The sequence below is a fragment of the Thalassophryne amazonica genome, unplaced genomic scaffold (genome assembly GCF_902500255.1).
Source record: "Thalassophryne amazonica unplaced genomic scaffold, fThaAma1.1, whole genome shotgun sequence".
NCBI lineage: Eukaryota > Metazoa > Chordata > Actinopteri > Batrachoidiformes > Batrachoididae > Thalassophryne > Thalassophryne amazonica.
In genome coordinates this window covers 7,148-79,236 of record NW_022986236.1, presented here as the reverse complement: position 1 = coordinate 79,236, position 72,089 = coordinate 7,148, and the positions used below count along the sequence as shown (strand labels likewise).

The window sequence follows — 72,089 nt, the reverse complement described above, 5'->3', positions numbered from 1 at the left end:
GAACTATCATGATTTTTCAGGTTGGTCTTTCCTTCAAACTTTGACCACATTGAGAACAGCCAAATTTTTTTTTTGTCTTTTGTGAATTCTAACTTGTTTGTTCAGAGTGCCCATCTGTTTCTGTCTTTTACTCTGGTTAGAACAGCAAAATGGTTTCCCCCTTGCTTGCCTCTCCTTTAGTTGCTCTGACTTTTCATGTGACCAGATGCTTTTCCATAACTACAACAATTAAATTGTTTCTCATCAGCTTCTCCTGTCAGTGTTCTGTGTGCAGATGAGCTGCTGGCTACAGGATCAGCCTCTGTGCTCTCATCACTTCGGCTTTGATGAAGTTGTGATGACACTGGTTTCTCAACATCCCAAAAATAGCGACCTGGCCTAGCGGGAATTGAGGTGTTTCGCACTTTCAATGTATTCAAGATTTCTATGATCTGTCCAGAGTACGAAGGGAATAGATGTAGCTTCCAGCCAGTGTCTCCACTCCTCCAGCACCTCCTTGACCGCCAGGAGCTCCCAGTTCCCCACATAGTCCATGAGCCAGTCATGAATTCTGACCTAATCGGTACCACTTAAGGGGACAAAATGACTTAGAATCTAACCACAGTATAACATGGCCTACACAAAAATGTATGATAGCCATCCCAGGGTGGTAGCTGTAGCCAGGTAGGGGTCAAAGAATTACACAGAGGTCAAACTTTAAAAATGCTCCAATCATGTTGAAAACTATATCACATTATTTGTCTGATCATAACAAAACAAGACGGGCAAACACCAGTGAAGAAAGTCTGACACTTTGCTCTACAACTGAAAATTGGTGAGTTAAAATAATAATGTTACAGCTTCCACACAGGTGGGAAAAAAAACAGCTGATTCTGTCCTTTTTAAAGGGTTTCTTGAGTTTATCTGAAGTTTGTCAAAACACAGAGAGCAGCAAATTTGTCATAACTGAGTGACTTTGTAGATTGGAGACAACAGCAGACAAAATCATCACCAGGAATTTAATTTCTGGCCGATGTGACATTTTGTCTTGTGGTTCAGTAACACATGGAGCCGTCCCAGGGTGGCAGCTGGAGCCAGGTAGAGGTCAACCAAGGATTACACAGGGGTCAACATTTAAAAATACTCCAATCAGATTGAAGCATAAACCACATTATTTGACTGATCAGAACAATTTGCACTTTAACAAATTTGGAGCAACTTTAACTTTTGAAACGTGTGTACTGAAGTTGACCTGTGTCACCTTTTCTGCCATTTTTAACCCATAACATTCTGTCATAAATAGTCTAAACTATATGTTTATAGAATCTTTATGATCAGAGAATTTATTCTCCTTAAACAGGACAGAAAACCTCCTCGACTCATGGACTGTTTCATCAACAAACACCAAATTTGGTGCTTTCAGACAAACTGATGGTTTCTTCACGAAAATCCTGTGCACCTTCATTTGTGGTGAAATGCTGCCCTCGTGTGTCCAATAAAGGTATTTACAATTATCAAGGCAAAGGTAGAAACATACTTTATTAATCTCGAAGGAAATTATGTGGTGGTCTGTTGCTCCCGTTCACACAAATAAAACATTAAAAGTGCATATAAAAGTAATAATAAATAATACAGCACAATAAAATTCAAGTTTAAAAAAAAGTAGGAGTTTAAGGTACTACATACATGGGACATTTCCAGCTCATCTAGTGTCCCGGCTGAACTGGCTGCATTACACAGCCTGAAAGGATTGCTCACTGTGCTTCTCTGGTGAGAGAAAACTGAGTTCAGTGGGTGGTTCTGATTGGAGAGGATCGCCCTGATCTTGGAGAGCGTCCTGTGCCCCACCACCTTGGCCACAGAGTCCAGACCACCTCCAACCAGAGCCCGCCGCCTTAATGAGCCATTTCAGCCGAAGAATGTCTTTTTCCTAGAAATGCCTCAACACACACCATAAAAAAAGGACACTGGAAACAATGGACTGATAAAACATGTACAGAAGGTTCAAACTGACACTAAAAGAAGCCAGTCTTCTAAGAAAATACATCCTGCTCTGCCCCTTCTTGTACAAAGCATCCATGTTTGCTGTCCAGCTCAGCCTATTGTCCAGCTGCAGCCCCAGGTACTTGTAGGTGGAAACCACCTCCACCTTCGATCCATCAATGATGGGCTGCAGAAAGGTTGGCCTCCGTCGGAGTTCGAACACCACCTCCTTTGTCTTTGTGGTGTACAGCAAGAGCTTATTCTGCTGACACCACCTCCCAAAAATCTTCCAAGCCCCTGTACTCCCCCTGCTCACCCTCCCTAATACATGCCACAATTGCAGTGTCATCAGCGAACTTCTGCATGTGGCATGTACCTGAGTTGTACTGAAAATCAGCAGTATAGAGGGTGAAGAGAAGGGGCGAAAGCACTGTGCTCTGAGGAGCTCCAGTACTGCAGATCAATGTGGAGGACCTACAGCTCCCAGCACGAACAAACTGGCCTGTTGGTTAAATAGCCAGAAATCCAGTGTACAAGGTGAACAGCCACAAATATGTTAAGTTTATCCCGCAGGGTGGTGGGATGGATTGTATTAAAAGCACTGGAAAAGTCAAAAAACATCATCCTCACAATCAGCGGTGTTGAATCAGAAATGCCGCTGATACAAGAAAAAATGTTGTTCACCTTTAAGACACTCCTCGTTCCACCTCCACCATCAACTTCTGTCACTGCTAATGGTTTGACCTCTGACCTTACAGGTATAGCAGCAGACATCATGAACCAGTTCTTGTTAAAGAACATGACACACCACAAATAAAATTCTTTACCAATGGCTGTAAATTTTGCAAGAGTCATTTTAGTGTTTACACGATTGTGTAAATAGACTTTTGAATGAAACCTGAAGTACCAACTGAAATGTTGACAGCAGTGTGTCAACTGTATCAGGGGACAGAAATTTGCTGGAAATACTTTTGATGGAAGTTGAGGTTCTTTTCCAAAAATGTAATGACAATCTAACTTTTCTTGAATGTTGTCTTGTTTTTCATCAGAAAAAATTAAATTCAGGAACATGCTCAATTTTGAGAGAATTAAATAGTTTTTCGTGGCCAAAAATAGATATTTTTCCCCAAATTCAAATTTCTATATTCTGCATTCAAGAACAGTTTTGATGAATCACACAAAAACATCAGAATTAGTTTATCAGAAAATGGAGGAAAATAAGCATTTTGGGTGAATTTTATTATTTTTCAAACTACACTCAACAAAAATATAAACACAACACTTTTGGTTTTGCTCCCATTTTGTATGAGATGAACTCAAAGATCTAAAACTTTTTCCACATACACAATATCACCATTTCCCTCAAATATTGTTCACAAACCAGTCTAAATCTGTGATAGTGAGCACTTCTCCTTTGCTGAGATAATCCATCCCACCTCACAGGTGTGCCATATCAAGATGCTGATTAGACAATGATTAGTGCACAGGTGTGCCTTAGACTGTCCACAATAAAAGGCCACTCTGAAAGGTGCAGTTTTATCACAGCACAATGCCACAGATGTCGCAAGATTTGAGGGAGCGTGCAATTGGCATGCTGACAGCAGGAATGTCAACCAGAGCTGTTGCTCGTGTATTGAATGTTCATTTCTCTACCATAAGCCGTCTCCAAAGGCGTTTCAGAGAATTTGGCAGTACATCCAACCAGCCTCACAACCGCAGACCACGTGTAACCACACCAGCCCAGGACCTCCACATCCAGCATGTTCACCGCCAAGATCGTCTGAGACCAGCCACTCGGACAGCTGCTGAAACAATTGGTTTGCATAACCAAAGAATTTCTGCACAAACTGTCAGAAACCGTCTCAGGGAAGCTCATCTGCATGCTCGTCGTCCTCATCGGGGTCTCGACCTGACTCCAGTTCATCATCGTAACCGACTTGAGTGGGCAAATGCTCACATTTGCTGGCGTTTGGCACGTTGGAGAGGTGTTCTCTTCACGGATGAATCCCGGTTCACACTGCCCAGGGCAGATGGCAGACAGCGTGTGTGGCGTCGTGTGGGTGAGCAGTTTTCTGATGTCAATGTTGTGGATCGAGTGGCCCATGGTGGCGGTGGGGTTATGGTATGGGCAGGCGTCTGTTATGGATGAAGAACACAGGTGCATTTTATTGATGGCATTTTGAATGCACAGAGATACCGTGACGAGATCCTGAGGCCGATTGTTGAGCCAACATCCAAGAACATCACCTCATGTTGCAGCAGGATAATGCACGGCCCCATGTTGCAAGGATCTGTACACAATTCTTGGAAGCTGAAAATGTCCCAGTTCTTGCATGGCCAGCATACTCACCGGACATGTCACCCACAGAGCATGTTTGGGATGCTCTAGACCGGCGTATACGACAGCGTGTACCAGTTCCTGCCAATATCCAGCAACTTCGCACAGCCATTGAAGAGGAGTGGACCAACATTCCACAGGCCACAATTGACAACCTGATCAACTCTATGCGAAGGAGATGTGTTGCACTGCATGAGGCAAATGCTGGTCACACCAGATACTGACTGGTATCCCCCCCCCCCCCAATAAAACAAAACTGCACCTTTCAGAGTGGCCTTTTATTGTGGACAGTCTAAAGCACACCTGTGCACTAATCATGGTGTCTAATCAGCATCTTGATATGGCACACCTGTGAGGTGGGATGGATTATCTCAGCAAAGGAGAAGTGCTCACTATCAAATCAAATCAATTTCATTTATATAGCGCCAAATCACAACAAACAGTTGCCCCAAGGCGCTTTATATTGCAAGGCAAAGCCATACAATAATTACGGAAAAACCCCAACTGTCAAAACGACCCCCTGTGAGCAAGCACTTGGCGACAGTGGGAAGGAAAAACTCCCTTTTAACAGGAAGAAACCTCCAGCAGAACCAGGCTCAGGGAGGGGCAGTCTTCTGCTGGGACTGGTTGGGGCTGAGGGAGAGAACCAGGAAAAAGACATGCTGTGGAGGGGAGCAGAGATCAATCACTAATGATTAAATGCAGAGTGGTGCATACAGAGCAAAAAGAGAAAGAAACACTCAGTGCATCATGGGAACCCCCCAGCAGTCTAAGTCTATAGCAGCATAACTAAGGGATGGTTCAGGGTCACAGATTTAGACTGGTTTGTGAACAATATTTGAGGGAAATGGTGATATTGTGTATGTGGAAAAAGTTTTAGATCTTTGAGTTTATCTCATACAAAATGGGAGCAAAACCAAAAGTGTTGCGTTTATATTTTGTTGAGTGTAGCTTATGGTTACAAATAAATTCAAAGTTCTGTGAGGAAGAATTGTACACAGAACTTAGATTAGGCAAAAGAAAAAAAATTCTGTGAATAAGTGAAAGAAAAAAAAAACATTTTGTATGAATTAAATTGTCAGCGCCCCTGCCCCATAAAGTCCAACTCATATCCAATTTCAACATGAAGACATTACAACATTCAGAGAACCAATAAAGTTTCCCAGCACGCAGCAGGACTCCTGACACAGATGCCATCTCATACCTCGACTACTGCAACACCTTGCTGACAGGTTAAACACCATGAACATCCAAACACATCACACCTTCACATTTTAGTCCCAATCTTCTGACACAGACACTTTTTTCTTGGATTTCTTTTTAATAGCGTGCAACGGGCCCCTGACCCAGGGTCTATAGTTGCACCCTAAACATTGCTGGCATTGTATTTGAGGGCTCTCAGAGATGGTGACCCTTCCCTTAATTTCTGGTAATGGCACCTTCTGGGCACTTGGGTGACCAGGGATTGCCTTGCGGTATTTTCTCAGGTATTTCTTGATAAGGCCTGTTGCCCGACAACTGCCATTATATCTACAGGTATTAAATAAATAAAAAAAGATCCCTCTTTTTTTTTTTTAAGTGGCCAAATCATAAGATGTTCACCATCAACCTTTTCATAGAAACTTTTGTGATCGCATCCAAGGATTTAAGGCAAAACAAAGTGGAAACAGTTAAGAAAACAGCAAGTTGTTCTCCTGCTGAACAAGATTATATTTCACTCGCTAACCATTGCTGCTTTTTTCTAATGCAGCATCATATTATAGAAAGACTTTAACTATTATTTAAATACTTCAGGATAAACACATTTTAAGGGCACAGCTTTTACTTCATTCAACATGAATTAAAATCTACTGGACTAAAGAAAAGAAACCTTTCACGAGCTTGTATTTGCTGCAGTTTTCACAAATCTACACACAGTAGCTTTAATCTGAACAGCAGAGCTGCACCAGACACTAACACCGTGACACAGAGTGTAAATGCAAACTCTTCTTTTCATTAACAGTTTTCCATTCAGGAAGTCCCCGCCCCCAAACCCCTTAAAGCTGGCGTGCCCAACCGGTTGATGCATGAAAAAATGTCACTGGACTCAGAGGATGTAGTGCTGCTATAACAGACTGATGCAGCAGGTGGCAGTAATGCACCAATAAGGATGCCGGCTGCCGTTAAACGCCAGAGAAGAGCTCTTTTTCTATGGTGGAGGATAAGAAACACAAAATTATCATTTTCATCCTGGATTATTTTTTCATTTATTCGCATGGCAAATCCATCTGTCTTTTCTGCAATGTAAATGTGGCTTTACTGAAGAAAGGGAATTTGGAGCGACATTTCAGATGATTCAAGTGTCCAGCCCCTCTCCAGGAGTTGGGTACCAGAGCCCAAGCTGTACGTGGAGGTGAGCCCGACTATCTCTAGTTGGTATCTCTCAACCTCCTGCACAAGCTCAGGCTCCTTCCCCCCAGCGAGGTGACATTCCACGTCCCAACAGCCAGGGGCTGTGAGCATGGACCGGGCCGCCGGGCCACCCACCCTCGACCGCCACCCAATCCTCTCCGCACCCGACCCCCATGGCCCCCTCTGCAGGTGGTGAACCCACAGTAGGGCGGGCCCACGTCGCTCTTTCGGGCTGAGGCTTGACCACCAGGCGCTCGCGCGTGAGCCCCAACCCCAGGCCTGGCTCCAGGGTGGCTGGGCGCTCCCTTAGAGATAGGGTGAGGAGCTCGGTCACTCGGGAGGAGCTTGGAGTCAAGCCGCTGCTCCTCCACTTCGAAAGGAGTCAGTTGAGGTGGCTCGGGCATCTTTTCCGGATGCCCCCTGGGCGCCTTGCTGGAGAGGTGTGCCGGGCACGTCCCATTGGGAGGAGGCCCCGGGAAAAACCCAGGACACGCTGGAGGGACTACATCTCTCGGCTGGCTTGGGAACGCCTTGGAGTTCCCCGGAGGAGCTGGGGAAGGTGTGTGTGGATCGGGAGGTCTGGGCGGCTTTGCTTGAGCTGCTGCCCCCGCGACCCGACTCCGGATAAAGCGGAAGAAAATGGATAGATGGATTTCAGACGATTCACAAGAAATACAATGCTAACTTCTAATGCTAACCTGGCTAAATCCCCTCTGTTCACTCAAAAAGCCCAGGAATTGAAAAGTCAGTGAGCAGCACAAATAAAATATGAAGAGTGATTAATGTGGTGAACAAGACTGCAGTGTTCTGTTTGGGCCAGGAGTCTCAGGACACATTTATTCTGTTCGCAGTTGAAGGAGACACACATCTGCTGCACACAGATATTAGGTGGCTCAGCAGAAGTAAATTTATGGAATGAACAAACCATGCTGAAAATGCACAGCTTTTGGATTTGAAAGAAAGTTTAAAAGCATATTACACGTGCTATCAAGCAGTATGCAACAGTGTGACCTGCAGAACTTTCCACACATGGACACAGAACTTAAGCACCAGGACACAGACTGGGCGGAGCCAAAGAGTGCACATTATGATGATCATATGCAGAGCATCATGTCAGACTTTGCCAGAAGTCCCACTAATGCTACGTTTACACATAACGACGACAAGTCACGAATGCCACAGTACACATTCTTGGCTGCTGATCACAAATGTGATTATTCGGGGCAGAGGCGTCAGGTGTCCTCAGGAACTGCTGCAACCTGTTACCACACGTTACGATTAATGGCACGTGTTGCTGGAGAATTATCAGGAACCATTACACACGGTCAAGAATAGTGTTCCGCGTTGTTGCGCGCTATTGCGCGTAACTGCACATCGTTAAGTTCTGTCACGTTGTGAGCGAGGTGAATTGTCTCCACACACACACACCCATATTCATCCAACCGAATTCAGATCGCTCCAGTATTTCAGAAGAACTTTGTGACTGCATGCGTAGTTGGGCTCTGTGTTATGGAGTGGCGCAGAGAGGAGGAGGACAGAGCCAGATGTGTGGCTTCATGCGGCTCTCGTCTTGAGCATTTTCCCCAAACATTAGGCGCATGAAGCAGGTGGAACACCTGCAAGAGCGCGCTGAAGAGCACTGAAATTAGTCTTTTAGCCAACTTGGTGTCAGCAATCAAACTGAATGTGGTGCAGCAGGATTTAATTGTGCACGCGCTTCTTCCTCCACCGGACTGGAGGAGGTGTAGAGATGTCTGGCTGCACGTGAGTCTCTTCTCACTCCTCTGGTTGCTCAGACTCGTTCTCCTGCTCATCGGTTACAACAGCAAGTGGAACACCTGCAGGAGCGTCCTGAGGAGCTTCAGCAGGAACTGTGGAACGACACTTGGAGCCGAGTTTAATTGTGCGCACGTGACAGAAAACTGATTCGTCGTGCGTGTAGTGAAATGTGACGCCGTTACAAGTTGGGTCAAAACTTGACAGTTTTTTTGTCACTTCGTAATAACGCGTGACAGTTTGGGCTCCAAGAACCATCACAGGAACCACTACGAACGTTGTCACGTTTTATTAAGGATCACTACTCATCAAGACCGATCAATACGTTCAGTTGCGACCTCGATGACGTGAGACGAAATGAGGGTGGTGTGTGACATTCGTGGAAGATTTTCTGACAGGCAAAAACATGCTCCACGAATATCAAGAATATCACGCACCAACATGCACTATTAAGAAACCTATTCAGATGCGTTAAGTCACGTTAAGAATGTCAGGAATGTGTCACGAATGACAGAAAAATGACATTCGTAACACGTCTTGGTTATGTATAAACGCACCTTAAGGTAGGGAACAACTTTTCCAACTTGAAGCCAGTCCCAGACCTACCTGTGGTTATTCTTTTCCACCATGCACATTTACTTCAATGATGCATTATTATTGTTAGAACCTGCCAGAAAATTGAGTTATTGTATTGGTACACAATACAGTAGTGTTCAGAATAATAGTAGTGCTATGTGAATAAAAAGTTTAATCCAGGTTTTGAGTATGTGTCTTATTGTTACATGGGAAACAAGTCAGAAATCCAACAAGACCAAGCATTCATGATATGCACACTCTTAAGGCTATGAAATCGGGCTATTACTAAAAAAAGTAGAAAAGGGGGTGTTCACAATAATAGTAGTGTGGGATTCAGTCAGTGAGTTCGTCAATTTTGTGGAACAAACAGGTGTGAATCAGGTGTCCCCTATGTAAGGATGAAGCCAGCACCTGTTGAACATGCTTTTCTCTTTGAAAGCCTGAGGAAAATGGGACGTTCAAGACACTGTTGAACAGTGTAGTTTGATTAAAAAGTTGATTGGAGAGGGGAAAACCTATACGCAGGTGCAAAACATTATAGGCTGTTCATCTACAATGATCTCCAATGCTTTAAAATGGACAACACAACCACAGACGTGTGGAAGAAAACAGAAAACATCCATCAAAATGGATAGAAGAATAACAAGAATGGAAAAGGCTCACCCATTGATCAGCTCCAGGATGACCAAAGACAGTCTGGAGTTACCTGTAAGTGCTGTGACAGAAGACACCTGTGTGAAGCTAATTTATTTGCAAGAATCCCCCACAAAGTCCCTCTGTTAAATAAAAGACATGTGCAGAAGAGGTTCCAATTTGCCAAAGAACACATCAACTGGCCTAAAGAGAAATGGAGGAATATTTTGTGTACTGATGAGTAAAATTGTTCTTTTTGGGTCCAAGGGCCGCAGACAGTTTGTGAGACGACCCCCAAACTCTGAATTCAAGCCACAGTTCACAGTGAAGACAGTGAAGTATAGTGGTGCAAGCATCATGATATGGGCATGTTTCTCCTACTATGGTCTTGGGCCTATATATCACATACCAGGTTTCATGGATCAGTTTGGATATGTCAAAATACTTGAAAAGGTCATGTTGCCTTATGCTGAAGAGGACATGCCCTTGAAATGTGCATTTCAACAAGACAATGACCTCAAGCACACTAGTAAACGAGCAAAATCCTGGTTCCAAACCAACAAAATTAATGCCTCGCAGATGTGAAGAAATCATGAAAAACTGTGGTTATAAGTAAATACTAGTGATTCACAGGATTGCTAAAAAAAAAGCAGTTTGAACATAATGGTTTTGAGTTTGTAGCATCAACAGCAGATGCTACTATTATTTTGAACACCCCCTTTTCTATTTTTTTTTTTTTTTTTTACTAATAGCCCAATTTTATAGCCTTAAGAGTGTGCATATCATGAATGCTTGGTCTTGTTGGATTTGTGAGAATCTACTGGTACCTTGTTTCCCATGTAACAATAAGAAATATACTCAAAACCTGGATTAATCTTTTTAGTCACATAGCACTACTATTATTCTGAACACTACTTTATGTTGTGGCTACTCTATGGCATCGATATGGCTTAGTAGATCCCGATACACTCAACTTTAAAAGTAGATCTTAGTACAAAAAAGGTTGGGCACCCCTGCCTTACAGGTCCACGTTTGCAGTAATTTGAAATAAATTTTTTGCATATAATAATCATCATCAGATTCTAATACTTTGAAACAAATAAGATATTATTATTAATTATTATTATGTAGGAGTGGTGGCCAAGTGATTAGTGCACTTTGTTTCAGTGCGCAAGATTCCTGGTTCAAACCCCACCCCTGTCCTTTATGAATCATGGCAAAGGCTATTCACCCAATCATTGGGCAGATAAGTATGTCTTACCTTATGTGCCAAACCGTGATCGTGTATTTGACACATTTTGTGCATCTAAACTACATTTTTTACACCACTTTTTAAAGGGTCTATTGCGGCGTGAAAAGCAGCGTATGTCTGAAACATTTAACGGCACTGTCTTTAATTACTGCGAAAACAAAAAAAACAGCAGTGGATGAAATCTTCATGAGCATTTTCAACAGAAGCCTGTTAACGACAAAACTTTTTATGAACAAAATGCTGCTTGTTGCCTGGAAGATGGTGTTTGTTTGACAAGTTCCCTGGGTGTGATGAGCCAAACAGAACTGTTTTAGATCATAGACCCTACGCGGGCTGGGAACCCTCCCACAGCCGGCGAGACATTATCTGCCCTTTTTCCCCCCGCGTTGTAACCGGAAGTGAACTTACAAGTGTGCTCATTGGTCGGTTGTGATTGGGGTATATGCTCCCGTATTAACTTTATTGAACCAACGGTTGGGCGTATAGCTCCTCCGATGAATTATCATGTGTCTGTTCAGGCTCCCCTTTAGTCCAAATCTTTGACTACACTCAGAACAGACAAATGTTTTTTGCCCTGTATGAATTATCATGTGAGCATTCAGATTGCCCTTTCGTGCAAATCTTTTACCACACTCAGAACAGACAAATGTTTTTTGCCCTGTATGAATTACCATGTGTGCATTCAAGTCGCCCTTTCGTCCAAATCTTTGACCACACTGAGAACAGACAAATGCTTTTTGTCCTGTATGAATTATCATGTGTTCATTCAGGTTGCCCTTTCGTCCAAATCTTTTACCACACTCAGAACAGACAAATGCTTTTTGTCCTGTATGAATCATCATGTGTTCATTCAGGCTGGTCATTCGTCCAAATCTTTGACCACACTCAGAACAGACAAATGCTTTTTGTCCTGTATGAATTATCATGTGTGTTTTCAGGTTGCTCTTCCGTCCAAATCTTCTTCCACACTCAGAACAGACAAATGCTTTTTGTCCTGTCTGAATTCTAATGTGTTTGTTCAGAGTGCCCTTCTGTTTCTGTCTTTTACTCTGATCAGAACAGCTAAATTGTTTTCTTTTTGCTTGACTCTCCTTTTCTTGCTCTGAATTGTTAACATGACCAGATGCTTTTACATATTGAGAGCCTTTAAACTGTTTGTCATCAGTGTTGCTTGAACTAACACTATAGATATTTTTTTGACAGTTAAAACTTGACTGATGTTTTCTGGTCTGTTTCCAGTCATCACTGTCATCTGTCTCAGTTCCTGAACTGTCTGAACTCCTGCCACTGGTATCTGGTTGTAAATGATTGTTTGGACCTGAGTTGCTGGCTGGTTGTGGTCCTTCATCATCCTCTCCATCAGTTTCTGCTGTCATTGTTCTGTGTACGGATGAGCTCCTGGCTACAGGCTCAGCCTCTGTGCTCTCATCACTTTGGCTTTGATGAAGCTGTGATGACTCTAGTTTTTCATCATTTTCGCTCTTCACAGGGATGGCAGTGAAACCAAACCTGGTGAGATCTGCCTCCTCCAGCTGCTGAAGCTGCTCTCCCTGCTGACTTATCCACAGCTTCTCTTCTTTAATGTCCACCTGGTCAACACTCAGATTCCATTCTTGGTGTTCAGGGAGAGTTTTTTCTTTAATCACCAACAACGGCTGCATGTCTGCAAAGAAACAAATTAGTAATAACTGTTAGAACAGCAGTCATTAAAATAAAGTATTAGAGTGGTGAGTTTGACCTGATGACAGTAAGTTGTTGCACTGATGGAACCGATAAAGTGGAAATGTACATCAGGATTTGTTTTACATTTCACAAATTTTACATCTCTTCCACAATTGTAAAGGGACCTTGACACTTGCATGAGTATGATTCCCGCACTGGCACGCAATCTGGTGCGTCAGTGAATAAACTTGTAAACTGTGCACAGCGGAAACCCAGTGTGCAAAGAAATCTTTGAAATGTTCAAAACTTCTGGCATGCATTTATTTTGTGAACATTACCTCACTGATTCGAATTCACTGTCACTGCCAATGTGCATCTGAACAATTATGAGATGTTACAACTATAATAAATGTAATTTTACAGATATATTATCAAACTCATAAGAAGGAATGAAAATGCAACTGTATTGCCAATCCATTACAATATGTATATTATAAATAATTACCTTTCACACCATTCCAAATGCATTCTCCACCGCAAAGCGCACGAGACAAACTGCAGGTACAAATAATTTTTCTGTGATTTTGAGAGTGATGAGAGATGGGTTAGGGTTCCAATAGTTCTGATAGCAAATGAGTCATGAGCTATGAAATGATTTTTTATATAACGTGGTGTCAAACAGGACAAAGCACGGCATCCAGCGGGACAAAGTGAGATGCACTGGCATGGCTAATTGCGCAGCAGTGCAGGGATCAAATTTGTGCAAGTGTCAAGATGGCTTAATGGTTTTTTATCTGGATTGCCACAAAATAGTATAGGATAGAACAGAATACTGCTGCTCAATTTTTGATGAAAACCAGGTTTGATCAGAGACATTCTGGCTTCCCTTTACTGGCTCCATGCACCTCGAAGAGCAGATTTCAAGGTTTTGTTGCCAACATAAAGCTCTAAATGGTCAAGAACTCAACTATCTTGCTGAACTTATGTGCATCCTCATTCCCTGTGCTCCTTGGATGCAGATTTGCTCTGTGTCCCAAGGGTAAAAAAAAAAAAAAAAGTCAGCAGAGTTGAGAGCCTTTTCTTGCTGTAATGCCCTGGTTCTTTGATGAAACTGTCCCGAAGAAAGGGCTCAGAAGTATATGCTTTAAATACAGAAAAGACACTTTATTGAAACCATGTGAAGTCAAACAGATCTGGGTTCTTAATGAACGTCGCTCACGCAAGAATTTGTTAAAGAAGAACAGCGAACACAAATATAGTGACTTTTTATAGAATGCAGGAGTCTTCTTCCCATTACAAAGGGTGGGCCTATTCTCACAACTGGTTCCTATTGGTGTCACACGGGCATGAGAATGGGCAAAGAAAAAAGGACCTTTGAAAATGGCCAGCAGTCCGGAGGCTGCCGTAGGCCCACAGCGGTCTACAGGGGCAATGTACCTGGTGTAGGCCCAGGGGACAAAGCCTCTGGACACTCTTAGGTTTTGAGCATGTTAGAGACATTTCGGGGCCACTGCAGAAACTGAATCTCATGAATTTCCATTATATAGTTTTTGTATGTTGGGGTAACAGGAATCTGTCTATGTAGACCTTCTTTCAGTGATACCTGCCTAATGCTATAGCATATGTACAGTGGGGCCATGAACTATTTAATAAGTCCCTGATTGTGCAAGTTCTCCTACTTAGAAAGAGGAGAGAGGTCTGTAATTTTCAACATAGGTACACTTCAACTGTGAGACAAAATGGGGGGGGGGGGGGGGGGGGGGGGGGGGGGGGTGGGGGGGGGGGGGGGGGGGAATCTAGGAAATCACATTGTTTTTTTTTAAAAAGAATTTGTAAATTATAGTGGAAAATAAGCATTTGGTCAATAACAAAAATTAATCTCAGTACTATGTAACATAATCTTTGTTGGTAATGACAGAGGTCAAACATTTCCTGTAAGTCTTCACCAGGTTTGCACACACTGTAGCTCGTATTTTGGTCCATTCCTCCATGCAGATCTCCTCTAGAGCAGTGATGTTTTGGGGCTGTCGCTGGGCAACACGAACTTTCAACTCCTTTTTAATTTTTTTTAACTGATCATTTTGGCCTTTTAGTTTTTTTTTAGTTTTTTTTTTAAACAGTGGAAGAAATCTTTTTATGCTGGTAAAATTTAACCTTTTATTAATGTTGTGACTTCATCCTTTGCGACATTTCTTTTGGCATTGTTGGCAGGATACCAGCTCTATTGTTTAAAAAAAATGGGAAAAGTTCAGCAGAGTGGTGTTAACTCTTCTAATGTTGCACACTGTCATGCCATGGTTCACGGGGGCTGCTTGGGTACCTAGATTCACTGGTGAAGAAACAAAATTTAAAGAATGAAGGGATGAGGTGGAATCCATGCTGAGGGCACAGGGACTGACTCAGCAACAACAGGCTGATTTTATTCTTGGTGTCTTAGAGGGAGAGGCCAAATATGAAATCCAACTTACAGAGACAAAAAAAAAAAAAAACTGGATTGAAGGTGCTGGATGTGCTAGAAAGACTGTCAAACCTACTTCTAAAGCTCAGCTGCAGGCTAGTTTTCACTTGTAGACAGCAAGCTAGTGAAAACATGAATGCCTTCATACTCAGATTGAGAGCGTCTTTCTGCAGATGGCAAGAACAAGAAGAAGGAAGAACAGAAGAAAGTGATGATCTGCTGCTTGTCCAACTGGTGGTCAGTCTCCAACCAGGACCAGTAAAGTAAGAACTAAATAGACAGATGAGGCGGGACCCACACATGACCTTTAATGATGTGTGTAAAGAAGTTCAGGCCCTCGAACAGGAGCTTCAAGAGGGAGAAGAGGCCACTCTGTCTCAAAGAGTTGCAGTTCCAGCCCCAAGGAATGTAGCACAGATACAAGTAGAGTTACAGCAGGAATTGTTGGGGGGGAAATGAGAGATAACGGAGCAGATGAAGGCCCTCTCTATCAACCTAATGGGGAGAAGTGAAAGCACAGTTATCTAAAGAAACTCCTATACTCCTTACCACTTTCCCTTCCAGCAGTCGCCCAGCTACATCACGGGCCCCTGAAAGGAGACGAAGAGCACACCCAGCAACACCTACCTATCAGTGGGATGCACAAGGCAGGCTGGTCTGCCTGCGTTGTTGCACAGCTGGACATGTTCAATACCATTGCCCCCAGGGTCCATTTAAATCTAAGAATTTTTATTCTCCCCTGCAGCTGAAGGCCAAGCAGTGGAAGTGGTCTGCTTTGAGAAGGAGCCCAGGTCACAACAGAGGTCTGCCCTTGTGGGTGAGTGTCATGAAATTCAGTAAGGTAGAGTAGTGTTCAGAATAACAGTAGTGCTGTGACTAAAAAGATTAATCCAGGTTTTGAGTATACGAGGTCTGTTAGAAAAGTATCAGACCTTTTTATTTTTGCAAAAACCTAATGGATTTGAATCACGTGTGCTTGCATGAGCATACCTTGAACCTCCGTGCGCATGCGTGAATTTTTTCATGCCTGTCGATTGCGTCATTTGCTGGCAAGCAGCCATTGTGTGAGGATGTGTGTAGTGCTCTCGGCAGATTTTCATTGCAAGGAAAATGACGGAACGACTGGAGCAGCGCCACATCAAATTTTGCCAGAAAGTGGGCGACAGCCAGGTGGAAACCATTCAGATGATTCAGATGGCTTTCGGTGACTTTTCAGTCGTGTGACTATCCGAGAAATTGTGGAAGAGGTGGGCATGTCACCGCATGTCCTGTGAGACTTCAACACGAAGGTGCTTTTGCTCCGCCATTAGAAGCTTCGGCATAAATTTCACCGCCACTCTTTTCATGGCCATATCTTCTGTCACAATGGAATGTGCCGAAAAAGTGCTGATGTCCACCTCTTCCACAATTTCTCGGATAGTCACATGACGGTCCCGCATCACCACAGCGTTAACTTTAGAAATGATCTAGTCATTTCAGCATGTTGATGGCCGACCGGAGCATGGCTCGCTCTCCACCGTTGTGCGGACGTCTTTAAACCGGTTGTACCGCTCCTTAATCTGTGTGATGCCCATAGCATCGTCACCGAAAGCCGTCTGAATCTTCCGAATGGTTTCCACCTGGCTGTCGCCGTTTCTGGCAAAATTTGATGCAGTCGCGCTGCTCCAGTCGTTTCGTCATTTTCCTTGCAATGAAAATCTGCCGAGAGCACTACACACGTCCTCACACAAAGGCTGCTTGCTAGCAAATGACGCAATCAACAGGCGTGAAAAAAGTCACGCATGCCCACGAAGGTTCAAGGTTTGCTCATGCGAGCACATGTGATTCAATCCATCAGGTTTTTGCAAAAAAAAAAAATAAAGTCATACTTTTCTATCAGACCTCGTATTCTTATTGTCACATGGGAAACAAGGTACCAACAGAGTCTCACAAATCCAACAAGACGAAGCATTCATGATATGCACACTCTTAAGGCTATGAAATTGGGCTATTAGTAAAAAAAAAAAGTAGAAAAGGGGGTGTTCACAATAATAGTAGCATCTGCTGTTGACGCTACAAACTCAAAACTATTATGCTCAAACTGCTTTTTAGCAATCCTGTGAATCACTAAACTAGTATTTAGTTGTATAACCACTGTTTTTCATGATTTCTTCACATCTGTGAGGCATTAATTTTGTTGGTTTGGAACCAACATTTTGCTTGGTTACTAGTGTGCTTGGGGTGATTGTCTTGTTGAAACACCCATTTCAAGGGCATGTCCTCTTCAGCATAAGGCAACATGACCTCTTCAAATATTTTGACATATCCAAACTGATCCATGATACCTGGTATGCGATATATAGGCCCAACACCATAGTAGGAGAAACATGCCCATATCATGACGCTTGCACCACCATGCTTCACTGTCTTCACTGTGAACTGTGGCTTATATTCAGAGTTTTGGGGTCGTCTCACAAGCTATCTGCGGCCCTTGGACCCAAAAAGAACAATTTTACTCTCATCAGTCCACAAAATATTCCTCCATTTCTCTTTAGGCCAGTTGATGTGTTCTTTGGCAAATTGTAACCTCTTCTGCACGTGTCTTTTATTAACAGAGGGACTTTCCGGGGGATTCTTGCGAATAAATTAGCTTCACACAGGTGTCTTCTAACTGTCACAGCACTTACAGGTAACTCCAGACTGTCTTTGATCATCCTGGAGCTGATCAATGGGTGAGCCTTTTCCATTCTGGTTATTCTTCTATCCATTTTGATGGGTGTTTTTCCATTTTCTTCCACACATCTGTTTTTCTCTCTCTCCATTTTAAAGCACTGGAGATCACTGTAGATGAACAGCCTATAATTTTTGCACCTGCGTGTAAGTTTCCCCTCTCCAATCAACTTTTTAATTAAACTACGCTGTTCCTCTGAACAATGTCTTGAACGTCCCATTTTCCTCAGGCTTTCAAAGAGAAAAGCATGTTCAACAGGTACTGGCTTCATCCTTACATAGGGGACACCTGATTCACACCTGTTTGTTCCACACAAATTGACGAACTCACTGACTGAATGCCACACTATTACTGTGAACACCCCTTTTCTACTTTTACTAACAGCCCAATTTCATAGCCTTACTGATTCACAGGATTGCAAAAAAAAAAAAAAAAAACAGTTTGAACATAATAGTTTGAGTTTGTAGCATCAACAGCAGATGCTACTATTATTGTGAACGCCCCTTTTCTACTTTTTTTTTTTTTTTTTTTTTAACTATAGCCCAATTTCATAGCCTTAAGAGTGTGCATATCATGAATGTTTGGTCTTGTTGGATTTGTGAGAATCTACTGAATCTACTGGTACCATTGGGTTCCCATGTAACAATAAGAAATATACTCAAAACCTGGATTAATCTTTTTAGTCACATAGCAGTACTATTATTCTGAACACTATTGTATTGTGTACCAATACAGTAGTACCAATATCTTATATACTTGTATCGATAAATGGCTGTGAAATACCTTTTGTGCTTGACATGGATCCCAGCTTACATTCCTGAGTGAAAGCCTGTATAGAGGTATCTTCAAGGACCTGCTTGGAAAGTGCTGATGAAATCTCATGGCTGGACCTGCTGCTGCCAATAGTCTTGAAATTCCCTATATTGATTATGCCCTGGTGGATTGTATGGTAGGAAGCGTACAGGTTTTTGGTAAAGGTATTGTTGTTAATAATGACTGCCTTGGCCCAAACAAGGGAATTTTGGGAATGAACATCATGAAACCTGTCTGGCATGCTCTTGCACAGGGTAACCACCTAGGGCTTACTGCTTTTAAAACAACAATGCTTCCAGCTGTAGGACATGTGTGGTCCCATGCCTTTGTAGAGTGCCAGCCAATTGCCACAATGTCACCTCCTCCTCCCTAACAAGGAATAGCCAAACTGCCACAACAACAGCCAGTTATCATACCACCTCAATCAGAAATGATTTTATGGCTACAGGTATCTCAAATTGCCCCAAAGAAATAATGTAATGTTATGGTTGAACCCTTCCCTGAAAGTGAGTGACACACAGAGTGGTGTGTGAGCAGCACCCTGGCTGACCTGAAGGAAAGAAGGAAGAGTACCTTGTAGAGTCTGTAACCCCAATCATTACCCAGTGGAGGTTGCGCAGCGCTGACCGTTGGCCTAGGTAACAGAGGTTGCTGCCACAGACATACAAAGACAGCGAGAGGTGGTTCTGAGCAGAGTGGCACCTGACGCAGTAGAAGTGTCAGTAAGACAGATAGGGGTGGAGGAGGGTATAACCAAGGGGGAATCTCATTCTGTCTTGTGTTTACAGGGGAATGGCCTTAATGGTGACTAGCAGGGGGTGATGATGGGTCTGTTAAAGAGATGGACAAAGGTGTTTTCTAGCCATGACGAAGCTTTTGTCCAGTCTAGTGTTGTCAAGCACCAGATACCAACAGGTTCAGCTCCCCCAAGCTGAAAGAGATATCGCCCTGCTCCCCCAAATTTGTATGCTGAACGACAAGCCTTACTGCAGAACATGTTGGGCACTGGTGTGGTGAGAGAGAGCTCGAGCCCGTGGGTGGCCCCCATTGTGCTGGTGAAGAAGAAGGACGGGACTTGGAGGTTCCATGTGGACTACACAAAGTTGAACACTCTTACGCACAAAGATGCTTATCCATTACCCCCGCACTGAGGAGTCACTAACCAACCTGAGGGCACCAAATGGTAACTCCACCCTGGACCTGGCCCAGTTGATATTGGCAGTTAGAAATGGATCCTGCTGATCGGAGTAGACTGCTTTTACAAGTTTGAAAGAATGCCATTCGGCTTGTGCAATGCTCCAGCACCTTTCAGAGGCTAATGCAGCATTGCCTGGGAAACCTGGTAAATTTACTGATTTAATTTGGATGGTGTGGTTTTTTCCTCCTGTTTTGATAGCCACATCTGCCATCTGGAGGAAGTGTTTGAGAGGCTCTACCAACATAGATTGGAAGATTGAAACTTCAATCCAAAAAAATGTCATCTGTTCCAGAGAAAGGTGATTATCTGGGGCATGTTATTCGTGAGCAGGCGGTAGCTACTGATCCAGTAAAGACTGTTGCTGTGAGAGACTGGCCAGCAGCCCAGAACATCAAGCAGGTAAATCATTTCTTGGTTTTGCTGGCTACCATATACATTTACACCTGCAATTTCTAATATCACCATCCCCTTAAATGCCCTGACTCATGGTACTGCATCATCAACAAAGAAGACAGCTCCTATAGACTGGTCCCGGAGCGCCACAAGCTTTTGACAGGTTAAAAGAGGCTTTGATGAATGCACCCCTCCTTGCTTATGCTGACTTCTCTCTCCCTTTCAGGCTCTACATTGATGCCAGCTTTGAAGGTTAAGGGCAGTGCTGGCACAGGTGCAGGACAGGAAAGAGAGGGTCACTGCTTACGCCAGCTGCAGTCTCCACCCCACAGAAAGAAATGACCAGAACTACAGCTCTTAAATTGGAGCCGTTGGCTCTTAAGTGGGCTGTTACAAAGGCGTTTGAAAATATCTTATTGAATAGGAATTCACTGTCTTACTGATAATCCATTGGTACAATCCTGGAGACTGCAAGGTTGGGGGCAGTGAACAACACTGGCTGCTCAACTGGCTAACTTCAGATACACCATCAAAAATCGACCGGGTACTTTAAACAGAAATGCAGATGCTCTGTCTAGATTGCCAGACCATACTGAGCCAGCCAACCTAGTGTCAAGCTAGTGACGCCGACCTCATCCAGATCCGGCAGTGGAAGGGTCAACAAGCCGCCCCCCCCCCCCCCCCCCCCGGGATGCGGGTCTTCATCTCTGTATTTGAAGCAGCTGATAAGAGAATGGACAAAATTGTACTGTGTGGATGGTGTACTGAAACATTCACATATGTCAAGAGGCTCTGACCAGCGACTGCTCCAAGTGATTATGCCAAAGCCGGAAACAAAAGGGATTTGGAAAGACTATCATGAGGGAATGGGACACCCCAATAGTGAACAGACCCTGGCAGCTCGGAGGCAATGTTGCTATTGGCCGAGGATGATGCAGGACATGAAGGGGTGGACTGAAACTTGCCCCCAGTGCGTGTGTGCAAAGGCTGGTCCTGAAGTGAGAGCACCATTATTATCTATTTCCACCTCATATCCTTTTGAAGTTGTTGGGGTGGATTACCTCTCTTTGGGCCGCCCTGGGGCTCAATACCCGTACATCCTCATAATGACTGATGTTTTTTCAAAGTATTCCCTTGCAGTCCCTACCAAAGACCAATCTACCAATACTATGGCCAGAGCCCTGTACTCCAATCTTATTCAGATCTTCGGCTGACCAGTACAGATTTTGTCGGACGGGGGTGCCACATTTGAATCACTACTGGTGAGTGACCTTTGCCAGCTCTATGGTTGCCAGAAGAGCTGAAAGACTGGGTACCACCCGCAGGGAAATGGGGCCTGTGAGCGATTTAACCAAACCCTGTTGAGGTTCCTGAACTGTGTCTGAGAAAGACCAAGCCCACTGTCCAGAGCAGCTGCCTGCAGGCTTACAATAATACCACTCACAGTACAACAGCGATGACTCCACATTTCTTGGTTTTTGGGAGACACGCTCGCCTCCCAGTAGATTGGGCCACTGGCCTGAGTCCTCCACCCGAGCCTCAAACATTACAAGGGTGTGTAAGAAGACACCAGCAGGCCCTAAGTCAAGCCTACGAAACAGCAAATGAACATTCTCTGAAACAACAAGATAGAGACCAAGGATGCCATAACAGACAGCCGAGAAGGTTAGTACTGGCGCCAGGTGAGCGTGTGCTGGTTCGTAATTTCCGGAGGAGAGCTAACGGGAAATTGGCTCCTAGATGGACCCCTGAGCTGTTTGTTGTGGTCAAATAACTGCAGGAAGACCACCTAGTCTATGTTATTTGCCTAGAAGGGAAAGAAGAGCTGACACGAAATATACATCATAATAACCTCAGAACCTGGCCATTAAATTTGTTACAGGACCACTAGTAAAAAAAATGAACCGAAGCCTCAACAGGTCGACCAGCCCACAAATCTGCCCCCCTCCTACTTGGTGGCTTCCTGGCCTGATCATCAGTGCCACCCATCCATCAATGGTATCTGCACTGGATCCAGCTTTGGCTGAACCACCTGATCCTCCTAGAGCACCAGCAGCATTCAGTAGTGAGCCCCGGCACTCGCAACGAGCCAATTTTGGCATTGCACCTAGTAAATATGGTTATGAGTGAGTGGTCGGGACGACCACTATTAAAGAAGGAGGGAAAATATCACGGAACCAGTTTTTTTGTGTTTTTTTTTATTGTTAGATTGTGGACAGCACAGTGGCTTAGTGGTTAGCACTGTTGCCTCACAATGATAAGGTCATGGGTTCAATTCCCAATTTCCTCCAGGTGCTCCGGTTTCCTCCCACATCCAAAGACATGTAGGTTAGGTGGACTGGAAACTTTCAAATTGTCCCTAGGTGTGCGACATGGTGTGAATGTGTTTGTCTGTTTGTGGCTGTGTGACAGACTGGCGTCCTGTCCTGGGTGTAACCCGTCTCGTGCTCTATAACTGCTGGGATAGGCTCCAGTCCCCCACGACCCTTGATTGGACTAAGCGGTTGACGATGAGTGTGTGTATTTGCTGTGGTTTTATTTGAGCAATTTTATGTTATTTTAAATAGCGTGGGGTTTTATTTCCAGCTTATTGATTTTAGTATGGACTTTATAATCAGGTACCGTAAATAACTCAGCTGGGACTGCTGGACTGCACGAGGACACTATGCTGATTGGGGGAGACACACAGGTGTGCCAGATAACATTGGATTGCGCTTTTAGTTTAGTAAAATCTTATTTTATTCTTTTAAAATTTTCTGATCATCTGGCCTTTTAGTTTTTTGTTTTAAACAATGGAAGAAACCTTTTTATGTTGGTAAAAACTGAACCTTTTATTTGTATTGTGACTTCATCTTTCACAACATGTTCTCCTGCTCACACATCCCTTTCTGTGTGCCTATGTGTGCGCGTGTGACAAATAAATTCTAGGAGCAAAGATAATTATCGTCTGCTCAAACCAGAGCTGCTCTTACCCATGTACAACAGGGTACTGATGTTGAACTTCTACTGCCAAGATTTGGATGAAAACAGATCAAACCCTTATGTTCAAGAATACACTCTTGTGTATTCTTGAACATAAGGGGTTGAAAACTAAGGGTTTGAAACATAAGGGAGTCGAGAACATTGATGGTGGGGACGTCACTTCCTTCAGTAAGAAATTAAGAGATTTTACAAAATATGGAGAAGTTTTACATGCATCTTATCAAAAATCCTTCTTGTCCTGTTGTGTAAGTATGACAGAATCACTGGAGGAATACTCGATGAGGAAAATATTTGATGGGCTACAACATGTATAAAGTATCAGTAACACAAAACAAAGCGGAGTGAACAAAGCGGTTCTGTAGAAGAGATTTAGAGGATTAAAAACAGCATCCAGCCCTTTAGGCCAGAGATTTTTTATTTATTTGGGTTTACAGACATTTCCAATCAAAATTTTGTGTCAGGATTCGAATAAAAATAAATTTAAGTTTCTCCTGTGTTTGGACACAGGTATTTCGCAAATTCAAACTTACTCAAAATAGGAGGGTCAAAAGCTGCAAAAGAGGACCTTCATCTGGTCCAGAGAATACAGCATAACATCACCTGCTTCTAAATAAAAGGATCTTTAAACAGCAACTATTTTGTTAATTTTGAAAAAGCTGTTTCATTTTATGTTTTAACAATAAATGAATGGATCATTAAAAATGTCCATGAAATCAAAGTCAAAAGGCATTTGCACAGTATAAGCTCTCCCCTTATTGTGCATAATTTTAAAACATTCACATTTTAGAAATTATTCTGTCCGGATCACAACATTAAAGGGCAATCACAAATTTTGATGAAAATTACAAGTAGGGCTGTCACGATTACAATTTCTGGAGACGATTAATTGTCAGCAATAATTGCGATTGACATAATATTGTCTATTTTTTTTCCCTTCTTTATATTCGACTATCGTAGTATAATTACACAACTATGCAAGAATGTTTGGCTTCTCTGAGAGGAGAACTGGGAAGAAAGCAACATTTTATTTTTATCTTCATTTTACCATAGAGTCCCAACTTTTCTGATTTGTGGTTGTTCTATTGCATTCTGAAAAGTGTGTAAGAAAAGTGTGAACATTTTATGTGTTTAAAACTTTGTGGAGCAAACGCAAACACCAAACTCTTATAAGAGGAAAAATACCTGGTCATGTGCAGGAAAACTGATATAAACTTAACAGAACAATGCAGGCTGATTTGACTCCCCATATTTTTTTTTTTTGGCATAAATAATCAGAATACAATAAGAAGGCAACTCACTTTGAAATAATTAAAACATATAGCTGCAGCTTATAACTGAAAAATAAATCGAATAAATAAATTAGCAGCTTGTATTTTTATTCTGACTCCAGTTCATTTTAGTGTGATGAAGTCATCCTTTTTTTTCCTCATCAGTCACGTTTTGTGCTTGAACACTACATTAAGCTCAAGATTGAACAAATACATACCTTTGGAAAATAAACAGCTGTTAAAGTTCAGCTTTTTGTGATCGGTGCCTCTGAACATCACTGCACAGCTTTTCTGTAATTTTTGCTCAGTTCATTTATATATTCAAATTTTTTAAAGGATATTTGACCATTTATTTCATCTCATGATCTCATAAATTCAGTATACGACGCACACATGGTGTGAACAGGACGGTGCCGTCAGAACCACACCAGTAGAGAAAGTACAGAGAGTAAAGGCAGCTCCACAGTTTGGTTTTGTTTTTTTATATATATATGTTCACTCGGGTTAAAATCTTCTCTCTCTGCTCCGCGCTCGCTGTCTCACGTGATGGCTCACAGCAGAACGTAATGTCTCGTGCCTCTGTTCAGGAATCTCGTTCCCTCGCAGTCTGCAGCGAGTTGACTCCCCGCGCGCGCACACGCACACCCCTTCGGTAAACTGCGCATTTTAAAAGGCTTTGAACAAGACGGCTGCTGTTTTAATCGGCCTTCTTACTCAAAAGACTTAAATAAAATAAACGACTCGTCGACTACTAAGTTAGTTGTTAACGATATCAATCGTCGATGTAGTCGTGACTAGTCGAGCCAGCCCTACAAAACCGAAATGCATCCACAGCGTGCTGGCTTTGGAACCAAACCTCCTCAGCTCCATGTATTACCAGCCTCGCTAACCATCCGACCAAGACGAGGGGAAACGAGTGAGTGAGGCAGCGTGCGGCTGCTGCTGCACGATGACGTCAGATTCCGAGTCGTTTATGCAACTTTGTTGATAAAATAAATAATTCACGGTAATAGCGAATATGAAAAATAATCGCGATTGGCAAATATTGTAATAACTGTGACTGTCCTAATTACAAGTTAAAATAAAAAAAAATTCATCATGAGGTTTATGTCACAGAAATCCTACTTTACAATCACACTGCAGTCATTGTTAAATTATCTCCTGTTGCACTTATAATAAACATTTGTACGTGTAACGTAGGGCACCACGAGGTGTCACCCTCCCCCTGAGTATTTTCCTATAAAAAAAAGAAAGTAGTAGATTTGCCATGGAGATGCCAGTTTCCGGTGGGGTGGCCAGAGTGTTTGCTGGGCCCACATGTGGAAAAGGTTGACTGGACAATTTGGTAAATATGATTTTAACTTCTTGTGTTTTTATGGTGTGTTCTAAACTTTCTTTAACAGTAATCAGAAATTTTGAGGTAAAAAAAAAAAAAAAAAACATTTACAAGGATTTTTCTTCAGAAAACTGCTCTATAAATGAGCAGTCCTGTGACACGTTTCTGTTTTGTACAGATCAGTGGTTTCTGCCAATAGTCTTCCGTGTTTTGGCTCGACACGCCGTTCCTATTGGACAGCGTGAAGCTACGTCACAGCTCAGAGCGGCAAAAGTTGGATTGGGTTGAACTTTGACCGTGTCAGCCTGCCGACAAGCAGCAATGCGCACTCCTATCTGAAGCGTCACTTTAGCTCAGCTTTTGACGTGATGCTTCTGACGCCTCTAAAAACCAACGCGTCTCATTGAAAATAATGCTTTGTGTCCAGTGTGAAAGGCCCTAAAGTGCGAAATGGCAAACAGAATTTATTTTTCATTTATCACTGGCCATGACGGAATATTTAGTGTCGGAGGGGGAAAAAAAAAAAAAAAAAAAAACTAAAATCGGAATTTAAATTTATTTTAAAATGCCAAAAATCATGTTGGGGGGTCCGTAAACCATAACATAAGAATAGTCTGGCCTTACCTCTTTTGTTCTCTTCTTTTAAATGACTCATTCCTTCATCACCAGGTGTTCGCTGTAGTTTCAACATGTCCCTCAGCTGCTGGACCTCAGACATGTTTGTAGAAAGACTTTAAAACACACAAAAAAGAGAGTCAACAACCAAGTAGAGGAAAGACTAAAGACAGGTCAATTTAATCATCTGATGCCCAATCACAAGTTAGACAACACTGAAATGTCCCTGTGTTGGGACAGACATCATAAAGCAGAAGACACCAACCCTGATCCCAGAGATGTAAATGTTTTCCTTATGTACCGATTGTCATGAGACAGAGATCATATTAATGTCCATAACATGTTTGTTTAAATCAATCTAAGACGGTGTTAAAATAAAATGAAGTTTTCTGAACTGACACAGTCAATGATCAGGAAGGGAAAATAAGAATGAGGCAAGGTCCACATTTTGTGGCAAATTAATGGGACAAATTGATTCACAACTTTAAGCTGTGCTTGTCAAGAGAAACTGATGTCCTGCGCTTAGTGGTCCATGCAACGTTATGCATAAGCTAACTTGGTCAAGAATCATTCAATGCATGAAAGTGAAGCACGACAGGTTGCACAACTCGGTGGGGTTAGGTCACCCTGACCCACAACTGTCGCTTTATGCTGAGGCACAAAATTCGACAAGACAGCACATCTCGACAGAACACCCGCACGTGATGTCATTGCCTTATATTCTGTGATTTATTTTTGGCCAAGGTGGAAACAAGTGCATTTGTTGCTTTTTTGTGTTACCCTGTATTTTAGTGTATGGGTTGCCACGGAGTCACGTCACTTCCGGCAAAGTGGCCAATCCGAAGGCAAGAATTCTTACGTCCACGACTGGCCGCCTGATGAAAACCACCTCGGGCTGCATTGTCTATTGAAATCAACTGGTTTTGTTTTGTCTCTAACTCGCTTCTAACAGCCAGCTGACAGTGACACTGCCTGAAACGATGTGTTTATACATCAAGCTGACCTGAAATGAACCATTGTACATTAAATTGATTTTATTGACGAGTCTGACCCCTTTGAAAAGTGACCACATTACATGTATTTGTATTGAGCTCGGCGATGTTTTCATCGGCCAGAAATGACCACCAGAGGGCGCTCGGTGAAAAGTCCACAGCAACCGATTCTTGTTTTTACATTTTTATATAAATCGAACTGAACCCCGTCTCACTATCGCACGGCCTTCTGGCCTGGAGATCGGGGCAGAAGCTCCCCGTGGCCTTGGAGGGCAAAGCTCAGGGCTGAAAGCTTCGTCTTTAGTCGGCGGAGCTAAACTAATGCTAACAAGCCCGCTAGCCGACCAGACACAAAGCTCGTCTGGAGTGTCCGTGATAACGCCACTGAACTCAGAAGCTGCTCTGACTTATGGACACGGCTCTCCTGTCAGACAACATCGCAAAACTTATTTTAAAGTGTTGTGCACTAAGAAAAGAACAAGTGAGGAGCGAAACCTAGCACAAGCTAAGCGCAAACGAGAAGCTAACCACTCTCCGCAGCAAATTAATGAGATAAACTCTGTAGCTGTTGCACGTAGACTAACAAACGTAATGCAGATAACTAAGAAACAACAGACGACTCCAACCTCGTACCCAGTAGAAAAGCGGAGAAATCAAGATAGGTGTCGTGCGAAGGAAGTTACCCCGACACGGAAGCGAGCACTCATTGCAGCGCAATGATTTTCTTCTTCTTCTGTGACTTTTATTGGCAGCTTGCAATCTCAGTGCACTACCCCCATCTACTGGACTGAGGTGTGATCACTTTGGGAGGTCAATGGACGACTAAACCAGGGGTGGCCAAGTTCGGTCCTCAAGAGCCACATTCCTGACACTCTTAGTTGTCTCCCTGCTGCAACACACCTGAATCCAATGAAAGACGAAATGAAAGGCTCATTAAAAGTCTGCTAACAAGTCTTTCATTGGATTCAGGTGTGTTGGAGCAGGGAGACAACTAAGAGTGTCAGGAATGTGGCTCTTGAGGACCGAACTTGGCCACCCCTGCTCTAGGTTGATTTTAGGTGAGCAGAAGAACCAAGGTGGAATTGTGCTTAAGTTGACAGTTTTGTTGCAAGGAATTGTACTGATTCCCATATCATCTGCCTCTTTATTGCTGTTCCAGCCAAAACTTTAACTCACACTGCGCCCATATTCCTAGCAATCCTCTACCACCTGCTTTGTAGGATGTGTAGCCTCATGCCCTTGTAAATTTACCCAGTAAGCTAGTGAGAGTTTCAACCTTCGAAGACTTAAAGGCATCTCTCCTGCCTCTACTGACAATGTTCTGAAGGCTCCACAACACAGCCGGAGAGCTTTGGCCTGCACCCTGTTCAATCCAGCTAACATGGTTTTGCTGCTCACTTAAAACTATACAATCCATAATCAAGTAAATTTGTTTTAAACGAAAACCTGTTGCCCCCAGCTGTACCCTGACAGACACCTCAAGAGATTGATTGCTTTGTTGCACTTGTCTGACATTTTTTGGACATGAGTTTTAAAAGTGAGCTTGCTATCCATCACACACAAGATCTTAGTTCCTTAACCTGTTAAGAGACCCATACAGCTTGAGGTCTATTGCGGAGTTCCCCTTTCTTAGTAAACAAATAAATTGAGTTTTTTCCCAAGGTGGATCCCAGTCAAAAGACCATTTTCAACCTGGTTTATGCCATCTGCCCTTTTCTGCAGGTTATCAATATATGGCCCTTAACCCACATGCCCCATCCCCGCATATAACGCTCTGTTAATCCTCTAATTCCCCTCCCAAAAACATCATTATCATAATATTGAACAAACTTGGACTGCATACACTTCCCTGTGGGTGCCATTCTCTATTGCAAAGTGTTTGATGTCTCCAACACCACCCTGACCTCTATGGTTTACCCATTAAAAAATCTTTAATCCAGTAACATCTTGCCACCTATGTCCATTTTATCAACTTCATTAAAAGTCCTTCTTTCCATCCATGTCATAAGCTTTGTCTATATAAAAAAAAAGGTTGCCAAAACAGATTCTTTGTTGACTTGTGCTTTATGTGCCTCGTTCTCTAGGCATACTACTACAGGATCCATAGCAGTTCGTCCTTTACCGAACCCACTCTGGTAAGGCGCGAGCAACCTTCTGCTTTCCAGCTCGTACATAACCTCTTTGTACCATCCTCTCCATCAGTTTACATAGGTTAGACGTCAAGGTTATGGGTCTGTAGCTTTTGACATTTGTTATCTTGGCCTGGTTTCCCTACAGGAACTATGACAGAATGTTTCCACCCAGAGGGAAGCTTTCCTTGCTCCCAAATTTTGTTATAGAAAATCATTATCACATTTTTGCCACATCAGATCATTCTTAAAGCATTTTATAGCAAATACGTACCATCTTTCCCTGGGGAAGTATTTTTAACACCTATTAGCGCCCTCTTTAATTCAAGCAATGTAAAATCTGCATCTAGTGAGCTCTCACCCACAACAGTCAAGCCCAGAAATTCCTTATTTTCTTCAATGGCCTTAACTCTATCGGCTAACTCCTCATTGGAGAGGTTTTGGAAGCTTATGTATAGAGGTGGGCGATACCGGGAATTTTGGTATTGATCCAATCAAATCAATTCAAATCAATTTTATTTATATAGCGCCAAATCACAACAAACAGTTGCCCCAAGGCGTTTATATTGTAAGGCAAAAGCCAGACAATAATTACAGAAAAACCCCAACGGTCAAAACGACCCCCTATGAGCAAGCACTTGGCGACAGTGGGAAGGAAATCCAATACCAAGTAAATACAGGCCCAGTATCACCGATAGATACTTTTTCATATTTAAGCTTCATAGATCCAAACAATCCAAAAGAACTAGGACAGAACTTCACCAAACATTGTATGTGACAACAAAATACTTTATCACAATCAACATTTTGTTTAAAAAATATCACTTAACACAACTTAAAACAAAATCTCCTGAGGTGGAGGGCTGACAAACCACAATACAAGGGTGCGCTGCACCATGTTGTGTGACACAGAGCAGCGCTGCTCTTGCAGAGAGTAGACTTTGATGAATCTGCGTGCACAGCAGTCAGTGCATGTGGGAGAGAAAAAAGCTTGAGTATCGATCTTTTTACACGAGGATCGTTCAATATCAATACCAGCGTTGGTATCGATATTAGGATCGATCCGCCCACCTCTACTTATGTATCTTAAAAGATCTCGCAAGCAACTCAGCTCTTTCCCTACTGGTTACTGCCTTTGTACCATTATCTAGTAGAATTGGAAATGAAAATTCCTTTATATCACATCTTCCTGACCATTCCCCATATGTCTTTAACTTCTGTCCAGTTGTTCATAAATAACATCAGTTATGATTCCTGTCAGCCATCTGTATGTTGTTAGGAAGCAGATGGGTCTGTACTTGTTGGGAAGCTGTGTTTCCTTGGTCTTTAGTAGTAGGCTTGTGTTCCCAGCCATTAGCCAGTCTGGTGTGTCCTCTTCTCCGTTCAGTATTTTGTGAAAGCCACGGCATAGTGGTGATGCAATGCTGTCATTCTTTAAAACTAAAATTTTGGGATTTTATCGATGCCAGGAATTGAATCTTGTGGGGCTAATTTACTTTGTATGTACCATGCCACTCCAATTTACACAGTTTAAATCTGTCAATGTGGTTCCTTCTGGGACCAGTTTAGCCAGTCCCAGCTTAACTTTCTGTAGGATAGTAGGATTTTTTTTTTTTCCCCTTTAATTTAGTCGATTTTGGCTTCTCTTTCGTGTCCATTTGTTTGTTTCCTCAGTCTTATTTGCCAATTCCTCCTAATTCTCACTGTTCTGCATCTGGGTGCATCTGTTATTGTTTTGTGGATGAGCTGGTCAATGGCTCGGTTTTTTGGCGGGGGGGGGGGGGGGGGGGCAGTGAATGATTCATTTTTTCGGGGAGCAGTGAATGGGTTGTGTCAGAGGGCAGATGCTGTCTTTGACCATTTGTCCAACCGTGTATTACATTACTTGTATTCCTCATCCGAGAAGTGTTTTGTGCGATAAAGTTGTGTCTTTGGGTGGCGAGTCGCCCTCTTGAGCTGCCTTTCTTACTTGGGCAGTGGTGGTTGAATGTTCTCTGCCATTCTCTACATCTTTCTCTCTGGCTGTTGATGTATTTACTTGACATATTCCATTGCCCACAATAGTACCCACTCTTCCTCCCTCTTCCAGTGACTCCTTTCAAACTCAAGTGTTTGCTTTCCTCCATCGACTGATGAGCCTTTATCATGTTTTTTTGGGCTTCTTTTATTCTTTGTATTTCCTTTTCTGTCAGATATTTTGTGATTTGAGAGGCAACCGATTGTAGTTTTGCAGTTGTGGTGTCTTCTTTCTTTTCTGCTGGTAAATCTGCTTCTTTATCCGCTCCTCAAATACTGCCTTTGTCCAAATACCCCACTTCTCATGCCTTGAGTAAGTGAAGCAATGAGAGATCTTTTTTCTCTTCAATGGTCCAGTTTACTGTGGCGTAGTTTCATTTGTTTCTTTTGGCCCACTGATGCTGTTGTTGCTGGAGTCCAGGATCAGAACTGTGCTGATCTGGTGGTATCCAGCTGAGTGCTTCCACAGGAGAGTTGTCCTTTATGGTTTGTCCTGTGTGGCTTCAGAGTGCCCTTCTGTTTCTGTCTTTTTCGCCGATTAAAACAGATAAATTGTTTTCTGCTTCCTTTCCTCCCCTTTTGTTGCTCTGAGTTGTTCATGTGACCAGATGCTTTTCCATATTTAGAGCCTTTAAATTGTTTCTCATCAGTGTTGCCTGAATGACAATATTGGCATTTTTTGACAGTTAAAATGTGACTGAGGTTCTCTGGTATGTTTCCAGTCATCACTGTCACTTCCTGAACTGTCTGAACTCCTGCCACTGGTGTCTGGTTGTAAATGACTGTTTGGACCTGAGATGCTGGCTGGTTGTGGTCCTCCATCAGCTTCTGCTGTCAGTGTTCTGTGTACAGATGAGCTGCTGGCTACAGGCTCAGCCTCTGTGCTCTTATCACTTCTGCTTTGATGAAGCTGTGATGACTCTGGTTTTCATCATCATTTTCACTCTTCACAGGGACGGCAGTGAAACCAAACTTGGTGAGATCTGCATCCTCCAGCTGCTGAAGCTATTCTCGCTACTGACTTATCCACAGAACACCACCTCCTTTGTCTTTGTGGTGTACAGCAAGAGCTTATTCTGCTGACACCACCTCCCAAAAATCTTCCAAGCCCCTGTACCCCCTGCTCACCCTCCCTAATACATGCCACAATTGCAGTGTCATCAGCGAACTTCTGCATGTGGCATGTACCTGAGTTGTACTGAAAATCAGCAGTATAGAGGGTGAAGAGAAGGGGCGAAAGCACTGTGCTCTGAGGAGCTCCAGTACTGCAGATCAATGTGGAGGACCTACAGCTCCCAGCACGAACAAACTGGCCTGTTGGTTAAATAGCCAGAAATCCAGTGTACAAGGTGAACAGCCACAAATATGTTAAGTTTATCCCGCAGGGTGGTGGGATGGATTGTATTAAAAGCACTGGAAAAGTCAAAAAACATCATCCTCACAATCAGCGGTGTTGAATCAGAAATGCCGCTGATACAAGAAAAAATGTTGTTCACCTTTAAGACACTCCTCGTTCCACCTCCACCATCAACTTCTGTCACTGCTAATGGTTTGACCTCTGACCTTACAGGTATAGCAGCAGACATCATGAACCAGTTCTTGTTAAAGAACATGACACACCACAAATAAATTCTTTACCAATGGCTGTAAATTTTGCAAGAGTCATTTTAGTGTTTACACGATTGTGTAAATAGACTTTTGAATGAAACCTGAAGTACCAACTGAAATGTTGACAGCAGTGTGTCAACTGTATCAGGGGACAGAAATTTGCTGGAAATACTTTTGATGGAAGTTGAGGTTCTTTTCCAAAAATGTAATGACAATCTAACTTTTCTTGAATGTTGTCTTGTTTCATCAGAAAAAATTAAATTCAGGAACATGCTCAATTTTGAGAGAATTAAATAGTTTTTCGTGGCCAAAAATAGATTTTTCCCCAAATTCAAATTTCTATATTCTGCATTCAAGAACAGTTTTGATGAATCACACAAAAACATCAGAATTAGTTTATCAGAAAATGGAGGAAAATAAGCATTTTGGGTGAATTTTATTATTTTTCAAACTACACTCAACAAAATATAAACACAACACTTTTGGTTTTGCTCCCATTTTGTATGAGATGAACTCAAAGATCTAAAACTTTTTCCACATACACAATATCACCATTTCCCTCAAATATTGTTCACAAACCAGTCTAAATCTGTGATAGTGAGCACTTCTCCTTTGCTGAGATAATCCATCCCACCTCACAGGTGTGCCATATCAAGATGCTGATTAGACAATGATTAGTGCACAGGTGTGCCTTAGACTGTCCCAATAAAAGGCCACTCTGAAAGGTGCAGTTTTATCACAGCACAATGCCACAGATGTCGCAAGATTTGAGGGAGCGTGCAATTGGCATGCTGACAGCAGGAATGTCAACCAGAGCTGTTGCTCGTGTATTGAATGTTCATTTCTCTACCATAAGCCGTCTCCAAAGGCGTTTCAGAGAATTTGGCAGTACATCCAACCAGCCTCACAACCGCAGACCACGTGTAACCACACCAGCCCAGGACCTCCACATCCAGCATGTTCACCGCCAAGATCGTCTGAGACCAGCCACTCGGACAGCTGCTGAAACAATTGGTTTGCATAACCAAAGAATTTCTGCACAAACTGTCAGAAACCGTCTCAGGGAAGCTCATCTGCATGCTCGTCGTCCTCATCGGGGTCTCGACCTGACTCCAGTTCATCATCGTAACCGACTTGAGTGGGCAAATGCTCACATTTGCTGGCGTTTGGCACGTTGGAGAGGTGTTCTCTTCACGGATGAATCCCGGTTCACACTGCCCAGGGCAGATGGCAGACAGCGTGTGTGGCGTCGTGTGGGTGAGCAGTTTTCTGATGTCAATGTTGTGGATCGAGTGGCCCATGGTGGCGGTGGGGTTATGGTATGGGCAGGCGTCTGTTATGGATGAAGAACACAGGTGCATTTTATTGATGGCATTTTGAATGCACAGAGATACCGTGACGAGATCCTGAGGCCGATTGTTGAGCCAACATCCAAGAACATCACCTCATGTTGCAGCAGGATAATGCACGGCCCCATGTTGCAAGGATCTGTACACAATTCTTGGAAGCTGAAAATGTCCCAGTTCTTGCATGGCCAGCATACTCACCGGACATGTCACCCACAGAGCATGTTTGGGATGCTCTAGACCGGCGTATACGACAGCGTGTACCAGTTCCTGCCAATATCCAGCAACTTCGCACAGCCATTGAAGAGGAGTGGACCAACATTCCACAGGCCACAATTGACAACCTGATCAACTCTATGCGAAGGAGATGTGTTGCACTGCATGAGGCAAATGCTGGTCACACCAGATACTGACTGGTATCCCCCCCCCCCCAATAAAACAAAACTGCACCTTTCAGAGTGGCCTTTTATTGTGGACAGTCTAAAGCACACCTGTGCACTAATCATGGTGTCTAATCAGCATCTTGATATGGCACACCTGTGAGGTGGGATGGATTATCTCAGCAAAGGAGAAGTGCTCACTATCAAATCAAATCAATTTCATTTATATAGCGCCAAATCACAACAAACAGTTGCCCCAAGGCGCTTTATATTGCAAGGCAAAGCCATACAATAATTACGGAAAAACCCCAACTGTCAAAACGACCCCCTGTGAGCAAGCACTTGGCGACAGTGGGAAGGAAAAACTCCCTTTTAACAGGAAGAAACCTCCAGCAGAACCAGGCTCAGGGAGGGGCAGTCTTCTGCTGGGACTGGTTGGGGCTGAGGGAGAGAACCAGGAAAAAGACATGCTGTGGAGGGGAGCAGAGATCAATCACTAATGATTAAATGCAGAGTGGTGCATACAGAGCAAAAAGAGAAAGAAACACTCAGTGCATCATGGGAACCCCCCAGCAGTCTAAGTCTATAGCAGCATAACTAAGGGATGGTTCAGGGTCACAGATTTAGACTGGTTTGTGAACAATATTGAGGGAAATGGTGATATTGTGTATGTGGAAAAAGTTTTAGATCTTTGAGTTTATCTCATACAAAATGGGAGCAAAACCAAAAGTGTTGCGTTTATATTTTGTTGAGTGTAGCTTATGGTTACAAATAAATTCAAAGTTCTGTGAGGAAGAATTGTACACAGAACTTAGATTAGGCAAAAGAAAAAAAATTCTGTGAATAAGTGAAAGAAAAAAAAAACATTTTGTATGAATTAAATTGTCAGCGCCCTGCCCCATAAAGTCCAACTCATATCCAATTTCAACATGAAGACATTACAACATTCAGAGAACCAATAAAGTTTCCCAGCACGCAGCAGGACTCCTGACACAGATGCCATCTCATACCTCGACTACTGCAACACCTTGCTGACAGGTTAAACACCATGAACATCCAAACACACACCTTCACATTTTAGTCCCAATCTTCTGACACAGACACTTTTTTCTTGGATTTCTTTTTAATAGCGTGCAACGGGCCCCTGACCCAGGGTCTATAGTTGCACCCTAAACATTGCTGGCATTGTATTTGAGGGCTCTCAGAGATGGTGACCCTTCCCTTAATTTCTGGTAATGGCACCTTCTGGGCACTTGGGTGACCAGGGATTGCCTTGCGGTATTTTCTCAGGTATTTCTTGATAAGGCCTGTTGCCCGACAACTGCCATATCTACAGGTATTAAATAAATAAAAAAAGATCCCTCTTTTTTTTTTTTAAGTGGCCAAATCATAAGATGTTCACCATCAACCTTTTCATAGAAACTTTTGTGATCGCATCCAAGGATTTAAGGCAAAACAAAGTGGAAACAGTTAAGAAAACAGCAAGTTGTTCTCCTGCTGAAACAAGATTATATTTCACTCGCTAACATTGCTGCTTTTTTCTAATGCAGCATCATATTATAGAAAGACTTTTAACTATTATTTAAATACTTCAGGATAAACACATTTTAAGGGCACCGCTTTTTACTTCATTCAACATGAATTAAATCTATGGACTAAAGAAAAGAAACCTTTCACGAGTTGTATTTGCTGCAGTTTTTCACAAATCTACACACAGTAGCTTTAATCTGAACAGCAGAGCTGCACCAGACACTAACACCGGACACAGAGTGTAAATGCAAACTCTTCTTTTCATTAACAGTTTTCCATTCAGGAGTCCCCGCCCCCAAACCCCTTAAAGCTGGCGTGCCCCAACCGGTTGATGCATTGAAAAAATGTCACTGGCCTCAGAGGATGTAGTGCTGCATAACAGGACTGATGCAGCAGGTGGCAGTAATGCACCAATAAGGATGCCGGCTGCCGTTAAACGCCAGAGAAGAGCTCTTTTTCTATGGTGGAGGATAAGAAACACAAAATTATCATTTTCATACCTGGATTATTTTTTCATTTATTCGCATGGCAAATCCATCTGTCTTTTCTGCAATGTAATGTGGCTTTACTGAAGAAAGGGAATTTGGAGCGACATTTCAGATGATTCAAGTGTCCAGCCCCTCTCCAGGAGTTGGGTACCAGAGCCCAAGCTGTACGTGGAGGTGAGCCCGACTATCTCTAGTTGGTATCTCTCAACCTCCTGCACAAGCTCAGGCTCCTTCCCCCCAGCGACGGTGACATTTCCACGTCCAACCGCCAGGGGCTGTGAGCATGGACCGGGCCGCCGGGCCACCCACCCTCGACCGCCACCCAATCCTCTCCGCACCCGACCCCCATGGCCCCCTCTGCAGGTGGTGAACCCACAGTAGGGCGGGCCCACGTCGCTCTTCGGGCTGAGGCTTGACCACCAGGCGCTCGCGCGTGAGCCCCAAACCCCAGGCCTGGCTCCAGGGTGGCTGGGCGCTCCCTTAGAGATAGGTGAGGAGCTCGGTCACTCGGGAGGAGCTTGGAGTCAAGCCGCTGCTCCTCCACTTCGAAAGGAGTCAGTTGAGGTGGCTCGGGCATCTTTTCCGGATGCCCCTGGGCGCCTTGCTGGAGAGGTGTGCCGGGCACGTCCCATTGGGAGGAGGCCCCGGGAAAAACCCAGGACACGCTGGAGGGACTACATCTCTCGGCTGGCTTGGGAACGCCTTGGAGTTCCCCGGAGGAGCTGGGGAAGGTGTGTGTGGATCGGGAGGTCTGGGCGGCTTTGCTTGAGCTGCTGCCCCGCGACCCGACCTCCGGATAAAGCGGAAGAAAATGGATAGATGGATTTCAGACGATTCACAAGAAATACAATGCTAACTTCTAATGCTAACCTGGCTAAATCCCCTCTGTTCACTCAAAAAGCCCAGGAATTGCAAAGTCAGTGAGCAGCACAAATAAATATGAAGAGTGATTAATGTGGTGAACAAGACTGCAGTGTTCTGTTTGGGCCAGGAGTCTCAGGACACATTTATTCTGTTCGCAGTTGAAGGAGACACACATCTGCTGCACACAGATATTAGGTGGCTCAGCAGAAGTAAATTTATGGAATGAACAAACCATGCTGAAAATGCACAGCTTTTGGATTTGAAAGAAAGTTTAAAAGCATATTACACGTGCTATCAAGCAGTATGCAACAGTGTGACCTGCAGAACTTTCCCACACATGGACACAGAACTTAAGCACCAGGACACAGACTGGGCGGAGCCCAAAGAGTGCACATTATGATGATCATATGCAGAGCATCATGTCAGACTTTGCCAGAAGTCCCACTAATGCTACGTTTACACATAACGACGACAAGTCACGAATGCCACAGTACACATTCTTGGCTGCTGATCACAAATGTGATTATTCGGGGCAGAGGCGTCAGGTTCCTCAGGAACTGCTGCAACCTGTTACCACACGTTACGATTAATGGCACGTGTTGCTGGAGAATTATCAGGAACCATTACACACGGTCAAGAATAGTGTTCCGCGTTGTTGCGCGCTATTGCGCGTAACTGCACATCGTTAAGTTCTGTCACGTTGTGAGCGAGGTGAATTGTCTCCACACACACACACCCATATTCATCCAACCGAATTCAGATCGATCCAGTATTTCAGAAGAACTTTGTGACTGCATGCGTAGTTGGGCTCTGTGTATGGAGTGGCGCAGAGAGGAGGAGGACAGAGCCAGATGTGTGGCTTCATGCGGCTCTCGTCTTGAGCATTTTCCCCAAACATTAGGCGCATGAAGCAGGTGGAACACCTGCAAGAGCGCGCTGAAGAGCACTGAAATTAGTCTTTTAGCCAACTTGGTGTCAGCAATCAAACTGAATGTGGTGCAGCAGGATTTAATTGTGCACGCGCTTCTTCCTCCACCGGACTGGAGGAGGTGTAGAGATGTCTGGCTGCACGTGAGTCTCTTCTCACTCCTCTGGTGCTCAGACTCGTTCTCCTGCTCATCGGTTACAACAGCAGTGGAACACCTGCAGGAGCGTCCTGAGGAGCTTCAGCAGGAACTGTGGAACGACACTTGGAGCCGAGTTTAATTGTGCGCACGTGACAGAAAACTGATTCGTCGGCGTGTAGTGAAATGTGACGCCGTTACAAGTTGGGTCAAAACTTGACAGTTTTTGTTTGTCACTTCGTAATAACGCGTGACAGGTTTGGGCTCCAAGAACCATCACAGGAACCACTACGAACGTTGTCACGTTTTATTAAGGATCACTACTCATCAAGACCGATCAATAGTTCAGTTGCGACCTCGATGACGTGAGACGAAATGAGGGTGGTGTGTGACATTCGTGGAAGATTTTCTGACAGGCAAAAACAATGCTCCACGAATATCAAGAATATCACGCACCAACATGCACTATTAAGAAACCTATTCAGATGCGTTAAGTCACGTTAAGAATGTCAGGAATGTGTCACGAATGACAGAAAAATGACATTCGTAACACGTCTTGGTTATGTATAAACGCACCTTAAGGTAGGGAACAACTTTTCCAACTTGAAGCCAGTCCCAGACCTACCTGTGGTTATTCTTTTCCACCATGCACATTTACTTTCAATGATGCATTATTATTGTTAGAACCTGCCAGAAAATTGAGTTATTGTATTGGTACACAATACAGTAGTGTTCAGAATAATAGTAGTGCTATGTGATAAAAAGTTTAATCCAGGTTTTGAGTATGTGTCTTATTGTTACATGGGAAACAAGTCAGAAATCCAACAAGACCAAGCATTCATGATATGCACACTCTTAAGGCTATGAAATCGGGCTATTACTAAAAAAAGTAGAAAAGGGGGTGTTCACAATAATAGTAGTGTGGGATTCAGTCAGTGAGTTCGTCAATTTTGTGGAACAAACAGGTGTGAATCAGGTGTCCCCCTATGTAAGGATGAAGCCAGCACCTGTTGAACATGCTTTTCTCTTGAAAGCCTGAGGAAAATGGGACGTTCAAGACACTGTTGAACAGTGTAGTTTGATAAAAAGTTGATTGGAGAGGGGAAAAACCTATACGCAGGTGCAAAACATATAGGCTGTTCATCTACAATGATCTCCAATGCTTTAAAATGGACAACACAACCACAGACGTGTGGAAGAAAACAGAAAACATCCATCAAAATGGATAGAAGAATAACAAGAATGGAAAAGGCTCACCCATTGATCAGCTCCAGGATGACCAAAGACAGTCTGGAGTTACCTGTAAGTGCTGTGACAGAAGACACCTGTTGTGAAGCTAATTTATTTGCAAGAATCCCCCACAAAGTCCTCTGTTAAATAAAAGACATGTGCAGAAGAGGTTCCAATTTGCCAAAGAACACATCAACTGGCCTAAAGAGAAATGGAGGAATATTTTGTGTACTGATGAGTAAAATGTTCTTTTTGGGTCCAAGGGCCGCAGACAGTTTGTGTGAGACGACCCCCAAACTCTGAATTCAAGCACAGTTCACAGTGAAGACAGTGAAGTATAGTGGTGCAAGCATCATGATATGGGCATGTTTCTCCTACTATGGTCTTGGGCCTATATATCACATACCAGGTTTCATGGATCAGTTGGATATGTCAAAATACTTGAAAAGGTCATGTTGCCTTATGCTGAAGAGGACATGCCCTTGAAATGTGCATTTCAACAAGACAATGACCTCAAGCACACTAGTAAACGAGCAAAATCCTGGTTCCAAACCAACAAAATTAATGCCTCGCAGATGTGAAGAAATCATGAAAAACTGTGGTTATAAGTAAATACTAGTGATTCACAGGATTGCTAAAAAAAAAAGCAGTTTGAACATAATGGTTTTGAGTTTGTAGCATCAACAGCAGATGCTACTATTATTTTGAACACCCCCTTTTCTATTTTTTTTTTTTTTTTTTTTTACTATAGCCCAATTTTATAGCCTTAAGAGTGTGCATATCATGAATGCTTGGTCTTGTTGGATTTGTGAGAATCTACTGGTACCTTGTTTCCCATGTAACAATAAGAAATATACTCAAAACCTGGATTAATCTTTTAGTCACATAGCACTACTATTATTCTGAACACTACTTTATGTTGTGGCTACTCTATGGCATCGATATGGCTTAGTAGATCCCGATACACTCAACTTTAAAAGTAGATCTTAGTACAAAAAAGGTTGGGCACCCCTGCCTTACAGGTCCACGTTTGCAGTAATTTGAAATAAATTTTTGCATATAATAATCATCATCAGATTCTAATACTTTGAAACAAATAAGATATTATTATTAATTATTATTATGTAGGAGTGGTGGCCAAGTGATTAGTGCACTTTGTTTTCAGTGCGCAGATTCCTGGTTCAAACCCCACCCCTGTCCTTTATGAATCATGGCCAAGGCTATTCACCCAATCATTGGGCAGATAAGTATGTCTTACCTTATGTGCCAAACCGTGATCGTGTATTTGACACATTTTGTGCATCTAAACTACATTTTTTACAACCACTTTTTAAAGGGTCTATTGCGGCGTGAAAAGCAGCGTATGTCTGAAACATTTAACGGCACTGTCTTTAATTACTGCGAAAAACAAAAAAACAGCAGTGGATGAAATCTCATGAGCATTTTCAACAGAAGCCTGTTAACGCCAAAACTTTTTATGAACAAAATGCTGCTTGTTGCCTGGAAGATGGGTGTTGTTTGACAAGTCCCTGGGTGGTGATGAGCCAAACAGAACTGTTTTAGATCATAGACCCTACGCGGGCTGGGAACCCTCCCACAGCCGGCGAGACATTATCTGCCCTTTTTCCCCCCGCGTTGTAACCGGAAGTGAACTTACAAGTGTGCTCATTGGTCGGTTGTGATTGGGGTATATGCTCCCGTATTAACTTTATTGAACCAACGGTTGGGCGTATAGCTCCTCCGATGAATTATCATGTGTCTGTTCAGGCTCCCCTTTAGTCCAAATCTTGACTACACTCAGAACAGACAAATGTTTTTTGCCCTGTATGAATTATCATGTGAGCATTCAGATTGCCCTTTCGTGCAAATCTTTTACCACACTCAGAACAGACAAATGTTTTTGCCCTGTATGAATTACCATGGTGCATTCAAGTCGCCACTTTCGTCCAAATCTTTGACCACACTGAAGAACAGACAAATGCTTTTTGTCCTGTATGAATTATCATGTGTTCATTCAGGTTGCCCTTTCGTCCAATCTTTTACCACACTCAGAACAGACAAATGCTTTTTGTCCTGTATGAATCATCATGTGTTCATTCAGGCTGGTCATTCGTCCAAATCTTTGACCACACTCAGAACAGACAAATGCTTTTTGTTCCTGTATGAATATCATGTGTGTTTTCAGGTTGCTCTTCCGTCCCAAATCTTCTTCCACACTCAGAACAGACAAATGCTTTTTGTCCTGTCTGAATTCTAATGTGTTTGTTCAGAGTGCCCTTCTGTTTCTGTCTTTTACTCTGATCAGAACAGCTAAATTGTTTTCTTTTTGCTTGACTCTCCTTTTCTTGCTCTGAATTGTTAACATGACCAGATGCTTTTACATATTGAGAGCCTTTAAACTGTTGTCATCAGTGTTGCTTGAACTAACACTATAGATATTTTTTTGACAGTTAAAACTTGATGATGTTTTCTGGTCTGTTTCCAGTCATCACTGTCATCTGTCTCAGTTCCTGAACTGTCTGAAACTCCTGCCACTGGTATCTGGTTGTAAATGATTGTTTGGACCTGAGTTGCTGGATGGTTGTGGTCCTTCATCATCCTCTCCATCAGTTTCTGCTGTCATTGTTCTGTGTACGGATGAGCTCCTGGCTACAGGCTCAGCCTCTGTGCTCTCATCACTTTGGCTTTGATGAAGCTGTGATGACTCTAGTTTTTTCATCATTTTCGCTCTTCACAGGGATGGCAGTGAAACCAAACCTGGTGAGATCTGCCTCCTCCAGCTGCTGAAGCTGCTCTCCCTGCTGACTTATCCACAGCTTCTCTTCTTTAATGTCCACCTGGTCAACACTCAGATTCCATTCTTGGTGTTCAGGGAGAGTTTTTTCTTTAATCACCAACAACGGCTGCATGTCTGCAAAGAAACAAATTAGTAATAACTGTTAGAACAGCAGTCATTAAAATAAAGTATTAGAGTGGTGAGTTTGACCTGATGACAGTAAGTTGTTGCACTGATGGAACCGATAAAGTGGAAATGTACATCAGGATTTGTTTTACATTTCACAAATTTTACATCTCTTCCACAATTGTAAAGGGACCTTGACACTTGCATGAGTATGATTCCCGCACTGGCACGCAATTCTGGTGCGTCAGTGAATAAACTTGTAAACTGTGCACAGCGGAAACCCAGTGTGCAAAGAAATCTTTGAAATGTTCAAAACTTCTGGCATGCATTTATTTTGTGAACATTACCTCACTGATTCGAATTCACTGTCACTGCCAATGTGCATCTGAACAATTATGAGATGTTACAACTATAATAAATGTAATTTTACAGATATATTATCAAACTCATAAGAAGGATATGAAAATGCAACTGTATTGCCAATCCATTACAATATGTATATTATAAATAATACCCTTTCACACCATTCCAATGCATTCTCCACCGCAAAGCGCACGAGACAAACTGCAGGTACAATAATTTTTCTGTGATTTTGAGAGTGTGATGAGAGATGGGTTAGGGTTCCAATAGTTCTGATAGCAAATGAGTCATGAGCTATGAAATGATTTTTTATATAAGTGGTTGTCAAACAGACAAAGCACGGCATCCAGCGGGACAAGTGAGATGCACTGGCATGGCTAATTGCCGCAGCAGTGCAGGGATCAAATTTGTTGCAAGTGTCAAGATGCGTTAATGGTTTTTTATCTGGATTGCCACAAAATAGTATAGGATAGAACAGAATACTGCTGCTCAATTTTTTGATGAAAACCAGGTTTGATCAGAGACATTCTGGCTTCCCTTTACTGGCTCCATGCACCTCGAAGAGCAGATTTCAAGGTTTTGTTGCCAACATAAAGCTCTAAATGGTCAAGAACTCAACTATCTTGCTGAACTTATGTGCATCCTCATTCCCTGTGCTCCTTGGATGCAGATTTGCTCTGTGTCCCAAGGGTATATAAAAAAAAAAAAAAAAAAAAAAGTCAGCAGAGTTGAGAGCCTTTTCTTGCTGTAATGCCCTGGTTCTTTGATGAAACTGTCCCGAAGAAAGGGCTCAGAAGTATATGCTTTAAATACAGAAAAGACACTTTATTGAAACCATGTGAAGTCAAACAGATCTGGGTTCTTAATGAACGTCGCTCACGCAAGAATTTGTTAAAGAAGAACAGCGAACACAAATATAGTGACTTTTTATAGAATGCAGGAGTCTTCTTCCCATTACAAAGGGTGGGCCTATTCTCACAACTGGTCCTATTGTGGTACACGGGCATGAGAATGGGCAAAGAAAAAAGGACCTTTGAAAATGGCCAGCAGTCCGGAGGCTGCCGTAGGCCCACAGCGGTCTACAGGGGCAATGTACTGGTGTAGGCCCCGGGACAAAGCCTCTGGACACTCTAGGTTTTGAGCATGTTAGAGACATTTTCGGGGCCACTGCAGAAAAGAATCTCATGAATTCTCCATATATATAGTTTTTGTATGTTGGGGGTAACAGGAATCTGTCTATGTAGACCTTCTTTCAGTGATAACTGCCTAATGCTATAGCATATGTACAGTGGGGCCATGAACTATTTAATAAGTCCCTGATTGTGCAAGTTCTCCTACTTAGAAAGAGGAGAGAGGTCTGTAATTTTCAACATAGGTACACTTCAACTGTGAGACAAAATGGGGGGGGGGGGGGGGGGAATCTAGGAATCAATTGTTTTTTTTTTAAAAGAATTTGTAAATATAGTGGAAAATAAGCATTTGGTCAATAACAAAATTAATCTCAGTAATATGTAACATAATCTTTGTTGGTAATGACAGAGGTCAAACATTTCCTGTAAGTCTTCACCAGGTTTGCACACACTGTAGCTCGGTATTTTGGTCCATTCCTCCATGCAGATCTCCTCTAGAGCAGTGATGTTTTGGGGCTGTCGCTGGGGCAACACGAACTTTCAACTCCTTTTAATTTTTTTTTAACTGATCAATTTTGGCCTTTTAGTTTTTTTTTAGTTTTTTTTTAACAGTGGAAGAAATCTTTTTATGCTGGTAAAATTTAACCTTTTATTAATGTTGTACTTCATCCTTTGCGACATTTCTTTTGGCATTGTTGGCAGGATACCAGCTCTATTGTTTAAAAAAATGGGAAAAGTTCAGCAGAGTGGTGTTAACTCTTCTAATGTTGCACACTGTATGCCATGGTTCACGGGGGCTGCTTGGGTACCTAGATTCACTGGTGAAGAAACAAAATTTAAAGAATGAAGGGATGAGGTGGAATCCATGCTGAGGGCACAGGGACTGACTCAGCAACAACAGCTGATTTATTCTTGGTGTCTTAGAGGGAGAGGCCAATATGAAATCCAACTTACAGAGACAAAAAAAAAAAAAATGGATTGAAGGTGCTGGATGTGCTAGGAAAGACTGTCAAACCTACTTCTAAAGCTCAGCTGCAGGCTAGTTTTCACTTGTAGACAGCAAGCTAGTGAAAACATGAATGCCTTCATACTCAGATGAGAGCGTCTTTCTGCAGATGGCAAGAACAAGAAGAAGGAAGAACAGAAGAAAGTGATGATCTGCTGCTTGTCCAACTGGTGGGTCAGTCTCCAACCAGGACCAGTAAAGTAAGAACTAAATAGACAGATGAGGCGGGACACACATGACCTTTAATGATGTGTGTAAAGAAGTTCAGGCCCTCGAACAGGAGCTTCAAGAGGGAGAAGAGGCCACTCTGTCTCAAAGAGTTGCAGTTCCAGCCCCAAGGAATGTAGCACAGATACAAGTAGAGTTACAGCAGGAATTGTTGGGGGGAAATGAGAGATAACGGAGCAGATGAAGGCCCTCTCTATCAACCTAATGGGGAGAAGTGAAAGCACAGTTATCTAAAGAAACTCCTATACTCCTTACCACTTTCCCTTCCAGCAGTCGCCCAGCTACATCACGGGCCCCTGAAAGGAGACGAAGAGCACACCCAGCAACACCTACCTATCAGTGGGATGCACAAGGCAGGCTGGTCTGCCTGCGTTGTTGCACAGCTGGACATGTTCAATACCATTGCCCCCAGGGTCCATTTAAATCTAAGAATTTTATTCTCCCCTGCAGCTGAAGGCCAAGCAGTGGAAGTGGTCTGCTTTGAGAAGGAGCCCAGGTCACAACAGAGGTCTGCCCTTGTGGGTGAGTGTCATGAAATTCAGTAAGGTAGAGTAGTGTTCAGAATAACAGTAGTGCTGTGACTAAAAAGATTAATCCAGGTTTTGAGTATACGAGGTCTGTTAGAAAAGTATCAGACCTTTTTATTTTTTGCAAAAACCTAATGGATTTGAATCACGTGTGCTTGCATGAGCATACCTTGAACCTCCGTGCGCATGCGTGAATTTTTTCATGCCTGTCGATTGCGTCATTTGCTGGCAAGCAGCCATTGTGTGAGGATGTGTGTAGTGCTCTCGGCAGATTTTCATTGCAAGGAAAATGACGGAACGACTGGAGCAGCGCCACATCAAATTTTGCCAGAAAGTGGGCGACAGCCAGGTGGAAACCATTCAGATGATTCAGATGGCTTTCGGTGACTTTTCAGTCGTGTGACTATCCGAGAAATTGTGGAAGAGGTGGGCATGTCACCGCATGTCCTGTGAGACTTCAACACGAAGGTGCTTTTGCTCCGCCATTAGCAGCTTCGGCATAAATTTCACCGCCACTCTTTTCATGGCCATATCTTCTGTCACAATGGAATGTGCCGAAAAAGTGCTGATGTCCACCTCTTCCACAATTTCTCGGATAGTCACATGACGGTCCCGCATCACCACAGCGTTAACTTTAGAAATGATCTAGTCATTCAGCATGTTGATGGCCGACCGGAGCATGGCTCGCTCTCCACCGTTGTGCGGACGTCTTTAAACCGGTTGTACCGCTCCTTAATCTGTGTGATGCCCATAGCATCGTCACCGAAAGCCGTCTGAATCTTCCGAATGGTTTCCACCTGGCTGTCGCCGTTTCTGGCAAAATTTGATGCAGTCGCGCTGCTCCAGTCGTTTCGTCATTTTCCTTGCAATGAAAATCTGCCGAGAGCACTACACACGTCCTCACACAAAGGCTGCTTGCTAGCAAATGACGCAATCAACAGGCGTGAAAAAAGTCACGCATGCCCACGAAGGTTCAAGGTTTGCTCATGCGAGCACATGTGATTCAAATCCATCAGGTTTTTGCAAAAAAAAAAAATAAAGTCATACTTTTCTATCAGACCTCGTATTTCTTATTGTCACATGGGAAACAAGGTACCAACAGAGTCTCACAAATCCAACAAGACGAAGCATTCATGATATGCACACTCTTAAGGCTATGAAATTGGGCTATTAGTAAAAAAAAAAAGTAGAAAAGGGGGTGTTCACATAATAGTAGCATCTGCTGTTGACGCTACAAACTCAAAACTATTATGCTCAAACTGCTTTTTAGCAATCCTGTGAATCACTAAACTAGTATTTAGTTGTATAACCACTGTTTTCATGATTTCTTCACATCTGTGAGGCATTAATTTTGTTGGTTTGGAACCAACATTTTGCTTGGTTACTAGTGTGCTTGGGGTGATTGTCTTGTTGAAACACCCATTTCAAGGGCATGTCCTCTTCAGCATAAGGCAACATGACCTCTTCAAATATTTTGACATATCCAAACTGATCCATGATACCTGGTATGCGATATATAGGCCCAACACCATAGTAGGAGAAACATGCCCATATCATGACGCTTGCACCACCATGCTTCACTGTCTTCACTGTGAACTGTGGCTTATATTCAGAGTTTTGGGGTCGTCTCACAAGCTATCTGCGGCCCTTGGACCCAAAAGAACAATTTTACTCTCATCAGTCCACAAAATATTCCTCCATTTCTTTAGGCCAGTTGATGTGTTCTTTGGCAAATTGTAACCTCTTCTGCACGTGTCTTTTATTTAACAGAGGGACTTTCCGGGGGATTCTTGCGAATAAATTAGCTTCACACAGGTGTCTTCTAACTGTCACAGCACTTACAGGTAACTCCAGACTGTCTTTGATCATCCTGGAGCTGATCAATGGGTGAGCCTTTTCCATTCTGGTTATTCTTCTATCCATTTTGATGGTTGTTTTCCATTTTCTTCCACACATCTGTTTTTCTCTCTCTCCATTTTAAAGCACTGGAGATCACTGTAGATGAACAGCCTATAATTTTTTGCACCTGCGTGTAAGTTTTCCCCTCTCCAATCAACTTTTTAATTAAACTACGCTGTTCCTCTGAACAATGTCTTGAACGTCCCATTTTCCTCAGGCTTTCAAAGAGAAAAGCATGTTCAACAGGTACTGGCTTCATCCTTACATAGGGGACACCTGATTCACACCTGTTTGTTCCACAAAATTGACGAACTCACTGACTGAATGCCACACTATTACTGTGAACACCCCTTTTCTACTTTTTACTAACAGCCCAATTTCATAGCCTTACTGATTCACAGGATTGCAAAAAAAAAAAAAAAAACAGTTTGAACATAATAGTTTTGAGTTTGTAGCATCAACAGCAGATGCTACTATTATTGTGAACGCCCCCTTTTCTACTTTTTTTTTTTTTTTTTTTTTAACTAATAGCCCAATTTCATAGCCTTAAGAGTGTGCATATCATGAATGTTTGGTCTTGTTGGATTTGTGAGAATCTACTGAATCTACTGGTACCTTGGTTCCCATGTAACAATAAGAAATATACTCAAAACCTGGATTAATCTTTTTAGTCACATAGCAGTACTATTATTCTGAACACTATTGTATTGTGTACCAATACAGTAGTACCAATATCTTATATACTTGTATCGATAAATGGCTGTGAAATACCTTTTGTGCTTGACAATGGATCCCAGCTTACATTCCTGAGTGAAAGCCTGTATAGAAGGTATCTTCAAGGAACCTGCTTGGAAAGTGCTGATGAAATCTCATGGCTGGACCTGCGTGCTGCCAATAGTCTTGAAATTCCCTATATTGATTATGCCCTGGTGGATTGTATGGTAGGAAGCGTACAGGTTTTTGGTAAAGGTATTGTTGTTAATAATGACTGCCTTGGCCCAAACAAGGGAATTTTGGGAATGAACATCATGAAACCTGTCTGGCATGCTCTTGCACAGGGTAACCACCTAGGGCTTACTGCTTTTAAAACAACAATGCTTCCAGCTGTAGGACATGTGTGGTCCCATGCCTTTGTAGAGTGCCAGCCAATGCCACAATGTCACTCCTCCTCCCTAACAAGGAATAGCCAAACTGCCACAACAACAGCCAGTTATCATACCACCTCAATCAGAAATGATTTTATGGCTACAGGTATCTCAAATTGCCCCAAAGAAATAATGTAATGTTATGGTTGAACCCTTCCCTGAAAGTGAGTGACACACAGAGTGGTGTGTGAGCAGCACCCTGGCTGACCTGAAGGAAAGAAGAGTACCTTGTAGCGTCTGTAACCCCAATCATTACCCAGTGGAGGTTGCGCAGCGCTGACCGTTGGCCTAGGTAACAGAGGTTGCTGCCACAGACATACAAAGACAGCGAGAGGTGGTTCTGAGCAGAGTGGCACCTGACGCAGTAGAAGTGTCAGTAAGACAGATAGGGGTGGAGGAGGGTATAACCAAGGGGGAATCTCATTCTGTCTTGTGTTTACAGGGGAATGGCCTTAATGGTGACTAGCAGGGGGTGATGATGGGTCTGTTAAAGAGATGGACAAAGGTGTTTTCTAGCCATGACGAAGCTTTTGTCCAGTCTAGTGTTGTCAAGCACCAGATACCAACAGGTTCAGCTCCCCCAAGCTGAAAGAGATATCGCCCTGCTCCCCCAAATTTGTATGCTGAACGACAAGCCTTACTGCAGAACATGTTGGGCACTGGTGTGGTGAGAGAGAGCTCGAGCCCGTGGGTGGCCCCCATTGTGCTGGTGAAGAAGAAGGACGGGACTTGGAGGTTCCATGTGGACTACACAAAGTTGAACACTCTTACGCACAAAGATGCTTATCCATTACCCCGCACTGAGGAGTCACTAACCAACCTGAGGGCAGCCAAATGGTACTCCACCCTGGACCTGGCCAGTTGATATTGGCAGTTAGAAATGGATCCTGCTGATCGGGAGTAGACTGCTTTTACAAGTTTGAAAGAATGCCATTCGGCTTGTGCAATGCTCCAGCAACCTTTCAGAGGCTAATGCAGCATTGCCTGGGAAACCTGGTAAATTTACTGATTTATTTGGATGGTGTGGTTTTTTCTCCTGATTTTGATAGCCACATCTGCCATCTGGAGGAAGTGTTTGAGAGGCTCTACCAACATAGATTGGAAGATTGAAACTTCAATCCAAAAAATGTCATCTGTTCCAGAGAAAGGTGATTTATCTGGGGCATGTTATTCGTGAGCAGGCGGTAGCTACTGATCCAGTAAAGACTGTTGCTGTGAGAGACTGGCCAGCAGCCCAGAACATCAAGCAGGTAAAATCATTTCTTGGTTTTGCTGGCTACCATATACATTTTACACCTGCAATTTCTAATATCACCATCCCCTTAAATGCCCTGACTCATGGTACTGCATCATCAACAAAGAAGACAGCTCCTATAGACTGGTCCCGGAGCGCCAGCAAGCTTTTGACAGGTTAAAAGAGGCTTTGATGAATGCACCCCTCCTTGCTTATGCTGACTTCTCTCTCCCTTTCAGGCTCTACATTGATGCCAGCTTTGAAGGTTTAAGGGCAGTGCTGGCACAGGTGCAGGACAGGAAAGAGAGGGTCACTGCTTACGCCAGCTGCAGTCTCCACCCCACAGAAAGAAATGACCAGAACTACAGCTCTTAAATTGGAGCCGTTGGCTCTTAAGTGGGCTGTTACAAAGGCGTTTGAAAATATCTTATTGAATAGGAATTCACTGTCTTTACTGATAATCCATTGGTACATCTGGAGACTGCAAGGTTGGGGGCAGTGGAACAACACTGGGCTGCTCAACTGGCTAACTTCAGATACACCATCAAAAATCGACCGGGTACTTTAAACAGAAATGCAGATGCTCTGTCTAGATTGCCAGACCATACTGAGCCAGCCAACCTAGTGTCAAGCTAGTGACGCCGACCTCATCCAGATCCGGCAGTGGAAGGGTCAACAAGCCGCCCCCCCCCCCCCCCCCCCCCGGGATGCGGGTCTTCATCTCTGTATTTGAAGCAGCTGATAAGAGAATGGGACAAAAATTGTACTGTGTGATGGTGTACTGAAACATTCACATATGTCAAGAGGCTCTGACCAGCGACTGCTCCAAGTGATTATTCCAAAGCCGGAAACAAAAGGGATTTGGAAAGACTATCATGAGGGAATGGGACACCCCAATAGTGAACAGACCCTGGCAGCTCGGAGGCAATGTTGCTATTGGCCGAGGATGATGCAGGACATGAAGGGGTGGACTGAAACTTGCCCCCAGTGCGTGTGTGCAAAGGCTGGTCCTGAAGTGAGAGCACCATTATTATCTATTTCCACCTCATATCCTTTTGAAGTTGTTGGGGTGGATTACCTCTCTTTGGGCCGCCCTGGGGCTCAATACCCGTACATCCTCATAATGACTGATGTTTTTTCAAAGTATTCCCTTGCAGTCCCTACCAAAGACCAATCTACCAATACTATGGCCAGAGCCCTGTACTCCAATCTTATTCAGATCTTCGGCTCACCAGTACAGATTTTGTCGGACGGGGTGCCACATTTGAATCACTACTGGTGAGTGACCTTTGCCAGCTCTATGGTTGCCAGAAGAGCTGAAAGACTGGGTACCACCCGCAGGGAAATGGGGCCTGTGAGCGATTTAACCAAACCCTGTTGAGGTTCCTGAACTGTGTCTGAGAAAGACCAAGCCCACTGTCCAGAGGCCTGCAGGCTTACAATAATACCACTCACAGTACAACAGCGATGACTCCACATTTCTTGGTTTTTGGGAGACACGCTCGCCTCCCAGTAGATTGGGCCACTGGCCTGAGTCCTCCACCCGAGCCTCAAACATTACAAGGGTGTGTAAGAAGACACCAGCAGGCCCTAAGTCAAGCCTACGAAACAGCAAATGAACATTCTCTGAAACAACAAGATAGAGACCAAGGATGCCATAACAGACAGCCGAGAAGGTTAGTACTGGCGCCAGGTGAGCGTGTGCTGGTTCGTAATTTCCGGAGGAGAGCTAACGGGAAATTGGCTCCTAGATGGACCCCTGAGCTGTTTGTTGTGGTCAAATAACTGCAGGAAGACCACCTAGTCTATGTTATTTGCCTAGAAGGGAAAGAAGAGCTGACACGAAATATACATCATAATAACCTCAGAACCTGGCCATTAAATTTGTTACAGGACCACTAGTAACAAGAAAATGAACCGAAGCCTCAACAGGTCGACCAGCCCACAAATCTGCCCCCCTCCTACTTGGTGGCTTCCTGGCCTGATCATCAGTGCCACCCATCCATCAATGGTATCTGCACTGGATCCAGCTTTGGCTGAACCACCTGATCCTCCTAGAGCACCAGCAGCATTCAGTAGTGAGCCCCGGCACTCGCAACGAGCCAATTTTGGCATTGCACCTAGTAAATATGGTTATGAGTGAGTGGTCGGGACGACCACTATTAAAGAAGGAGGGAAAATATCACGGAACCAGTTTTTTTGTGTTTTTTTTTTATTGTTAGATTGTGGACAGCACAGTGGCTTAGTGGTTAGCACTGTTGCCTCACAATGATAAGGTCATGGGTTCAATTCCCAATTTCCTCCAGGTGCTCCGGTTTCCTCCCACATCCAAAGACATGTAGGTTAGGTGGACTGGAAACTTTCAAATTGTCCCTAGGTGTGCGACATGGTGTGAATGTGTTTGTCTGTTTGTGGCTGTGTGACAGACTGGCGTCCTGTCCTGGGTGTAACCCGTCTCGTGCTCTATAACTGCTGGGATAGGCTCCAGTCCCCCACGACCCTTGATTGGACTAAGCGGTTGACGATGAGTGTGTGTATTTGCTGTGGTTTTATTTGAGCAATTTTATGTTATTTTAAATAGCGTGGGGTTTTATTTCCAGCTTATTGATTTTAGTATGGACTTTATAATCAGGTACCGTAAATAACTCAGCTGGGACTGCTGGACTGCACGAGGACACTATGCTGATTGGGGGAGACACACAGGTGTGCCAGATAACATTGGATTGCGCTTTTAGTTTAGTAAAATCTTATTTTTATTCTTTTAAAATTTTCTGATCATCTGGCCTTTTAGTTTTTTGTTTTAAACAATGGAAGAAACCTTTTTATGTTGGTAAAAACTGAACCTTTTATTTGTATTGTGACTTCATCTTTCACAACATGTTCTCCTGCTCACACATCCCTTTCTGTGTGCCTATGTGTGCGCGTGTGACAAATAAATTCTAGGAGCAAAGATAATTATCGTCTGCTCACAACCAGAGCTGCTCTTACCCATGTACAACAGGGTACTGATGTTGAACTTCTACTGCCAAGATTTGGATGAAAACAGATCAAACCCTTATGTTCAAGAATACACTCTTGTGTATTCTTGAACATAAGGGTTTGAAACATAAGGGTTTGAAACATAAGGGAGTCGAAACATTGATGGTGGTGACGTCACTTTCCTTCAGTAAGAAATTAAGAGATTTTACAAAATATGGAGAAGTTTTACATGCATCTTATCAAAATCCTTCTTGTCCTGTTGTGTAAGTATTGACAGAATCACTGGAGGAATACTCGATGAGGAAAATATTTGATGGCTACAACATGTTATAAAGTATCAGTAACACAAACAAAGCTGAGTGAACAAAGCTGTTCTGTAGAAGAGATTTAGAGGATTAAAAACAGCATCCAGCCCTTTAGGCCAGAGATTTTTTATTATTTGGTTTACAGACATTTCCAATCAAAATTTTGTGTCAGGATTCGGAATAAAAATAAATTTAAGTTTCTCCTGTGTTTGTACACAGGTATTTCGCAAATTCAAACTTACTCAAAATAGGAGGTCAAAAGCTGCAAAAGAGACCTTCATCTGGTCCAGAGAATACAGCATAACATCACCTGCTTCTAAATAAAAGGATCTTTAAACAGCAACTATTTTGTTAATTTTTAAAAAGCTGTTTCATTTTATGTTTAACAATAAATGAATGGATCATTAAAAATGTCCATGAAATCAAAGTCAAAAGGCATTTGCACAGGTAGAAGCTCTCCCCTTATTGTGCATAATTTTAAAACATTCACATTTTAGAAATTATTCTGTCCTGATCACAACATTAAAGGCAATCACAAATTTTGATGAAATTACAAGTAGGGCTGTCACGATTAGCAATTTCTGGAGACGATTAATTGTCAGCAAATAATTGCGATTGACGATAATATTGTCTATTTTTTTTTCCCTTCTTTATATTCTACTATCGTAGTATAATTACACAACTATGCAAGAATGTTTGGCTTCTCTGAGAGGAGAAACTGGGAAGAAAGCAACATTTTTATTTTTATCTTCATTTTACATATAGTCCCAACTTTTTCTGATTTGTGGTTGTTTCTATTGCATTTCTGAAAAGTGTGTAAAGAAAAGTGTGAACATTTTATTGTGTTTTAAAACTTTGTGGAGCAAACGCAAACACCAAACTCTTATAAAGAAGGAAAAATACCTGGTCATGTGCAGGAAAACTGATATAAACTTAACAGAACAATGCAGGCTGATTTGACTCCCCATATTTTTTTTTTTTTGGCATAAATAAATCAGAATACAATAAGAGGCAACTCACTTTGAAATAATTAAAACATATAGCTGCAGCTTAATAACTGAAAAATAAATCGAATAAATAAATTAGCAGCTTGTATTTTTATTCTGACTCCAGTTCATTTTAGTGTGATGAAGTCATCCTTTTTTTTCCTCATCAGTCACGTTTTGTGCTTGAACACTACATTAAGCTCAAGATTGAACAAATACATACCTTTGGAAAATAAACAGCTGTTAAAGTTCAGCTTTTTGTGATCGGTGCCTCTGAACATCACTGCACAGCTTTTCTGTAATTTTTGCTCAGTTAATTTATATATTCAATTTTTTTAAAGGATATTTGACCATTTATTTCATCTCATGATCTCATAATTCAGTATACGACGCACACATGGTGTGAACAGGACGGTGCCGTCAGAACCACACCAGTAGAGAAAGTACAGAGCGTAAAGGCAGCTCCACAGTTTGGTTTTTGTTTTTTTATATATATTGTTCACTCGGGTAAATCTTCTCTCTCTGCTCCGCGCTCGCTGTCTCACGTGATGGCTCACAGCAGAACGTAATGTCTCGTGCCTCTGTTCAGGAATCTCGTTCCCTCGCAGTCTGCAGCGAGTTGACTCCCCGGCGCGCGCACACGCACACCCCTTCGGTAAACTGCGATTTTAAAAGGCTTTGAACAAGACGGCTGCTGTTCTAATCGGCCTTCTCTACTCAAAAGACTTAAATAAAATAAACGACTCGTCGACTACTAAGTTAGTTGTTAACGATATCAACGTCGATGTAGTCGTTGACTAGTCGAGCCAGCCCCTACAAAACCGAAATGCATCCACAGCGGTGCGTGGCTTTGGAACCAGAACCTCCTCAAGCTCCATGTTATTATCCAAGCCTCGCTAACCATCCGACCAAGACGAGGGGAAACAGAGTGAGTGAGCAGCGGCGGCTGCTGCTGCACGATGACGTCAGATTCCGAGTCGTTTATGCAACTTTGTGATAAAATAAATAATTCCCGGTAAATAGCGAATATGAAAACTAATCGCGATTGGCAAATATTGTAATAACTGTGACTGTCCTAATTACAAGTTAAAATAAAAAAAAATTCATCATGAGGTTTATGTCACAGAAATCCTACTTTACAATCACACTGCAGTCATTGTTAAATTATCTCCTGTTGCATTATAATAAACATTTGTACGTGTAACGTAGGGCACCACGAGGTGTCACCCTCCCCCTGAGTATTTCCTATAAAAAAAGAAAGTAGTAGATTTGCCATGGAGATGCCAGTTTCCGGTGGGGTTGCCAGAGTGTTTGCTGGGCCCACATGTGGAAAAGGTTTGACTGGACCAATTTGGTAAATATGATTTTAACTTTCTTGTGTTTTTATGGTGTGTTCTAAACTTTCTTTAACGTAATCAGAAATTTTGAGGTAAAAAAAAAAAAAAAAAACATTTACAAGGATTTTTCTTCAGAAAATGCTCTATAAATGAGCAGTCCTGTGACACGTTTCTGTTTTGTACAGATCAGTGGTTTCTGCCAATAGTTCTTCCGTGTTTTGGCTCGACACGCCGTTCCTATTGGACAGCGTGAAGCTACGTCACAGCTCAGAGCGGCAAAAGTTGGATTGGGTTGAACTTTGACCGTGTCAGCCTGCCGACAAGCAGCAATGCGCACTCCTATCTGAAGCGTCACTTAGCTCAGCTTTTGACGTGATGCTTCTGACGCCTCTAAAAACCAACGCGTCTCATTGAAAATAATGCTTTGTGTCCAGTGTGAAAGGCCCTAAAGTGCGAAATGGCAAACAGAATTTATTTTTCATTTATCACTGGCCATGACGGAATATTTAGTGTCGGAGGGGGAAAAAAAAAAAAAAAAAAAAAACTAAAATCGGAATTTAAATTTATTTTAAAATGCCAAAATCATGTTGGGGGTCCGTAACCATAACATAAGATAGTCTGGCCCTTACCTCTTTGTTCTCTTCTTTTAAATGACTCATTCCTTCCATCACCAGGTGTTCGCTGTAGTTTCAACATGTCCCTCAGCTGCTGGACTCAGACATGTTTGTAGAAAGACTTTAAAACACACAAAAGAAAGAGAGTCAACAACCAAGTAGAGGAAAGACTAAAGACAGGTCAATTTAATCATCTGATGCCCAATCACAAGTTAGACAACACTGAAATGTCCCTGTGTTGGGACAGACATCATAAAGCAGAAGACACCAACCCTGATCCCAGAGATGTAAATGTTTTCCTTATGTACCGATTGTCATGAGGACAGAGATCATATTAATGTCCATAACATGTTTGTTTAAATCAATCTAAGACGGTGTTAAAATAAAATGAAGTTTTCTGAACTGACACAGTCCAATGATCAGGAAGGGAAAATAAGAATGAGGCAAGGTCCACATTTTGTGGCAAATTAATGGGACAAATTGATTCACAACTTTAAGCTGTGCTTGTCAAGAGAAACTGATGTCCTGCGCTTAGTGGTCCATGCAACGTTATGCATAAGCTAACTTGGTCAAGAATCATTCAATGCATGAAAGTGAAGCACGACAGGTTGCACAACTCGGTGGGGTTAGGTCACCCTGACCCACAACTGTCGCTTTATGCTGAGGCACAAAATTCGACAAGACAGCACATCTCGACAGAACACCCGCACGTGATGTCATTGCCTTATATTCTGTGATTTATTTTTGGCCAAGGTGGAAACAAGTGCATTTGTTGCTTTTTTGTGTTACCCTGTATTTTAGTGTATGGGTTGCCACGGAGTCACGTCACTTCCGGCAAAGTGGCCAATCCGAAGGCAAGAATTCTTACGTCCACGACTGGCGCCTGATGAAAACCACCTCGGGCTGCATTGTCTATTGAAATCAACTGGTTTTGTTTTGTCTCTAACTCGCTTCTAACAGCCAGCTGACAGTGACACTGCCTGAAACGATGTGTTTATACATCAAGCTGACCTGAAATGAACCATTGTACATTAAATTGATTTATTGACGAGTCTGACCCCTTTGAAAAGTGACCACATTACATGTATTTGTATTGAGCTCGGCGATGTTTTCATCGGCCAGAAATGACCACCAGAGGGCGCTCGTGTGAAAAGTCCACAGCAACCGATTCTTGTTTTTACATTTTATATAAATCGAACTGAACCCCGTCTCACTATCGCACGGCCTTCTGGCCTGGAGATCGGGGCAGAAGCTCCCCGTGGCCTTGGAGGGCAAAGCTCAGGGCTGAAAGCTTCGTCTTTAGTCGGCGGAGCTAAACTAATGCTAACAAGCCCGCTAGCCGACCAGACACAAAGCTCGTCTGGAGTGTCCGTGATAACGCCACTGAACTCAGAAGCTGCTCTGACTTATGGACACGGCTCTCCTGTCGACAACATCGCAAAACTTATTTTAAAGTGTTGTGCACTAAGAAAAGAACAAGTGAGGAGCGAAAACCTAGCACAAGCTAAGCGCAAACGAGAAGCTAACCACTCTCCGCAGCAAATTAATGAGATAAACTCTGTAGCTGTTGCACGTAGACTAACAAACGTAATGCAGATAACTAAGAAACAACAGACGACTCCAACCTCGTACCCAGTAGAAAAGCGGAGAAATCAAGATAGGTGTCGTGCGAAGGAAGTTACCCCGACACGGAAGCGAGCACTCATTGCAGCGCAATGATTTTCTTCTTCTTCTGTGACTTTTATTGGCAGCTTGCAATCTCAGTGCACTACCCCCATCTACTGGACTGAGGTGTGATCACTTTGGGAGGTCAATGGACGACCTAAACCAGGGGTGGCCAAGTTCGGTCCTCAAGAGCCACATTCCTGACACTCTTAGTTGTCTCCCTGCTGCAACACACCTGAATCCAATGAAAGACGAAATGAAGGCTCATTAAAAGTCTGCTAACAAGTCTTTCATTGGATTCAGGTGTGTTGGAGCAGGGAGACAACTAAGAGTGTCAGGAATGTGGCTCTTGAGGACCGAACTTGGCCACCCCTGCTCTAGGTTGATTTTAGGTGAGCAGAAGAACCAAGGTGGAATTGTGCTTAAGTTGACAGTTTTGTTGCAAGGAATTGTACTGATTCCCATATCATCTGCCTCTTTATTGCTGTTCCAGCCAAAACTTTAACTCACACTGCGCCCATATTCCTAGCAATCCTCTACCACCTGCTTTGTAGGATGTGTAGCCTCATGCCCTTGTAAATTTACCCAGTAAGCTAGTGAGAGTTTCAACCTTCGAAGACTTAAAGGCATCTCTCCTGCCTCTACTGACAATGTTCTGAAGGCTCCACAACACAGCCGGAGAGCTTTGGCCTGCACCCTGTTCAATCCAGCTAACATGGTTTTTGCTGCTCACTTATAAACTATACATCCATAATCAAGTAAATTTGTTTTAACGAAGAACCTGTTGCCCCCCAGCTGTACCCTGACAGACACCTCAAGAGATTGATTGCTTTGTTGCACTTGTCTGACATTTTTTGGACATGAGTTTTAAAAGTGAGCTTGCTATCCAATCACACACCAAGATATCTTAGTTCCTTAACCTGTTTAAGAGACTGTCCATACAGCTTGAGGTCTATTGCGGAGTTCACCCTTTTCTTAGTAAAACAAATAAATTGAGTTTTCTCCACAGATAGGTGGAATCCCCAGTCAAAAGACCATTTTTCAACCTGGTTTATTGCCATCTGCATCCTTTTCTGCAGGTTATCAATATTATGGCCCTTAACCCACAATGCCCCATCACCAGCATATAACGCTCTGTTAATCCTCTAATTCCCTCCTCCAAAACATCATTAATCATAATATTGAACAAACTTGGACTGCATACACTTCCCTGTGGGGTGCCATTCTCTATTGCATAAGTGTTTTGATGTTCTCCAACACCACCCTGACCTCTATGGTTCTACCCATTAAAAAATCTTTAATCCAGTTAAACATCTTGCCACCTATGTCCATTTTATTCAACTTCATTAAAAGTCCTTCTTTCCATACCATGTCATAAGCTTTGTCTATATAAAAAAAAAGGTTGCCAAAACAGATTCTTTGTTGACTTGTGCTTTATGTGCCTCGTTCTCTAGGCATACTACTACAGGATCCATAGCAGTTCGTCCTTTACCGAACCCACTCTGGTAAGGCGCGAGCAACCTTCTGCTTTCCAGCTCGTACACTAACCTCTTTGTAACCATCCTCTCCATCAGTTTACATAGGTTAGACGTCAAGGTTATGGGTCTGTAGCTTTTGACATTTGTCTTATCTTGGCCTGGTTTCCCTACAGGAACTATGACAGAATGTTTCCACCCAGAGGGAAGCTTTCCTTGCTCCCAAATTTTGTTATAGAAAATCATTATCACATTTTTGCCACATCAGATCATTCTTAAAGCATTTTATAGCAAATACGTACCATCTTTCCCTGGGGAAGTATTTTTAACACCTATTAGCGCCCTCTTTAATTCAAGCAATGTAAAATCTGCATCTAGTGAGCTCTCACCCACAACAGTCAAGCCCAGAAATTCCTTATTTTCTTCAATGGCCTTAACTCTATCGGCTAACTCCTCATTGGAGAGGTTTTGGAAGCTTATGTATAGAGGTGGGCGATACCGGGAATTTTGGTATTGATCCAATCAAATCAATTCAATCAATTTTATTTATATAGCGCCAAATCACAACAAACAGTTGCCCCAAGGCGTTTATATTGTAAGGCAAAAGCCAGACAATAATTACAGAAAAACCCCAACGGTCAAACGACCCCCTATGAGCAAGCACTTGGCGACAGTGGGAAAGGAAATCCAATACCAAGTAAATACAGGCCCAGTATCACCGATAGATACTTTTTCATATTTAAGCTTCATAGATCCAAACAATCCAAAAGAACTAGGACAGAACTTCACCAAACATTGTATGTGACAACAAAATACTTTATCACAATCAACATTTTTGTTTAAAAAAAATATCACTTAACACAACTTAAAACAAAATCTCCTGAGGTGGAGGGCTGACAAACCACAATACAAGGGTGCGCTGCACCATGTTGTGTGACACAGAGCAGCGCTGCTCTTGCAGAGAGTAGACTTTGATGAATCTGCGTGCACAGCAGTCAGTGCATGTGGGAGAGAAAAAAGCTTGAGTATCGATCTTTTTACACGAGGATCGTTCAATATCAATACCAGCGTTGGTATCGATATTAGGATCGATCCGCCCACCTCTACTTATGTATCTTAAAAGATCTCGCAAGCAACTCAGCTCTTTCCCTACTGGTTACTGCCTTGTACCATTATCTAGTAGAATTGGAAATGAAAATTCCTTCTTATATCACATCTTCCTGACCATTCCCCATATGTCTTTAACTTCTGTCCAGTTGTTCATAAATAACATCAGTTATGATTCCTGTCAGCCATCTGTATGTTGTTAGGAAGCAGATGGGTCTGTACTTGTTGGGAAGCTGTGTTTCCTTGGTCTTTAGTAGTAGGCTTGTGTTCCCAGCCATTAGCCAGTCTGGTGTGTCCTCTTCTCCGTTCAGTATTTTTGTGAAAGCCACGGCATAGTGGTGATGCAATGCTGTCATTCTTTAAAACTAAAATTTTGGGATTTTATCGATGCCAGGAATTGAATCTTGTGGGGCTAATTTACTTTGTATGTACCATGCCACTCCATAATTTACACAGTTTAAATCTGTCAATGTGGTTCCTTCTGGGACCAGTTTAGCCAGTCCCAGCTTAACTTTCTGTAGGATAGTAGGATTTTTTTTTTTTTCCCCTTTAATTTAGTCGATTTTGGCTGCTCTTTCGTGTCCATTTGTTTGTTTCCTCAGTCTTATTTGCCAATTCCTCTTCTAATTCTCACTGTTCTGCATCTGGGTGCATCTGTATATTGTTTTGTGGATGAGCTGGTCAATGGCTCGGTTTTTTGGCGGGGGGGGGGGGGGGGGGGGGGGGGGGGCAGTGAATGATTCATTTTTTCGGGGAGCAGTGAATGGGTTGTGTCAGAGGGCAGATGCTGTCTTTGACCATTTGTCCAACCGTGTATTACATTACTTGTATTTCCTCATCCGAGAAGTGTTTTTGTGCGATAAAGTTGTGTCTTTGGGTGGCGAGTCGCCCTCTTGAGCTGCCTTTCTTACTTGGGCAGTGGTGGTTGAATGTTCTCTGCCATTCTCTACATCTTTCTCTCTGGCTGTTGATGTATTTTACTTTGACATATTCCATTGCCCACAATAGTACCCACTCTTCCTCCCTCTTCCAGTGACTCCTTTCAAACTCAAGTTGTTTGCTTTCCTCCATCGACTGATGAGCCTTTATCATGTTTTTTTGGGCTTCTTTTATTCTTTGTATTTCCTTTTCTGTCAGATATTTTGTGATTTGAGAGGCAACCGATTGTAGTTTTGCAGTTGTGGTGTCTTCTTTCTTTTCTGCTGGTAAATCTGCTTCTTTTATCCGCTCCTCAAATACTGCCTTTGTCCAAATACCCCACTTCTCATGCCTTGAGTAAGTGAAGCAATGAGAGATCTTTTTTCTCTTCAATGGTCCAGTTTACTGTGGCGTAGTTTCATTTGTTTCTTTTGGCCCACTGATGCTGTTGTTGCTGGAGTCCAGGATCAGAACTGTGCTGATCTGGTGGATTATCCAGCTGAGTGCTTCCACAGGAGAGTTGTCCTTTATGGTTTGTCCTGTGTGGCTTCAGAGTGCCCTTCTGTTTCTGTCTTTTTCGCCGATTAAAACAGATAAATTGTTTTCTGCTTCCTTTCCTCCCCTTTTGTTGCTCTGAGTTGTTCATGTGACCAGATGCTTTTCCATATTTAGAGCCTTTAAATTGTTTCTCATCAGTGTTGCCTGAATGAACAATATTGGCATTTTTTGACAGTTAAAATGTGACTGAGGTTCTCTGGTATGTTTCCAGTCATCACTGTCACTTCCTGAACTGTCTGAACTCCTGCCACTGGTGTCTGGTTGTAAATGACTGTTTGGACCTGAGATGCTGGCTGGTTGTGGTCCTCCATCAGCTTCTGCTGTCAGTGTTCTGTGTACAGATGAGCTGCTGGCTACAGGCTCAGCCTCTGTGCTCTTATCACTTCTGCTTTGATGAAGCTGTGATGACTCTGGTTTTTCATCATCATTTTCACTCTTCACAGGGACGGCAGTGAAACCAAACTTGGTGAGATCTGCATCCTCCAGCTGCTGAAGCTATTCTCGCTACTGACTTATCCACAGCTTCTCTTCTTCTTTAATGTCCTCCTGGTCAACACTCAGATTCCATTCCTAGTGTTCAGGGATAATTTCTTCTTTAATCACCAACAACTGCTGCATGTCTGCTCTGGATCAGCGAACTTCAGGCTTGAAAACAGCATCCAGCACGTTGACTAGTTTCTTCTTTAAATCCACTCATTTCTTCTTGCTGCTCTGCAATGTGTTTGTTTCTACCTAGCAGCAGTTAGCCGCTGTTTCAACAAAGTTTTCAGCTGTTCCACCTTTCGCTCTAACTTCACCTTTTCTTCTTCTTCCGGTTTACTGTTAACTTTTGTGCTTCTGGAGCTCTTCAAAAAACATATTCGAGGATCACAGAATGAAATTTGATCTGTTCAGAGAAGAGTTACCAGCATCTCCAGCTAACTAGCTTTAGCTACTGAAGCTAACAGGAAACAGTTCTTTTTGATGGATTTTAATGGCCTTTGGCAACATAACATAGATGCATTACCGCCGCCTACTGAATCGGTGTGTGTGTGCATGTGTATGCTTTCCCGTAATCCATTACACATTGCACCATTTTGCTCTCTTACAATATCATACAGTGGTATGTAAAAGTTTGGGCACCCCTGATGATTTCCATGCTTTTCCTTGCAAAAATCTATTTAAGCATAAAAATTCAAAAAGAAAAAATAATATAGCACCTTCAACTGCACCACAGACTAAAACAGTTAAATGTGGTCTATTAAACATTAGGTCTCTCTCTTCTAAGTCCCTGTTGGTAAATGATATAATAATTGATCAACATATTGATTTATTCTGCCTAACAGAAACCTGGTTACAGCAGGATGAATATGTTAGTTTAAATGAGTCAACACCCCCGAATCACACTAACTGTCAGAATGCTCGTAGCACGGGCCGGGGTGGAGGATTAGCAGCAATCTTCCATTCCAGCTTATTAATTAATCCAAAACCCAGACAGAGCTTTAATTCATTTGAAAGCTTGTCTCTTAGTCTTGTCCATCCAAATTGGAAGTCCCAAAAACCAGTTTTATTTGTTATTATCTATCGTCCACCTGGTCGTTACTGTGAGTTTCTCTGTGAATTTTCAGACCTTTTGTCTGACTTAGTGCTTAGCTCAGATAAGATAATTATAGTGGGCGATTTTAACATCCACACAGATGCTGAGAATGACAGCCTCAACACTGCATTTAATCTATTATTAGACTCTATTGGCTTTGCTCAAAAAGTAAATGAGTCCACCCACCACTTTAATCATATCTTAGATCTTGTTCTGACTTATGGTATGGAAATAGAAGACTTAACAGTATTCCCTGATAACTCCCTTCTGTCTGATCATTTCTTAATAACATTTACATTTACTCTGATGGACTACCCAGCAGTGGGGAATAAGTTTCATTACACTAGAAGTCTTTCAGAAAGCGCTGTAACTAGGTTTAAGGATATGATTCCTTCTTTATGTTCTCTAATGCCATATACCAACACAGTGCAGAGTAGCTACGGAAAAAACGGAAGCCCCAACAGTCAAAACGACCCCCTGTGAGCAAGCACTTGGCAACAGTGGGAAGGAAAAACTCCCTTTTAACAGGAAGAAACCTCCAGCAGAACCAGGCTCAGGGAGGGGCAGTCTTCTGCTGGGACTGGATGGGGCTGAGGGAGAGAACCAGGAAAAAGACATGCTGTGGAGGGGAGCAGAGATCAATCACTAATGATTAAATGCAGAGTGGTGCATACAGAGCAAAAAGAGAAAGAAACACTCAGTGCATCATGGGAACCCCCCAGCAGTCTAAGTCTATAGCAGCATAAATAAGGGATGGTTCAGGGTCACCTGATCCAGCCCTAACTATAAGCTTTAGCAAAAAGGAAAGTTTTAAGCCTAATCTTAAAAGCAGAGAGGGTGTCTGTCTCCCTGATCTGAATTGGGAGCTGGTTCCACAGGAGAGGAGCCTGAAAGCTGAAGGCTCTGCCTCCCATTCTACTCTTACAAACCCTAGGAACTACAAGTAAGCCTGCAGTCTGAGAGCGAAGCGCTCTATTGGGGTGATATGATACTATGAGGTCCCTAAGATAAGATGGGACCTGATTATTCAAAACCTTATAAGTAAGAAGAAGAATTTTAAATTCTATTCTAGAATTAACAGGAAGCCAATGAAGAGAGGCCAATATGGGTGAGATATGCTCTCTCCTTGTAGTCCCTGTCAGTACTCTAGCTGCAGCATTTTGAATTAACTGAAGGCTTTTCAGGGACCTTTTAGGACAACCTGATAATAATGAATTACAATAGTCCAGCCTAGAGGAAATAAATGCATGAATTAGTTTTTCAGCATCACTCTGACACAAGACCTTTCAAATTTTAGAGATATTGCACAACTGCAAAAAAGCAGTCCTACATATTTAATATACGCACTGAATGACATATCCTGATCAAAACTGACTCCAAGATTTCTCACAGTATTACTAGAGGTCAGGGTAATGCCATCCAGAGTAAGGATATGGTTAGACACCATGTTTCTAAGATTTGTGGGGCCAAGTACAATAACTTCAGTTTTATCTGAGTTTAAAAGCAGGAAATTAGAGGTCATCCATGTCTTTATGTCTGTAAGACAATCCTGCAGTTTAGCTAATTGGTGTGTGTCCTCTGGCTTCATGGATAGATAAAGCTGGGTATCATCTGCGTAACAATGAAAATTTAAGCAATGCCGTCTAATAATACTGCCTAAGGGAAACGTATAAAGTTTATTGGTCCTAGCACAGAACCTTGTGGAACTCCATAATTAAGCTTAGTCTGTGAAGAAGATTCCCCATTTACATGAACAAATTGTAATCTATTAGATAAATATGATTCAAACCACCGCAGCGCAGTGCCTTTAATACCTATGGCATGCTCTAATCTCTGTAATAAAATTTTATGGTCAACAGTATCAAAAGCAGCACTGAGGTCTAACAGAACAAGCACAGAGATGAGTCCACTGTCTGAGGCCATAAGAAGATCATTTGTAACGTTCACTAATGCCGTTTCTGTACTATGATGAATTCTAAAACCTGACTGAAACTCTTCAAATACACCATTCCTCTGCAGATGATCAGTTAGCTGTTTTACAACTACCCTTTCAAGAATTTTTGAGAGAAAAGAAAGGTTGGAGATTGGCCTATAATTAGCTACGATAGCTGGGTCAAGTGATGGCTTTTTAAGTAATGGTTTAATTACTGCCACCTTAAAAGCCTGTGGTACACAGCCAACTAATAAAGATAGATTGATCATATTTAAGATCGAAGCATTAATTAATGGTAGGGCTTCCTTGAGCAGCCTGGCAGGAATGGGGTCTAATAGACATGTTGATGGTTTGGAGGAAGTAACTAATGAAAGTAACTCAGACAGAACAATCGGAGAGAAAGAGTCTAACCAAATACCGGCATCACTGAAAGCAGCCAAAGATAACGATACGTCTTTGGGATGGTTATGAGTAATTTTTTCTCTAATAGTTAAACTTTTATTAGCAAAGAAAGTCATGAAGTCATTACTAGTTAAAGTTAAAGGACTACTCGGCTCAACAGAGCTCTGACTCTTTGTCAGCCTGGCTACAGTGCTGAAAAGAAACCTGGGGTTGTTCTTATTTTCTTCAATTAGTGATGAGTAGTAAGATGTCCTAGCTTTACGGAGGGCTTTTTTATAGAGCAACAGACTCTTTTTCCAGGCTAAGTGAAGATCTTCTAAATTAGTGAGATGCCATTTCCTCTCCAACTTACGGGTTATCTGCTTTAAACTGCGAGTTTGTGAGTTATACCACGGAGTCAGGCACTTCTGATTTAAAGCTCTCTTTTTCAGAGGAGCTACAGCATCCAAAGTTGTCTTCAATGAGGATGTAAAACTATTGACGAGATACTCTATCTCACTTACAGAGTTTAGGTAGCTACTCTGCACTGTGTTGGTATATGGCATTAGAGAACATAAAGAAGGAATCATATCCTTAAACCTAGTTACAGCGCTTTCTGAAAGACTTCTAGTGTAATGAAACTTATTCCCCACTGCTGGGTAGTCCATCAGAGTAAATGTAAATGTTATTAAGAAATGATCAGACAGAAGGGAGTTTTCAGGGAATACTGTTAAGTCTTCAATTTCCATACCATAAGTCAGAACAAGATCTAAGATATGATTAAAGTGGTGGGTGGACTCATTTACATTTTGAGCAAAGCCAATTGAGTCTAATAATAGATTAAATGCAGTGTTGAGGCTGTTATTCTCAGCATCTGTGTAGATGTTAAAATCGCCCACTATAATTATCTTATCTGAGCTAAGCACTAAGTCAGACAAAAGGTCTGAAAATTCACAGAGAAACTCACAGTAACGACCAGGTGGACGATAGATAATAACAAATAAAACTGGTTTTTGGGACTTCTAATTTGGATGGACAAGACTAAGAGTCAAGCTTTCAAATGAATTAAAGCTCTGTCTGGGTTTTGGATTAATTAATAAGCTGTTCTGGCAGTTAGTGTGACTCGGGGGTGTTGACTCATTTAAACTAACATATTCATCCTGCTGTAACTAGGTTTCTGTAAGGCAGAATAGTCTGATCAGACCTGATCGATCAAGGAGTTTGATGAGCACACCAACATGCAACGAGTGCGCTTTTATTTTAAAGTCACAGGTCTGATCAGACACACAGAGACCGAGGGAGAGAGAGACAGAGTGAGAGTGACAGAGAGCGCACGCACGAGAGACAGCGAGCAACCGACCTGCTGTTTCTGTTGTGTTTCTGGATTTCTGAGTTGAGGTTCGATTCCCTGTTCTGATCACACACAGGTGCTGTGGGCTATGTGATCATGTTCTCCAGCTGACGCACTCAGTTTCTGGTTATGTACAGAAGCGCGGTGTTGCACAGACTTGCTTCAAACTGTGTCCAGCGCTCTATGCAGAAGACAATTAAAACATGTTTAATTTCTTCCATCCTACACGCGTAGCCCTCTACATACTGCGCAGGGAGCAAAAACTCAATGTAGAGCTGCTAAAAGTGGGTGTAGAGCTGCTCAACTCGGCGTAGACGATACGCTGCAATGAGGAGCTCTACGAATACGCCAATGTGAAAGGTGTTTAAAAGCTGACCACGGTTTCACTTTCTCCCCACTCCCCGCTTTCTCCCCCCCGAATGGGAAGACCACCAAAATACTTCAGTGTTTATCCAGTTACTCCCGTGAGCACTAACGAATTTAGTTTATTTTACAGTTAAAAGGCTTCATGTTTGCTCAGCAAGAAAACAGCGAAGGAGCGACAGAGAGGGAGGGAGAGAGTTACCGACAGAGAGAGCGAGAGGACTTTTATATCAGTGCCTGTTCGCCACCTGTGGCTTTCTGTGCCCCGGAAGTGATACGGGTTTTTTTCCTGATTGGCTAAAATTGTGTCAATGGCGGCATTTATGAAATCGTCGAATTGTGCTGAAATGCTGACTTTCTAGGTGGATATTTCAGTAGTAAGAGCTCCTTATTTTCATTAATACACCTCGATCATTAATAGCACAGTCCCAGCTGTATTTTATCAGTGCGTATTCTTTTCCTTTAAATAACCATGTTATTCCTAGGTAATTTTTAAGATTTTGGTATTTCATTTGTGTGTCCTGTATGAATCATTATGTGTGCGTTCAGGTTGTCCTTTCGTCCAAATCTTTGACCACACTCAGAACAGACAAATGCTTTTTTCCTTGTATGAATTATCACGTGTCTGTCCAGGTGGCTCTTTTGTCCAAATCTTTGACCACATTCAGAACAGATAAATGCTTTTTTCCCTGTATGAATTATCACGTGTCTGTCCAGGTGGCCCTTTTGGCCAAATCTTTGACCACACTCAGAACAGACAAATGTTTTTTGCCTTGTATGAACTACCATGTGTGTGTTCAGGTGGCTCTTTCGTCCAAATCTCTGACCACACTCAGAACAGCCAAATGCTTTTTCCCTTGTGTGAACGACCATGTGTGTGTTCAGGTGGCTCTTTTGTCCAAATCTTTTACCACACTCAGAAAAGACAAATGCTTGTTGCCTTGTGTGAACTGTCATGTGTCTGTTCAGGTGGCTCTTTCGTCCAAATCTTTGACCACACTCAGAACAGACAAATGCTTTTTGCCTTGTGTGAACTACCATGTGTGTGTTCAGGTGGCTCTTTTGTCCAAATCTTTGGCCACACTCAGAACAGACAAATGCTTTTTGCTTTGTGTGAACTACCATGTGTCTGTTCAGGTGGCTCTTTCGTCCAAATCTTTGGCCACACTCAGAACAGAGAAATGATTTTTGCCCTGTATGAATTATCATGTGTCTGTTCAGGTTGCTCTTTTGTCCAAATCTTTTTCCACATTCAGAACAGGTAATTGCTTTTTGTGCTGTCTGAATTCTCATGTGTTTGTTGAGAGTACCTTTCTGTTTCTGTACTTTACTCTGTTCAGAACGGCTAAATTGTTTTCTGCTTTGACTCTCCTTTTGTTGCTTCGAGTTCTTCATGTGACCAGATGCTTTTCCATATTTAGAGGCTTTAAATTGTTTCTCATCAGTGTTGGAGAACGAACAAACAATACTGGTATATTTTCGACAGTTAAAACTGGACTGATGTTCTCTGGTCTGTTTCCAGTCATCACTGTCATCAGTCTCAGTTCCAGATCTGTCTGAACTCCTGCCACTGGTATCTGGCTGTAAATGACTGTTTGGACCCGAGTTGCTGGCTGGTTGTGGTCCTCCATCGTCCTCTCCATCAGCTTCTGCTGTCAGTGTTCTGTGTACAGATGAGCTGCTGGCTATAGGCTCAGCCTCTGTGCTCTCATCACTTCGGTTTTGATGAAGCTGTGATGACTCTGGTTTTTCATCATCATTTTCACTCTTCACAGGGACAGCAGTGAAACCAAACTTGGTGAGATCTGCCTCCCCCAGCTGCTGAATCTGCTCTCCCTGCCCACTTATCCACAGCTGCTCTTCTTCTTTAATGTCCTCCTGGTCAACACTCAGATTCCATTCCTGGTGTTCAGGGAGAGTTTCTTCTTTAATCACCAACAATGGCTGCATGTCTGTAAAGAAACAAATTAACAATAAATGTTAGAACAACACTCATTAAAATAAAGAAGCAGAGTGGTGAGTCTGACCTGATGACATTAAGTTATTGCACTGATGGAACTGATAAAGTGAAAATGTACATCAAGATTTGTTTTAAATTTCACAAATTTTAATTCATGTCTTTTTCTTTGACAACTGACTATTGTAATGTTTTATTTTATGATTGGCTGCAAAATACTATAGGATGCCTCCAGATGGTACACATACTTCTGCTAAGTTTTGAGGAAAGCAGTAGGTTGATCACAGTCATTCTGGCTTCCCTTCACTGGCTCCATGTGATTCAAAGAGCAGATTTCAGGGTTTTGTAGCTGGCATACAGTATAAGGCTCTAAACGGTCATGAACTCCATGAACAACTTCTGTCGGGTCTTCGTCATCTGTTCCTGCTGCCTCAGGATGGGAGATCAAAGGTATCACCTTAGCATGAGAGTCCTGAGACACTTGATAAGGGGGAGGTGCCCCCAATTTGTTATCCAGGGCAGTGATGATGGATCTGAGACACAAATGTCTTATACAGGGGATGCTGCAACATCCACAAAAGACCAGCACTGTCACAGCTATAGTCAAGGAAATCAGAATTGATGCTACTAGTCCTTTCCACTTGCCAAAAGGTTTATCAAACCATATTATTCAGTGGGTTTTTAACCCCAGAATTTTCAGCCAATTCCTCAGAGAGCATCCTCAGTCCAGTCCGGGCTCTAGAAACTGATTCGTCAGAGCAGTGTTGTTTGGGTTGTACAGCACTCTTGGCCAAACATGTGGCATACTTCTCCTTTTTGGCTAGAACAAAGTCTAGAGCCAACCTGTTTTGGTAAGCCAGCAATGAAGTGGCTGCTAGTTGTTCAGTCACAGAGTCTCTGGTCAGATTATTCAATCTTTGCAGACTGAAATGAATGTAATTGAGCCTGTCCACATTCTTGTTTATGGTAGACGACCAACAGATTGTTGGTGCAAAAATGTTTGCAAATGTACAGACGTGAGTGAAAAGACCTGAACCCCTGGCTCAACAGCGTTAGCAGCAATGGGTAAAAGGCAAACAAGCATTTTTATTTTTTATTTCCTCTTAAAAGTAAAAATATCCTCACTTTAAAGATTAAAATTATGGGTCTATTTTCCTTAATATTTATGTGTATTAGTGCACACTTAAGTGACTGCACAGTTTATCATTTACAGTTTCGTGTTAATAAAGCACTTAAAGCTTCACGTATGATGAAATGCTTTTTTTTTTCAAAATTAAATATAGTACTCCTTGGGCGGTGGTCGTCCTTTTTCATTTCTGCAAGGTGGCAACCTTAGTTTTATATAACGCCTAAAATAGATCCTTGTCACTTGATATTTTATTAATTTATAAACAAGAGAAAAGGGCCATACATTTTGGTGTCCATCAGTGGTCCATTGAGGTCAAGAGGTTCCAAACAGTTCAACACAAACTTTAAACAGCAATCCAATCCAATCCAAAGTTGTTTGTCCTGGAGCGTGAACACCTCTGAGCTGCTGAAAAAGGCCCAGCAGAGACTGCACTTTCTGACGGTGCTCAGGAAGAACATCAATTTCAATTTAATTAGCTTATAATGCGCCAAATCACAGCAAGAGCCACCTCAAAGCACCTCACACGGAGCAATTCAACATAAAAATTTAAATAAATAAATAATGAATAAAAAAACATTTCAAATACATAATTAAAAACAAAAGTAAAAGAACAAAACATTTTTAAAAAAAACTATTCATAAGAAAGAGAATCAAAATAGGTTTTCAGTCTTGACTTAAAAATGTCTATGGACTCTGACTGCCTCACGGTCTCAGGAAGACTGTTCCACAGGGTGGGTGCAGGATGAGAAAAGGCCCTTTGACCTGCTGACTTCTTCTTCACCCTGGGAATACAGAGAAGTCCTGCATCCTGTGACCGCAAAACCCGGGACGACATATAAAGTTCCACCAGATCAGCCAAAAAAGATGGTGCCAGTCCATGAACAACTTTATAGGTCAATAACAAAACCTTAAAATCTGCCAGTGCAAGGATGCCATAATGGGTGTGATATGTCCAGACCTTCTGCTACGTGTCAAAAGTCTGGCGGCAGCCTTCTGAACCAGCTGAAGACCCTT

The 72,089-nt window shown here is 42.6% G+C and overlaps 4 long non-coding RNA genes across 4 annotated transcripts; 3 read left to right on the top strand and 1 right to left on the bottom strand.

Annotated features, from left to right (window-relative positions):
* Positions 1–11,010: 11,010 nt before the first annotated feature.
* On the top strand, positions 11,011–12,070 carry LOC117505674. Its single transcript, XR_004559214.1, has 2 exons — positions 11,011–11,688; positions 11,953–12,070. It is a non-coding gene; the product is annotated as an uncharacterized LOC117505674 (long non-coding RNA).
* Positions 12,071–41,874: 29,804 nt separating this feature from the next.
* LOC117505658 lies at positions 41,875–68,627 on the top strand. Its single transcript, XR_004559200.1, has 4 exons — positions 41,875–41,932; positions 52,971–52,973; positions 64,684–64,691; positions 68,539–68,627. It is a non-coding gene; the product is annotated as an uncharacterized LOC117505658 (long non-coding RNA).
* On the top strand, positions 41,981–42,400 carry LOC117505656. Its single transcript, XR_004559198.1, has 2 exons — positions 41,981–42,018; positions 42,283–42,400. It is a non-coding gene; the product is annotated as an uncharacterized LOC117505656 (long non-coding RNA).
* LOC117505657 lies at positions 42,456–45,956 on the bottom strand. Its single transcript, XR_004559199.1, has 3 exons — positions 45,945–45,956; positions 44,144–44,147; positions 42,456–42,716 (listed from the first exon to the last, which is right to left on the bottom strand). It is a non-coding gene; the product is annotated as an uncharacterized LOC117505657 (long non-coding RNA).
* Positions 68,628–72,089: the final 3,462 nt, after the last annotated feature.